Below are 72,089 nucleotides of genomic sequence, written 5' to 3'. Positions count from 1 at the left end.
CGGATGCAAGGGGTCAGCCAGGGCTGGGGATTAGTATGCATTGTGGGACAGGAGGTGGATGGTGCGAGGGTGTCCAGAGCAGAGGAGAGAGTGGCATTGTAAGCGGAGACAGCCTTGTCGACAGACTCGGAGGACATGATGGAGGGGAGGAGATTAGAAATATTAGAGGATAGGGTGGGAGGGTCAATAGCTTGGAGATTCCTGGAGGTAGTGGTTAAAGTTGGATGGGGCTGAGGGGGGTGGTGAAGAAGTGTGAAGGTGATTAGGTGATGATCGGAGAGAGAAAGAGCTGAAACGTAGAAATTGGAGGGAGAGCCGGAAGAGGAGAGGACGAGGTCAAGACAATGGCCGTCTCGGTGAGTAGGGGTGGTGGGGCATAGCTGGAGGTTGAAGGAGGATGTTAGAGTGAGGAACTGAGAAGCGTGAGGGTCGGATTGGTCATCAACGTGTATGTTAAAGTCTCAGAGAATGAGGGACGGAGATGAGGGTTCAAGAAAGACGGAAAGCCAGGCATCAAAGTCGGTGAGGAAGGAAGAGAGGGATTTATTAGGGGGGGCGGTAAATGACTGCCACTCTGAGTGGCAATGGGTAGAATAGCCGGATGGAGTGAGCTTCAAAGGATGAGAAGCAGTGAGACTGCGGTAGGAGGAGGGGTTGGAAACTACAGGAGGGCGAGAGTAGTAGCCCGACGCCTCCACCGCGGCCAGCTGGGCGGGGAGTGTGGGAGAAGAGATAACCTCCATGACAAAGGGCCACAACTGAGGCAGAGTCGTCAGGGGAGAGCCAGGTTTCAGTTAGAGCGAGCAGTTGAAGGGAACGAGAGATGAAGAGATCGTGGGTGAAGGGAAGTTTGTTGCAGCCCAAGTGGGCATTCCACAAGGCACATGAGAAGGGGAGGGAAGGGGGGGGGGAGGAGGGGAAGAGAAACGAGATTGGAGACATCACGGAATCGTTTGCATGGATAGGAGGAGGACAGGTGAGGGGGGCCTGGATTAGGATTAATGTCTCCCGCGGATAGCAGGAGGAGGAGCAAGAGAGTGCGGAGGAGGGTGGGGGAGGTTGGGCGACGAAGACGGGGTGCACTGAGGAGGAATGGTGATGGGTTAATGGCAGGAAGGAGGTGTTGAAGGTTAAGAGCTAGGAAGGAGGAGGGGGCCAAGAGAGATGGTGAGGTGGTGAGAGATGGGGGTGAATAGGGTATTGCCGTAGCGAGCAGGATGGGAGGGAACACGGGTGGGCAATGAGTTCCAGCGGTAGACAGCGGTAAGGGGAGGGGAAAAAGATTAGGAAGGGACAGAGCAAGGAAGAGAATGTGGACAGGGGCCATAAGTAGTGATTGCGGTGTCACAGGTGTATGTGTAGTGACTGAGGTGAGAAGCAGATAGATAGAGCGGAAAGCTGGATTGGAATTGGAAGGATTGATGGACTGGAGAGCAGGTAAGTCAATGGCTGACAAGTTAGCAAGCAGGCAACTTGCAGGCGGGCTGGAGCAAGCTGGTGCAGATGGACAATAACGGTCTATGGACTTTTCCTTTAGAAAGCCGTCTAAACCCTAACTATAGCTATGTAATGCAAAGTTCCACATTAGGAGTCTCCGACAAGGAAAGGTGTCATCGTTGATGATATGTTGAAATCCTCTGCTCAGTATGCGGCAGCGGGTAAGAAGGCAAATAGCATGTTCGGTATTATTAGGAAAGGAATGGAAAACAAAAGTAAGGACGTTATATTACTTTTGAATCGGTCCATCGTGCAACTGCACCTCGAATATTGTGTTCAATTATGGTCGCCACATCTCAAAAAAGATATAGAGGAATTAGAAAAGGTGCAGAGAAGGGCGATGAAAATGATAAAGGGGATGGGACGACTTCCCTATGCGGAAAGGCTAAAGCGGCTAGCATGGGCGTAGATTGGGGGCATTGCCCCTCCAAATGACGACGACTTAGTCTTACACGAAGTCACAGCAGCGAACTAGCGGCGGGCGGGGCGCGAGTAGTAATAGCAGCAATGAGGCAGGTTCGACTCCGACTCCATCCTTCGCTTCCTGACCCTGCCGTCTCAGCGTCCCACCCGAAATGAAATGACATCAGAGGAAGGCAGGATGCAGAGAAGGCAGGGTCAGGAAGTGAAGGATGGAGTCGAGCCTGCCTCATTGCTGCTATTACTACCACTGCCCGCCTGTTCGCCGCTGCAACTTCGGAGGAGTTGGATTGGAAGTGAGCAAGGCAGCCTATCTAGTCCACTCCCCCGCGCAGCCGTCGATGTTCACTCAAAACACAGCAAGCAAACCTGAGAGCTGCTGCCTGCATCCATGTTGTCGTTCTTTATCGTAGTAGTAGTAGTTGGCTGCCAGTAGGAGAGAGAAAGAGAGAGAGATGGGAGATGCTGCGAAGGAGGAGAGGGGGGGGGGACGCTGGATAGAATGGGGAAGGGGATGGAAAGAAACAGGATGGGCAGGGGAGAGAGGACAACAGGGATTGATGGAGGGGACGGGTGAGAGGAAATTTGCTGGAGATGAATACAGGAGAAGGCAGGGGAGAATGGAGAGTTGCTGGATATGGATGGATGGATGGAGAGGAGGGTAGGGGAGAGAATAGAAATCGCTGGACATGGAGCGGAGGGCAGGGGAAGGAGGAGAATTGCTGGACATGGATGGATGGAGGGGAAAGCGGAGAGAGGAAATTTGCTGGATATGGATGGATAGAGGAGAGGGCAGGGGAGAATGGAGAGTTGCTGGACATGGATTGATGGAGGGGAGGGCAGGGGAGAGAGGAGAATTGCTGAACATGGATGGATGAATGGAGGGGGCAGGGGACAGAGGGCCATTTGCTGGATATGGGTGGATGGAGGAGAGGGCAGGGGAGAATGGAGAGTTGCTGGACATGGATGGATGGAGGAGAGAGAAGTCAGGAAGGAGATGCACATGGATGGAGGGGAGGGAAGAGAAATGCTGGACGGATGGAGTGGAGGGCAGGGAAGAGAGGAGAAATGTTGGACAAGGATGGAGGGAAGGAAAGACAAAGGAAGGAGATCCACATGGATGGAGGGGAAGGGAGAGAGGAGAAATGCTGTACATGGACGGAGGGGAGGGAAGACAGGAAGTAGATGCACATGGATGGAGGGGAGTGAGGAGAAATGCTGGATATGAATGGAGGAGAAACTGCTGAGTTTAAGGGCTGGTTTGGAAAACATTGAGGGCAGATACTGAAACTCGAGGAAGGATAGGGTCAGGGCTACAGATGGTAAACAGGACGCATAAGGACACAAGAGGGAGAAAAAAATATCAAATGGAAAGAAGACACTGCATAAAACAGAAGACACTGGGACCAAAGTGAATAGAAAAAAACAAATGATCAGACAACAAAGGTAGAAAAAAGTATTTTATTCAGAATTTATTAATTGAAATATGTCAACTTTTTGAAATATGCATCTGTGATATTTTGCATGTAAGTTTCAATTTTTCTAGTATTGCTGCATGCTGAGTCTGACTTCTTGAGTTAACTTTCCAGTTCAGTATTTTGCCTTCATATTTTTTTATTTCTAGTTCCTTGTGTCATGTCTGTTGTGTCATGTGTTTTTCATGTGTGATCAAGGTTCAGTATTCTGCTAGTGTGTAGTATTTGCAGCCTTTTTTGTTTTGCTTTTTTTTCACGAGGTAGTGTATTGGTGTTTTAGAGCCTGGTGTAATTACAGTTCGGCCTTTCCACGCATAAGGTTGTAGCTCGTTCTGTCCTTGGAATTAGTGCTGTTATGGTTTAGTAAGGTTATGAGTGTGTTCTTGCACAAGTTTGTGTATTGCGTTTTGCAGTGGAGAGATTGTGTGTTGGCCTTACTGAGGTGGCACCAAAACATCAGAAAGGGTGTAGAGCCTAAATCATGACACACTACCTCTTGAAGGATCTACATATAGAGCCTATGCATTTATAAGGTCAATACTGACATGGTATGGGAAAGGGGGTGAGGAAATACTACTGGAGAGGAAGAGGGAGTGCTGGGTAAGGAGGAAATAAGTAAGGAAGATGAAGAGCATATATATATATATACAAATGAATATGCTAATATGCTCCGCCCCATCCTTTGCCCCCCCCCCCCAAATGAAACAGTCAAACTACGCCCATGGCAGCTAGGGCTCTTCATCTTGGAGAAAAGACGGCTGAGGGGAGATATGATAGAGGTCTATAAAATAATGAGTGGAGTGGAACGGGTAGACGTGAATTGCTTGTTTACTCTTTTCAAAAATACTAGGACTGGAGGGCATGCAACGAAGCTAGAAAGCAGTAAATTTAAAATGAATCTGAGAAAATATTTCTTCACTCAGCGTGTAATTAAACTCTAGAATTCGTTGCCAGAGAATGTGGTAAAAGCAGGGTTTAAAAAAAGGTTTGGATAGCTTCCTAAAAGAAAAGTCCATAAGTCATTATTAAGAAGGACTTGGGAAAATGCAAAGCTTATTTCTAGGATAAACAGCATAAAAATGTACTGTACTATTTTGGGATCTTGAAAGGTACTTGTAACCACTTGTGGCCACTGTTAGAAACAGAATACCGGGCTTGATGGACATTCGGTCTCTCCTAGCATGGCAACAGTTATGCACTTATTATACTTATGACAACAAGGAGCTTAAGTATTGGGGGAGGGAGTTGAGTCAAGGGAGGTTCCAGTGAGAGGGGAGAAGGGGATTACTAGACCACCAGAGGTAATTTTGGGTGTTGGTGGAGGGGGAGGGGGAAAAGGAATGTGGAGTCCAGTGGGCTGTGTATTTTTCTAATGTCTCCCTTCCTGCCAGTGCATGAAAGAATCCCCAGTCATAAGTATTGCCATACTAGGAAAGACCAAAGGTCCATCGAGCCCAGCATCCTGTTTCCAACAGTGGCCAATCCAGGTCATAGATACCCGGCAAGATCCCAAAAATGTACAAAACATTTTATACTGCTTATCCCAGAAATAGTGGATTTTCCCCAAGTCCATTTAATAACGGTATATGGACTTTTCCTTTAGGAAGCCGTCCAAACCTTTTTTAAACTCTGCTAAGCTAACCGCCTTTACCACATTCTCTGGCAACGAATTCCAGAGTTTAATTATATGTTGAGTGAAGAAAAATTTTCTCCGATTAGTTTTAAATTTACTACATTGTAGCTTCATCGCATGCCCCCTAGTCCTAGTATTTTTGAAAAGCGTGAACAGACGCTTCTCATCTACCCGTTCCACTCCACTCATTATTTTATAGACCTCTATCATATCTCCCCTCAGCCGCCTTTTCTCCAAGCTGAAGAGCCCTAGCCGCTTTAACCTTTCCTCATAGGGAAGTCGTCCCATCCCCTTTATCATTTTCGTCGCCCTTCTCTGCACCTTTTCTAATTCCACTATATCTTTTTTGAGATGCAGCGACCAGAATTGAACACAATATTCGAGGTGCGGTCGCACCATGGAGCAATACAAAGGCATTATAACATCCTCATTTTTATTTTCCATTCCTTTCTTAATAATACCTAACATTCTATTTGCTTTCTTAGCCACAGCAACACACTGAGCAGAAGGTTTCAACATATCATCAAAGACGACACCTAGATCCCTTTCTTGGTCCGTGACTCCTAACTTGGAACATTGCATGACATAGCTATAATTCGGGTTCCTCTTTCCCACATGCATCACTTTGCACTTGCTCACATTAAACGTCATCTGCCATTTAGACGCCCAGTCTCCCAGTCTCGTAAGGTCCGCTTGTAATTTTTCACAATCCTCCCGCGATTTAACGACTTTGAATAACTTTGTGTCATCAGCAAATTTAATTACCTCACTAGTTACTCCCATCTCCAGGTCATTTATAAATATGTTAAAAAGCAGCGGTCCCAGCACAGAGCCCTGGGGAGCCCCACTAACTACCCTTCTCCATTGAGAATACTGACCATTTAACCCTAATTCATATTGTATCTGGGAGATATGCAAGATCGTGCCTTTGATTTGAGATTGACTTTTTTTTGGGGGGGGGGGGGGGGGGGTTACCCTTTTATATATACAATGTAAAAAGTGTGACGCTGCTCTGCCAGACATCGGAGGTAAATTTAAAAGAAAAAAAAAGGAAAGGGATCTTCTTGGGGGGGGGGGGGAGAAGAGGGTGGGCAGTTGGGGCAGGGGAGAGAGGGGCATGGATGGGATGGCAGGACTCAGGGAAAGAGGGGAATTGCTGGATATGGGTGAATGGAGGGGGCAGGGGAGAGAGGGACATGGATGGGAGGGCAGGGCTCAGGGCGAGAGGGGAATTGCTGGACATGGAGGGTAGGGGAGAGAGGAGAAATGTTGGGCAGGAATGGAGGGAAGGAAAGACAAAGGAGATGCACATGGATGGAGGGGAAGGGATAGAGGAGAAATGCTGCACATGGATGTAGGGGAGGGGAGGAAAGTAGATGCACATGGAAGGAGGGGAGTGAGGAGAAATGCTGGATATGCATGGAGGGGAAATTGCTGAATTTAAGGGCTGGATTGGAACACTTTGAAGGCAGATGCTGAAACTGGAGAAAGGATAGGAACAGGGCTACAGATGGTAGACAGGACACATAAGGACACAGGAGGATGGTGGACATGGTGAGAGAAAAAATATCAAATGGAAAGAAGACACTGCATAAAACAGAATTTATTAATTGGAATATGTCAGCTTTTGGAAATATGCATCTGTGATATTTTGCATGTAAGTTTCAATTTTTCTAGTATTGCTGCATGCTGAGTCTGACTTCTTGAGGTAACTTTCCAGTTCAGTATTTTGCCTTCATATCTGTTGTCATGTGTTTTTCATGTGTGATCAAGGTGCAGTATCCTGCTAGTGTGTAGTATCTGCAGCCCTGTACAAGTTTAGCTTCATTTGTCTTTATTTGAAATTTCATAAATAAAAAAATTTCTAAAAATTGAATATCAATGGGGGCGGTGCTGGGGTGGGGGCGGGGCTAGGATGGGGCCCCACCAAATTGGTCTGCATAGGGCCCCGCACTTGCTAAGACCGGCCCTGTCCAGGTTTACAGAGAATTCATTAAGTTTCTCTGACTCGTCAGCTTCGAATATCATTTCCGGCACTGGTATCCCACCCAAATCTTCCTCGGTGAAGACCGAAGCAAAGAATTCATTTAATCTCTCCGTCACATACTGACAGGACATTTGGCTGCATATAATTGTGGTAGTGTGACAGTGCACACTTTTTAACACAGCAGTAATTTGCCAGCATTGGGGAACTCAAATGTTTGTGTTAGGAATCCATGCTCTAAAGGCCAGAGTCAGTGTGCTCAGTGCCAGCACCTAGCAGGGATTCTCCTGCCCAATTTTGGATGCGAGGACTTACAGTGAGTGAAACGTGGTGTAAATCCTGCTGTGCAAGTTGTGCCTGGATCCTTTATTTGTGTAACACTGCGCACATCTTTTTGAATGTCCCTGCCCCACCCATGCCCCTCCCACAGCCACACCCTCTTTTGGGTTGTGCGCAAGAGGATTTGGACACAGATCTTTATAGAACTGCATGCAGCCAGATCCATGTGTAAATCCAAATTAGTGTCAATTAAAACATATATCAGCCAGTTATTGATCGTTAATGGCTCATTATGGGATTTATTTGTGCATGGATCTCAGGATCACGCAAAGCTCTGGGCACCATTTATAGAATCCAGGGTAAGTGTCAGCGCATGGCTCTAACAAAAGCTAACTGCACTGACCCCTCAGTTCATATAAATGTATCTCGTACATATTCACGGTGGTCAGGGCTGGCCCAAGGCAAGATGCCACCCCCCCCCCCCCTCCCGGCATTTTACTTGATCACAGTGACTTTCCAAACCCGGCAGCAGTGATTTCCATATGCTGCCATGTTGGCACCCGCCTCTTCCCTTTACTGCAGCTGCCTGAGCAAAACAGGAAGTTACCATAACCAGGTAAAATGCTGTGAAGCGGCCCCCCCCCCCCCCCCCGAGATGCCGCTCCTAAAGAGTGCTGCCTGAGGCCCCCACCTCTGGTGTCCTAATTTTTGGACCACCCCTCACAGTGGTTATCCTGGAAACTGCTTCCGGAAGGCTGAGAAACACTGGTTAAGAATGTACTACTGCTGATATTTATTATTTCTATAATGCTACTAGACGAATGGAGCACTGTAAATTTGAACATGAAGAGACAGTCCCTGCTCGAAAGACCTTACAATCTAATCAGGTCAAATAAAGGATAAGGGAGTTACTTAAGGTGGGAATGACAGGACAGACATGGGTACTGGACAAGTGAACAGGAGTTAGGAGCTAAAAGCAGCATCAAAAATGTGAGCTTTTTGCCTAGATTTGAAGACGGCCAGAGATGGAGCGTGACATACCGGCTCAGGAAGTCTATTCCAGACATATGGTGGAGCAAGATAAAAAGAACAGAGTTGGCAGTGGAGGACAAGGGTGCAGATAATAGATATTTACCCAGTGAACAGAGTTCCAGGGGAGGAATGGAGTGGAGAGGTACTGAGGAGCTGCAGAATGAAAGTGGAAACGGTTAGGGAGCCAATGAAGTGACTATTCCATCTTAAAGAAAATGTTTTTCTCAATGTGGAAACTCAAACGTGTGACACCATTCTTCCCGAGGGAAATGTTTCGTAACATGGTACAGTCAATGGTACTAAGCCACACAGATTACTGTAATGGAATCTATGCGGGATGCAAGGATCAAATCATAAAGAAAACGTCAGACCGCCCAAAACACAGCAGCCAGGCTTGTATTTGGAAAAACACATTTTGACAGCGCTAAACCACTCCGAAAAAAAACTGCAAGGCTATCAATCAAAGAACGTATCACTTTCAAAATCTGCACAACTGTCCATAAAATTAATTATGGCGAGGCACCGGGATACATGACAGACCTTATTGACCGTAACAGACATTACCGGACTCTTCTTCCCCCTTTCCCTCCCTAAGTTCCCCCCAATTGTACCTACCATACATGTACCTCATTCTTCCACAATATCACTTTGTATTCATTCATACTATGTATTTGTTCAGACCGGAATCGGCTAACACCGCTAACGGTTATATGTAAGCCACATTGAACCTGTAGGAAGGTGGGAAAATGTGGGCTACAAATGTAACAAATAATAATAATATTATTAAGAGAGTCTATTATTCTTGCCTTGCTCTGTAAACTGGCACCATAAAATAGGCACACAGAAAAGTCATGTTTAATGCCACTTAGATGTACCTAAACTGTTACAGAATACAGACCTAAGGCAGCATTGGCATAGCAAAATATAGGCATGGTCCCATGTCAGCTCAATGGCCTAAGTGCACCATGTCACATGCTCAAATGACAGTGTTGTACAAGTTGCATCACGTCCATGCTCCACCCATGGTAACACCCCCATGCACTTGTGTGTTAAGGGACTTAAGTTCACATATTATAGAAGAGTGCCTAGCGTTCACATTCATAACTGCCAATTACTGGAGTCTATCAGGTGCAAAAGTGTTATACTTCTACACATATGTGTGTATGATTCGTGCCTAACTGTAGGTACACGTTATGGATAGGGGCTTGCCTTCAGACACTGGCTGAAGCTGGGGCTCTTGCAAACTCATTGGACAAGAACGCTGAATGGGGTTTGTACAGCAGTATTTGAAAGTTGTCTTAAGATCCCAAGTTGCAAAAAAATAAATATTTTGGATGCAAATTACTTCCAGTTTAAATTTTTTGGAAGACAAACCCTCTGAGTTCCAGTTATTTATTTATCGCCTTTTTGAAGGAATTCACTCAAGGTGATGTACGGTAAGAATAAATCAAACATGAGAAACAGACAATTACAGCAGTAAAAATATTCAAATAAAAATACAAAGTATGGCATCGTATATAGTACTTACAATACATAGAGGCTCATTTTCAAAGCACTTAGCCTCCCAAAGTTCCATAGAAAGCTATGGAACTTAGCCTCCCAAAGTGCTTTGAAAATATGCCTCAAAGTAACATAGTAGATGACGGCAGAAAAAGACCTGCACGGTCCATCCAGTCTGCCCAACAAGATAACTCATATTTGCTGCTTTTTGTGTATACCCTACTTTGATTTGTACCTGTGCTCTTCAGGGCACAGACCGTATAAGTCTGCCCCGCACTATCCCCGCCTCCCAACCACCAGCCCCACCTCCCAACCACCGGCTCTGGCACAGGCACAGACCGTATAAGTCTGCCCAGCACTATCCTCACCTCCCCACCACCAGCCCTGCCTCCCAACCACCGGCTCTGGCACAGACCGTACAAGTCTGTCCAGCACTATCCCCGCCTCCCAACCACCAGTCCCGCTTCCCACCACCGGCTCTGGCACAGACCGTATAAGTCTGCCCAGCCCTATCCCCGCCTCCCAACCACCAGCCCCGCCTCCACATCTTGACTAAGCTCCTGAGGATCCATTCCTTCGGCACAGGATTCCTTTATGCTTATCCCACACATGTTTGAATTCTGTTACCGTTTTCATTTCCACCACCTCCCGTGGGAGGGCATTCCAAGCATCCACTACTCTCTCCGTGAAAAAATACTTCCTGACATTTTTCTTGAGTCTGCCCCCCTTCAATCTCATTTCATGTCCTCTCGTTCTACCACCTTCCCATCTCCGGAAAAGGTTCGTTTGCGGATTAATACCTTTCAAATATTTGAACGTCTGTATCATATCACCCCTGTTTCTCCTTTCCTCCAGAGTATACATGTTTAGTTCAACAAGTCTCTCCTCATACGTCTTGTAACGCAAATCCCATACCATTCTCGTAGCTTTTCTTTGCACCGCTTCAATTCTTTTTACATCCTTAACAAGATACGGCCTCCAAAACTGAACACAATACTCCAGGTGGGGCCTCACCAACGACTTATACAGGGGCATCAACACCCCCTTTCATCTGCTGGTCACACCTCTCTTTATACAGCCTAACAACCTTCTAGCTACAGCCACCGCCTTGTCACACTGTTTCGTCGCCTTCAAATCCTCAGATACTATCACCCCAAGATCCCTCTCTCCGCCCGTACCTATCAGACTCTCCCCGCCTAACACATACGTCTCCCGTGGATTTCTACTTCCTAAGTGCATCACTTAGGAATGTCAGTCACAAAGTTAGTCCTGACAGAGTTTGATTTGTCTAGAAAAGCTCCTCCTTGGAAAATGGTCAATAATGAATGCTAAGCATCTGGGGCTAAACTGTTTCCCATCTCAGGGCTCATTCAAGTACATTCTGTGAAGACTGAGGGCCAGTACTTAGGAAGCTGCAGGCACTGGCAAAGTGTCAACAAAGAGGAAAATGAGAACATTTCACAAAGTGAGCACAAAGAGTTAATGAGCATTGCAAACAAGTTGCAAGGATGAATAGCCAAGCTATTCAATATTTTGTCTTTAATTCTCTTTCTCTGCCTTGTGCTAGTGAGAAAACAGGTTAAGTGCTGCCCTCTGCTGCTTTTATCAGGCAGGCGGAAAACTTGTGCTTCACCATCCTGCCAGCAGGTTTTGAATGCCACAGGCTGTCATTGTTCTGGGCATCAGATCCAAGATCACACAACATGTTTTGCTGGGAAGGAAATACTTTTCCTAAAATACTAAGAGGAACAAAAAGTTTAAATCACCATCTGGTCAGAACGGACACTGTGCCCAGCAGCTGCTATCTCTGGATCACGTTAATAGTAGAACTAGAATTATTACTGGGGCTGATATTCAGCAGTCAGTATCCACCCAGTTATCAGGTGAAGCTGGTCCTAACATCTAGTTACCTTTAGAATAGCATTTTCGCGGCCTGACCTAAACAGGTAACTTAATCTGGACAGTGTTGCCCATTTGAGTGACCATCTGGAGCAAACTTGTCCTTCTGAAGTTGTGGACTCCAGAACTGCACATAGCAGGGATGCCCACAAAATAAATATAAAGCAATAAAAATTGGGGCCTGATATTCAAAATAAGCTGAGTTCCTAAAATAGTCTCCTAAATGTGTGCCTTAGTTTCAAGCAAACTTATAAGCATAAGTTTTCTGCTGAAAATTAATCTTATTTAGGAGCATAAAAGTTATGCTGCTCATAAATTTAAACCTGCCATTCGTTTGTCTACATTTATGAGCCTAGTACTGAAAATCAGTACGACGCTCCTAACTTCTTTTTCTTGCCATAAAGCTGCCCGTTACCACCCACTTTTTATGCTCCTAAACTTAGGATTTTAGTGAAACTTTGAGTAAAAATTTATGCACTCTGCCCCAGTAACTCTCTGAGTTAGGAGCATAAAGCCTTTGGATATCAAGCCCTTGGTTAGTTTTCAGATTTGTTTTTCAATTAGTTTCAGAAAGAAAGATATGTAAAATGTAAATGGTACGTATGCTTGTTAAAATGTTTACCACAGTAGACCATATAGAATGTGACCCACTCAAATCTGGGGTATATAAAACTCCTGTGTTGAAACCTAAGGTTCTTAACGGAATTCAAACATGCGTGGGATATGCATAAAGGAATCCTGTGCAGCAGGAATGGATCCTCAGAAGCTTAGCCGAAATTGGGTGGCGGAGCAGGTGGGGGAAGAGAGGTTGGTGGTTGGGAGGCGAGGATAGTGGAGGGCAGACTTATACGGTCCGTGCCAGAGCCGGTGATGGGAGGCGGGAATGGTGGTTGGGAGGCGGGAAATACTGCTGGGCAGACTTGTACGGTCTGTGCCCTGAAAAAGGCAAGTACAAATCAAGGTAAGGTATACACGAGTTTATCTTGTTGGGCAGACTGGATGGACCATGCAGGTCTTTTTCTGCCGTCATCTACTATGTTACTATCCACCTTATAATCGAAAGAGAAAAACGTCTAGATTTCGACCCAAATCGGGAGATAGACGTTTATCTCACAAAAACGAATAAATCGGTATAATCGAAAGCCGATTTTGGACGTTTTCAACTGCACTCCGTCGCGGATGCGGACAAAGTTGATGGGGGTGTGGCGAAGGTGGAACTGGGGCGTGGTTATCGGCCGAGGAGAGATGTATGCGTTAGGGCGATAATCGAAAAAATAAAGGCGTTTTTAGCGAACATTTAGGCCACTTTTGTTGGACCCTTTTTTCACACGAACAGGTCCCAAAAATGTGCTCTAAATGACCAGATGACCATCGGAGGGAATCGGGGATGACCTCCCCTGACTCCCCCAGTGGTCACTAACCGCCTCCCACCACAAAAAATGATGTTTCACAACTTTTTATTTTCACCATCAAATGTCATACCCACCTCCCTGGCAGCAGTATGCAGGTCCCTGAAGCAGTTGTTAGGGGGTGCAGTGGACTTCAGACAGGTGGACCCAGGCCCATCCCCCCCTACCTGTTACAATTGTGCTGCTTAATGCTTATTAGTTGTCCAACCCCCCCAAACCCACTGTACCCACATGTAGGTGCCCCCCTTCACCCCTTAGGGCTATAATAATGGTGTAGACTTGTGGGCAGTGGGTTTTGAGGGGGATTTGGGGGGCTCAACACACAAGGGAAGGGTGCTATGCACCTGGGAGCTCTTTTACCTTTTTTTTGTTATTGTAAAAGTGCCCCCTAGGTTGCCCGGTTGGTGTCCTGGCATGTGAGGGGGACCAGTGCACTATGAATCCTGGCCCCTCCCACGAACAAATGCCTTGGATTTATTCGTTTTTGAGCTGGGCGCTTTCATTTTCCATTATCGCTGAAAAACAAAAACGCTCAGCTCACAAATTGTCGACTAAAACATGGACGTCTATTTTTTGCGAAAATACAGTTCGGTCCGCCCCTTCACGGACCCGTTCTCGGAGATAAACGCCCATGGAGATAGACGTTTTCGTTCAATTATGCCCCTCCATGTTAACTTGGGTGACACTTTCCTTTTACGGTTTTTCCCTGTAGGTGTTTTGTGTTTATTTTCTTTGATTCTTCACAACTGAGTATATTCGTAATGGAACAGGAGAAAGATGATAAGGGCTTTGGTATTAATATGGTGTACATAAGTCCCCTGTTTTCTTAGGATTGATTAATTTGTGTCTCTTGTTTTCTTCTCTCCCTTAGATGTGGACGTCAGGATTTGTTAATGTGAAAAACGTTTTTCCCATTTGTAAATTATTTTTAGAGAATTGTTCCTTTCTCTTGTATACATTCTATGTATCTAAATGATTTCAAAATCTTAATAAAAATGTTTACATGTAAATTAACTTTATATATGGTAAACACTATTGCCCACATTTTCATAGCAGATGCACATCTCAAAATAATAAAACACCAACAAAAAGATCCATCTGCAAAAAACGTTCAAACCTCAATTTCTGAAAGGCAGAATTTGTACATCCTACACTGGAGTTCATCAAATAGGAAGGGGGCATATCTAGGGCAGGATTACAGAGGGCCCAAATTTAGGATGTCCAACAATGATAACTGAATGAGAAGAAACATTCAAGTCAAAAAAGAAAGGTGTCCTAAGTTAGACCAGTTTCAATCACATCCAGGGTGTTACGTCTGTGGCCGTGACCACCCTCAGACTTACCCTGTTTCTGGGAGTCAGTGGCTGTGCTGGCTTCTGCTTGTCTCTGTGTCTGTCTCTGTCTTAGTTTCTCTCTGGCTCTGTGTGCTGATTGCCCTACTGAACCTCACCTGTGTGGGCTATGCCTTTTCCAAGATGGCTGCCGCCGACTCCTCTATGCCAGTATCCAAGATGGCTCCCGCTGGGCTGACTTCTCTGTGTGTCAAGCCTCTGTTTGGATGCAAGGTGATTGCTGCAGCTGTGCCTCTGGTGTGGAAGGGCTTTATTAATCACTTAGAGACTACAGCCCTGGCCTTTGCATTTCTTCATCTAGGGCCCTGGTGTATAGAGTGCTCTGTACACTGTTTCAGTGTTTGCTCTGTGTGAGTTTCTATGTTTGACTAGATAGCTTAGGCACCGTGTGGCTTATTAGCCTGTGTATAGCTTTGCTAGTGCTCTGTGTTTGTTTAGACTAGCCAGCTTAGGCACCGTGTGGCTTGTTAGCCTGTGTATAGCTTTGCTAGTGCTCTGTGTTTGTTTCCAGGGCATGACTTGTTAGCTTGGGCACAGCTTTGTTGTTAGCTGGTGTATAGCTTTCAAGTCTCCTGAGTGTGCTCTGTGTATGTTTCTTGTGTATGACTGGTTTGCCTGGGCATAGCTTTCCTGTTAGCTTGGGTACAGTCTACTAGTCATTGTGTTTAAACCTGCCGACTGCCAGAACCCGGACAGTCCCTGCCTGTCGGCCTTGCCTGCGCCTAGGTGCCAGGGGGCACTCCTGGATCTTCATTCCTGCTGTTCCTGCTTGCAAGTTCCAGTTCCGGGTTTTCCTGTAAGTCCTACCGGCTGCCAGAACCTGAGGGCTCAACCCTCGGGGAAAGGTGGTCAAGCGTAGGTGAAGCCTAGGTCCAGTGTGTTCCAGTCCAGCGGGTTTCACTCCTGTATGTTCCAGTCCTGTGGGGCCCTCCAGTGTGTTCCAGGCCAGCGGGCTCCACTCCAGTGCGCACCCGTCCGGTGCGTTCCAGTTCCGTGTATTCCGGTGTAGAACTCCAGTCCGGGGTTCCGGTCCAGTTTTGTCTCATCTCTACCTTGGAGGTGATCTTGCCTGCCACTGCCGCTCCACGGTAGTGGCCCATGGGCTCACGAACCCAGTGCTCCCGGGGAAGAAGCCTGACAGTATGCCAAGGTCCTCGAGCACGCGACACAGGGTATAAAAAGATGTTCTGATTGAGTAGCTGACCATTGGAGGGATTAAGGCAAGACCCCTAATGAATCCCCCAGTGGTTACTGTCCCCCTGAAAAGGAAACTACACTCCCTGATAACCATCAGGTATTATGGGCATTCTGAACACAACAGCAAGCAGGTCTGAAGCGTAGCCTAGTGGTCAGTGCAGTGGAACGGAAACCAGGAAACCCATGTTCAAATGCCACTTCAACTCTTCTTTTTGATTTGTTTTACCTTTAAATTGTGAGCCCTTCACAAACAGAGATATAACTACTGTACCTAAATATTAAAGAAACCTGCAAGCCAGGGTGCTATTGAGGTGGTGCACATTCAGGTACAGTAGGTGTTTCCCTGCCTCTGGAGGGCTCAGCATTTAAAATAACAGAGATGCAGTGGAATATGAACCTGGGTGCTCTGGATTATAGTCCACTGCACTGATAACTAGGATGCCCTTTTGCTCTGCAGGGTCGTCTGTGTGGCCATTTTTGTACAAATGCTGCCAAACGGATATCCTTGCCTGTGTTTTATTATTGTTCATAATTTGGACATTTTATTTTGGAAAATGGCTCTTCATTTTAGACATTCTCACTTATCTTTTAACAAGGAACCCCAATGTTTTTCCTGTTCAAAAATGGCTGTGAGATGCATTTAGAACATAAGAATAGCCATACTGGGTCAGACCAATGGTCCATCTAGCCCAGTAACCTTTTTCTAACAGTGGCCAAGCCAGGTCACAAGTACCTGGCAGAAACCCAAATCGTGGCAACATTACATGCTACAAATCCCAGGGAAAGCAGTTGCTTCCCCATGTCTGTCTCAATAGCAGACTATGACTTTTCCTCCAGGAATTTGTCCAAACCTTTTTTTTAAACCCAGGTATGCCAACTGCTGTTACCACAACCTCTGGCAAAGAGTTCCAGAGCTTAACTATTCATTGAATGAAAAATATTTCCTCATATTTATTTTAAAAGTATTGTCCACTAGTCTTTGTACTTTTGGAACGAGTGAAAAATTGATTTACTTCTACTCGTTCTACACCACTCAGGATTTTGTAGGCCTCAATCATATCACCCCTCATCTGTCTCTTTTCCAAGCTGAAGAACCCTAAGCTCTTTAGCCTTTCCTCATACGAAAGGAGTTCCAGCTCCTTTATCATTTTGGCCGCTCTTCTTTGAACCTTTTCTAATTCTGCAGTACTCAAGGAGTGATACAGAGGCATTACAGTATTTTCAGTCTTATTCACCATCCCTTTCCCAATGATTCCTAGAATCCTGTTTGCTTTTTTGGTTGCCACCGTACACTGAGCAGAATATTTCAGTGTATTATCTATGACGACACCCAGAACTTTTTCTTGAGTGCTGACCCCCAAGGTGGACCCTAGCATCAGGTAACTATGATTCAGATTATTCTTTCCAATGTGCATCACCTTGCATTTGTCCACATTAAATTTCCACATTTGTCCACATTTGGATGCCCAGTCTTCCAATTCCTAAGGTCTTCGTGCAATTTTTCACAGTTGTCATGTGTTTTAACAACCTTAAATAGTTTTGTGTCATCTGCACAAATTAATCACTCACCAGTCCCAATACAGATCCCTGTGGCAGCCCACTGTTTACCTTCCTCCATTGAGAGAACTGATCCCTGTGGCAGTCCACTGTTCACCTTCCTCCATTGAGAGAATTGACCATTTAACCCTACCCTCTGGTTTCTGTCCAATAACCAGTTCCTAATCCACACCAGAACATTGCATCCCATAATTTTCTCAGGAGTCTCTTATGAGGAACTTTGTGAAATGCTTTTTGAAAATCTAGATACACTACATCAACCGGCTCACCTTTAACCACACCTTCAAAGAAAGGGAAAGGGGATGGGACTTGATATACCACCTTTCTGTGGTTACAATCAAAGCAATTTACATATGGAGATTTAAGTGATTTGCCCAGAGACACAAGAGGAACAAAGTCTGCTGCACTAACCACTAAGCAAATTGGCAAGGCAAGACTTCCCTTGGCTGAACCCATGCTGACTCTGTCCCATTAAACCATGTGTATTTATGTGTTCCATAATTTTATTCTTTCCACTATTGTGCGAAACACTGACATCAGGCTTACCGGTCTTAATTTCCCATATCACCCCTGGAACCCTTTTTAAAAATTGGTGTTACATTGGCCACCATCCAATCTTCAGGTACTGCGGACGATTTTAACTACAGATTACATACTACTAACAGCAGATCAGCAATTTCATGCTTGAGCTCTGAGTACCCTTGGATGTATGGCATCTGGTCTAGGTTATTTACTACTCTTTAATTTGTCAACTTGGATCCGTACGTCTTCCAGGTTCACCGAGCTTTCTTTCAGTTCCTCTGCATCATCACCCTTGAAAACCATTTCTAGTACAGGTAGATCTCTTGCATCTTCTCCTAAGAGCATCAAGCTGCAAAGCTAAGGACCGATGCTCCTGGTTCAGCAGATTAGGCCTACCCAGCTTACCACCTACCCCCTCAAAAAGCCTTAGTTCAAGAGTGTCCAACCTCAGCCCTCATCAGGTCAGATTTTCAGGATTTCCATTATGAATATACATGAGATAAATTTGCAGACAATGGAGGCAGGGCATACAAATAGATCTCATGCATATTCACTGTACACTACATAAATTGTTGCAAATATGTGTGTAAATCACACTGTATAATCCTTCAATAACAATCTATATCTTTATTAATTACATACTGTAACATTCCCATTTCACCCTGTAAAACATTAAAAATAAATCTCCCAAAGGATCTACAAGACTGGATTTTAAAACCTGAAAGCCAAGCGAGCGGAAAACAGTTCATTACTTCTCTAAATGTGCTGTGATCCTCAAATCCCAAATGTTCACACACGTTGAATCAACTTCTTTAATGGTGAATCACAATCGCATTTGCCAGTGGATCCACAACTCAGAGTCCTTGGTATAAATACAAATTCTTCTTCTCCAAATAATTGGTATCAGCACTGAGTTGCAGCACCGATTGTTTGAAGAAGAAGATTTTGTATTTATACCAAGGACTCTGAGTTCTGGATCCACTGGCGAATGCAATTGTGACATACAGAGATGCCCGGTTCAAATTCCACTGCTGCTCCTTGTGATCTAGGGCAAGTCACTTAACCCTCCATTTCCTCTGGTACAAGCTTAGATTGTGAGTCCTCCAGAGAAAGGGTACTGTAATATATGGTAACATATATTAAATGTTTTTTTCCTGGGGCTCTGGGGGGGCTGTTCCAGGGTTTTGGTGGATGCTGCTGGCTGGAAAAAGGTTTAAAGTTAGTTTGGAAATTTTTAATGGCGTTAGGTGAAGAAAGTGTGAGATGTTTCTTAAATATGGTTTTATTTTTGAAGGAATAACCCATGATTAAGTGGGGATTGTACTATAAAATGTTCCTTGCTGTTTTGGGTACAAGTCAGGTTAAAATGTGACTTTGAAACTCTCTATATAGGAAGTTTTGCAGTAACTTCTATGGGGAAGGGACAGTTAAGATTCTAAACAGATCAGAGAAAAAAAACAGTCTTTAGCTGATAAGCTGATTGGTTGAGTGATGTCAGATGTTCCTCTAGGGGGGGGTGAGTTGCCAGGGAGACTGCTGAGGGAGCTGAAGAAGATGGCTGTGAGCATGGAGAGTGAGAAAGAATAAAACGTTTGCTGGGTGTGTGAAACCTAAGGAATAAAAGTATATTTTATGAGTTTAAAATGAAATGTGACATTGAAAAAGGGTACTTTGATATTGAAAGTGAGCTGAGGTGAGTGTGAAGGGTGTTTCAGAGATAGAACTGGGTTCCAAGAGATAAAAAGTAAGTTACAATTTTGTAGAATGAGAGTCTGTATGCTAAGGTATTAGGTGGACACATGGCTGCCTACTCTTTTTAGAATAGGGAACAACAATTGACTCCTGTTGAGAGAGACTGGTAGAAGTGTGGGAGACTGTGATTTCTGCTAGTAATTATACTAAATGAGAGAAACTATAAGGGTGTCAGGGAAAGAAATGTGCTAGAATTTAAAGGGGGATTAAGGGGAAATTGAAGGTGAATCTGTTATTTGGAGAAAGAAACTTTTAGGCTGTGTCTGTGGAAAAGGTGTGTTGTTTGTGAGTGCTCTGAGTTCAGTGCAAGGGTTGTCAGGTGGCAGACTATGCCCTGCTTCTGTATGAGGGTGCTGTATTTTCAAGATTGATCTGATAGCTGTGCAGGGAAATGTTATGTTTTTATGTGAAGTCTGTGAGATGGAATGTTGTATTACTATTTGAATATGGAATGGGTTACTGTGTGAGATCCCTGAATGCAGTGCAAAAGCCTTCTTCTGCAACAGTTTATAATAGGGAATTAACAGTGAGAAATAGGCTGTGAAGTGAGTACTCCTTTAACTTATTTTATTTCAATTAGAGAGTGTGGCCACAGTATTGAGAACTGATTAATTGTCACCAGAGTGGAGTCAATTCCTGAACAAGCCCAGGGAGTTTTAAGGTTTTGCATCCGGTTATTTTCCTTATAAGTGAGGTTTAGTGAGAAGAGATTGGTGAATTATCCTCTGCCGGATTTCCAGCTGAGCTCCAACGCAAGAAAGACCTCACCTAAATAAATTCAAACACAGCTAAGTGACATTGGCAAAGGGTGTGGAAAGATATTTAGGTTTTTTTTTGTTTACAACATTTTAAGGGAAAACTAAAGAACAGAACATCATCAAATATAACCAATCCATGTTTTCCTGACTTGCCTAAGTGTTCTGGATTCAAGTGAGATCCTTGCACAAACATCCATAATACCCATAAAGACTCAAATTCTGACATCAATAGCAAGGAAAGAGTATAAGACAATTTAAATATTTATCTGAAAAGGTTCTTTTCTGCCTTTTTAGGTGATTTTGTTGAAAGAAACAGAAAAAGTTAAGGGTATACATGTAAAACTACATTTGAATGTTGAATATGTTATTGCAGTTCTATTAAGCCACACACTAATTATGAATTTGAGTTTATTTGAATGAAAATTTGTTTGCATTTGTATTCAATAAAGAAAAAGATAATTTGCAAATCTGAAGGTGCGGTTCTTCCAGTTCAGGAACAAATCCTAAATTTAGCTTCTTTTCCTCCTTTATTCTTTGAGAGTAAAGGACGAGGTTAGTTTATTTGTTCCACTCCCTCGGCTGTGAGTGTGTGTTCCCTGGATATTGGCCATGACTACAACAATCAGGTATCTGGGAGCACATCACTACAGTCCAGCCGAGAGGGATGGTAACAGTACCAGTGTACCTGAATGTAACTCACCTTGAGCTACTACTGGAAAGGGTGGGAGCAAAATCCAAATAAATAAATTTATATAGTGTGTTCAGTATCATTTGTATATTGTTAACCCATTGTGATACTTATATTTGATGCATATTCATTGGGGAAATCCTGAAAACCCAACTGGATCAAGGCCCTCGAGGACTGAGGTTGGACACCCCTGCCTCAGTTGCTCCCCCCCCCCCCGACTCCAGACCCCCTGGCTCAAGCCCTACTCACCCCCCCCCCAAAAGATCCAAGCTCCCTCACTTTCCCACCCCCCAAAAGGGGGTCTTCAGGCAGGAGCAATGCCCAGTCCTACCACTAGGGGCACTATTTTGAGGACAGTGTCAGACTGGGCGGGAAGAACTTGGATTTGCTCCTGACTGAAGACCCCTGGACCACCAAAGTTTCAGACTGTAGGCCCTTTAGGGGGTCTAGGGTCCTGTGAAGGGAGTTGAGAAGTAGAGGAAGTGAGGGGGCTTGGACCTTTTGGAGGGGGTCTGGTGCTAGGGGAGGTGACTTAGACCTTTATGGGGGTAAGCAGTAAGCCAGGGGCCTGCACTCCTGGGTGGTAAAATAACCCCAGCTAATTTATGGGCCCTAATTCTACTTGTGTTTTATCACTGAAAGTGTGTTAAAGTATTTACAGAGTAAAAGCATGCATATCTGTGTTACTCTGTAAAGTGAATGATACATACCTGTAGCAGGTGTTCTCCGAGGACAGCAGGCTGATTGTTCTCACGACTGGGTGACGTCCGCGGCAGCCCCCACCAACCGGAAAAAAGCTTCGCGGGACGGTCGGCACGCAGGGCACGCCCACCGCGCATGCGCGGCCGTCTTCCCGCCCGTGCGCGACCGCTCCCGCCAGTTGAATGACTAGCAAAAGATGAAACACACAACTCCAAAGGGGAGGAGGGAGGGTAGGTGAGAACAATCAGCCTGCTGTCCTCGGAGAACACCTGCTACAGGTATGTATCATTCACTTTCTCCGAGGACAAGCAGGCTGCTTGTTCTCACGACTGGGGTATCCCTAGCTCTCAGGCTCACTCAAAACAAGAACCCAGGTCAATTGAACCTCGCAACGGCGAGGGTACAACAGAAATTGACCTACGAAGAACAACTAACTGAGAGTGCAGCCTGACCAGAATAAATTCGGGTCCTGGAGGGTGGAGTTGGATTTACACCCCAAACAGATTCTGCAGCACCGACTGCCCGAACCGACTGTCGCGTCGGGTATCCTGCTGGAGGCAGTAATGAGATGTGAATGTGTGGACAGATGACCACGTCGCAGCCTTGCAGATCTCTTCAATAGTGGCTGACTTCAAGTGGGCCACCGACGCTGCCATGGCTCTGACACTATGAGCCGTGACATGACCCTCAAGAGTCAGCCCAGCCTGGGCGTAAGTGAAGGAAATGCAATCTGCTAGCCAATTGGAGATGGTGCGTTTCCCGACAGCGACCCCTAGCCTGTTAGGGTCGAAAGAAATAAACAATTGGGCGGACTGTCTGTTGGGCTGTGTCCGCTCCAAGTAGAAGGCCAATGCTCTCTTGCAGTCCAATGTGTGCAACTGACGTTCAGCAGGGCAGGTATGCGGCCTGGGAAAGAATGTTGGCAAGACAATTGACTGGTTAAGATGGAACTCCGACACCACCTTCGGCAGGAACTTTGGGTGGGTACGGAGCACTACTCTGTTGTGATGAAATTTGGTATATGGAGCATGAGCTACTAGGGCTTGAAGCTCACTGACCCTACGAGCGGAAGTAACTGCCACCAAGAAAATGACCTTCCAGGTCAAGTACTTCAGATGGCAGGTATTCAGTGGCTCAAAAGGAGGTTTCATCAGCTGGGTGAGGACGACGTTGAGATCCCATGACACAGTAGGAGGCTTGATAGGGGGCTTTGACAAAAGCAAGCCTCTCATGAATCGAACGACTAAAGGCTCTCCAGAGATGGCTTTACCTTCCACACGATAATGGTAAGCACTAATCGCACTAAGGTGATTCCTTACTGAGTTGGTCTTGAGGCCAGACTCTGATAAGTGCAGAAGGTATTCAAGCAAGTTCTGTGCAGGGCAAGAACGAGGTTCTAGGGCCTTGCTCTCACACCACACGACAAACCTCCTCCACTTGAAAAAGTAATTCTTTTTAGTGGAATCCTTCCTAGAGGCAAGCAAGACCCGGGAGACACCCTCAGACAGACCCAACGCAGTGAAGTCTACGCCCTCAACATCCAGGCCGTGAGAGCCAGGGACTGAAGGTTGGGGTGCAGCAACGCCCCGTCGTTCTGCGAGATGAGAGTCGGAAAACACTCCAATCTCCACGGTTCCCCGGAGGACAACTCCAGAAGAAGAGGGAACCAGATCTGACGGGGCCAAAAGGGCGCTATCAGAATCATGGTGCCGCGGTCTTGCTTGAGCTTCAGTAAGGTCTTCCCCACCAAAGGTATGGGAGGATAAGCATACAGGAGGCCGGTCCCCCAATGGAGGAGAAAAGCGTCCGACGCTAGCCTGCCGTGTGCCTGAAGTCTGGAACAGAACAGAGGCAGCTTGTGGTTGGTCTGAGAGGCGAAAAGGTCCACCGAGGGGGTGCCCCACTCTCGGAAGATCTTGCGTACCACTCTGGCGTGGAGCGACCACTCGTGCGGTTGCATGACTCTGCTCAGTCTGTCGGCCAGACTGTTGTTTACGCCTGCCAGGTACGTGGCTTGGAGGAGCATGCCGAACCGACACGCCCAACGCCACATCCCGACGGCCTCCTGACACAGGGGGCGAGATCCGGTGCCCCCCTGCTTGTTGACGTAATACATTGCAACCTGATTGTCTGTCCGAATTTGGATAATTTGGCAGGACAGCCGATCTCTGAAAGCCTTCAGTGCGTTCCAGATCGCTCGGAGCTCCAGGAGGTTGATCTGCAGATCCTTTTCCTGGAGGGACCACAGACCCTGGGTGTGAAGCCCATCGACATGAGCTCCCCACCCCAGGCGAGATGCATCCGTCGTCAACACTTTCGTGGGCTGTGGAATTTGAAATGGACGTCCCAGTGTCAAATTGGTCCGGATGGTCCACCAGAGCAGTGAAGTGCGGCAACTGGTGGAGAGGCGGATGACATCTTCTAGATTCCCGGTGGCTTGGAACCACTGGGAAGCTAGGGTCCATTGAGCAGATCTCATGTGAAGACGAGCCATGGGAGTCACATGAACTGTGGAGGCCATATGACCCAGAAGTCTCAACATCTGCCGAGCTGTGATCTGCTGAGACGCTCTGGTCTGCGAAGCCAGGGCCAGGAGATTGGTGGCCCTCGCTTCGGGAAGGTAGGCCTGAGCCGTCTGGGTATTCAGCAGAGCTCCTATGAATTCCAGAGACTGGGTTGGCTGGAGATGGGACTTTGGGTAATTTATCACAAACCCCAGCAGCTCCAGAAGCTGAATAGTGCACTGCATGGACCGGAGGGCTCCTGCCTCCGAGGTGTTCTTGACCAGCCAATCGTCGAGATATGGGAACACGTGCACTCCCAGCTTGCGTAGGTAGGCCGCTACCACCACGAGGCACTTGGTAAACACTCGTGGGGCAGAGGCGAGCCCAAAGGGCAGCACACAATACTGAAAGTGCCGTGCGCCCAGGTGGAATCTGAGATACTGTCTGTGAGCTGGCAGTATCGGTATGTGAGTATATGCGTCCTTTAAATCCAGGGAACATAGCCAATCGTTTTTCTGAATCATTGGCAGAAGGGTGCCCAAGGAAAGCATCCTGAACTTTTCTTTGACCAGGAATTTGTTCAGGCCTCTCAGGTCTAGGATGGGACGCATCCCCCCTGTTTTCTTTTCCACAAGGAAGTACCTGGAATAGAATCCCTGCCCTTCCTGCCCGGGTGGTACGGGCTTGACCGCATTGGCGCTGAGAAGGGCGGAGAGTTCCTCTGCAAGTACCTGCTTGTGATGGGAGCTGAAAGACTGAGCTCCCGGAGGACAATTTGGAGGCAGGGAGGCCAAATTCAGGGCGTATCCGCACCGCACTATTTGGAGAACCCACTGGTCGGAGGTTATGAGAGGCCACCTTTGGTGAAAAAATTTTAACCTCCCTCCGACCGGCAGATCGTCCGGTACGGACACTTGTAGGGCGGCTATGTTCCCGTGGATCCAGTCAAAAGCCCGTCCCCGGCTTTTGCTGTGGAGGCGCAGGGGGCTGCTTAGGCGCACGCTGTTGACGAGAACGAGCGCGCTGGGGCTGTCCCTGTGCCTGACGAGGCCTTCGGGCCGGCTGGTTGTACCTACGCTTCGCAAAAGAATAGGGTGCAGCCTGCCGGGCCCAGGAAAAACGTCCACCTGTGGAGGTGGATGCTGAAGGCGCCCGGTGGGAGAGCTTGTCGAGAGCGGTTTCCCGCTGATGCAGTTGGTCCACCATCTGCTCGACCTTCTCACCAAAAATGTTATCCCCCCGGCAAGGGACGTCGGCCAGTCTCTGCTGGGTGCGGTTGTCCAGGTCAGAGGCACGCAGCCATGAGAGCCTGCGCATCACTATACCTTGGGCCGCAGCACGAGATGCCACGTCACAGGTGTCATAGATACCCCTGGACAGGAACTTTCTGCACGCCTTCAGCTGCCTGACCACCTCCTGATAAGGCCTGGACTGCTCCGGCGGGAGCTTCTCGACCAGGTCCGCCAGTTGCTGCACATAGGTCCGCATGTGAATGCTCATATAGAGCAGGTATGATTGGATGCGGGTCACGAGCATGGAGGATTGGTAGGCCTTCCTCCCAAACGAGTCCAGAGTGCGAGACTCCCGCCCCGGGGGCGCCGAGGCGGTATCCCTCGAACTCCGTGCCCTCTTGAGAGCAGAATCCACGACCGCTGAGTCATGGGGCAATTGTGGCCGCATTAGCTCTGGGTCGGAGTGGATCCTGTACTGGGACTCTGCTTTCTTGGGAATGGTGGGGTTAGTTAATGGTCGCACCCAGTTCCGAAGCAGCGTCTCCTTAAGGACATTGTGCAGCGGCACCGTGGAGGACTCTCTAGGTGGTGATGGATAGTCGAGGACCTCGAGCATCTCGGCCCTCGGCTCTTCCACAGAGACCACGGGGAAGGGAATGCTAATAGACATATCCCGCACAAAGGAGGCAAAGGAGAGACTCTCGGGAGGTGAGAGTTTCCTCTCCGGTGAAGGCGTGGGGTCCGAGGGAAGGCCCGTAGACTCCTCTGAGGAGAAATATCTAGGGTCCTCCTCTTCCCCCCACGAGTCCTCATCCTCGGTGTCGGACATAAGCTCATGTAGCTGAGTCCTGAACCGGGCCCGGCTCGACGTCGAGGCACCAAGGTCTCGGTGTCGTCGAGCGGTGGACTCCCGCGCCGGCGGGGACGGAGCTCCCTCCATCGACGTCGACGGGGACTCCACCTGCGTGGCGGTCGAGACCGGCACCGCAAGCGGCGGCGGGGGTCGACGGCCCCGGCGCCGGGCTAGAGCTCGCCGGCGCCACAGTCATCGGCGCCGAGGGCGCAAGCACCCCCGGCGCCGGCACAGCCTGGCGCATCAGCCCTTCCAGGATCCCCGGAAGGATGGCTCTGAGGCACTCGTCCAGGCCCGCTGCCGGGAAAGGCGGTGGGGCCGGTAGGGGTGTCGGCGCCAGAAGCTGCTGGGGGCCAGGAGACGGCACCGAGGTGCCGGAACCCCGACGCGTCGGTACCTCCACAACCGACGGAGACCTCTCCTCTCGACGATGACGCTTTGGCGTCGCCTCCTCTCCGATATCCGGATGCACCGAGGGCGACCGGTGACAAAGCTTCTTATCTTTCTTACGATGCCCGTCACCGGCGCCGGAAGGCATGGAGGAGGAGGAGGTCGATCCCCCTCGGTCTCGAGGTACCGGGTCAGACAGGGTTCGGTCCCGTGGCCCACGAGCTGAGGGAGTGACCGGGGCCGACTGCCCACGCGGCCTCTCACCCCCACTCTCACCGGAGGACCGGCGGGCCGACGGGACCTGTTCTCCTGGGGTCGCTGCCATCGGTGCCGATGTCTCGGGCATCGATACCGGTACCGAAGGGCCGGGCGTCGATACCGATGCCTTCGAGGTCGACGTTGAGGGGCCGGCGCAAGTTCCAAAAAGACGGTCCCGCAGAACTTGCCTCGCAACCTGAGTCCGTTTCCGGAGACCGAGACACAGAGAACACGACTTGATATTGTGCTCCGGCCCGAGGCACTGGAGGCACCAAGCGTGGGTGTCGGTCTGCGAGATCGGCCGGCCGCAGCGACCACACTTTTTAAATCCACTCGGGACCTTCGAGGACATCGACGGAAAAATCGCGTCGGCGAAGTCAAAGTCGTCAATGGTAGCTGAAATCACACCACGAAAAGGAAAACGACCGTGCGGCCACTAGGCCGCAATGCAGCGTCCCCGCTGGAAGCGAGGGAAAAAAGGGAGCGCGTGCTCCACACGCGCAGGGTTTCTTTTTTTTTTTTTTTTTTTCAAAAAGAAACCGGACGGTAACTAAACCTAAATAAAGAAAAAGCACGATCGGCGTAAACGCGATCGAAAATCCGGCGGCTGAATCAGAGAGAGCGGCGGGGCACGACTCTCTCCAGACGCGGAAAAAAAGGAACTGGCGGGAGCGGTCGCGCACGGGCGGGAAGACGGCCGCGCATGCGCGGTGGGCGTGCCCTGCGTGCCGACCGTCCCGCGAAGCTTTTTTCCGGTTGGTGGGGGCTGCCGCGGACGTCACCCAGTCGTGAGAACAAGCAGCCTGCTTGTCCTCGGAGAACCCACAGTGACAAATATCGCCACAGACCCTTTAAGGCTACAATCTATTTAGGAAGGATAAAGATAGTCATAAAGATGGAGGAGTAGATCTGTATGTTAGAAACTATATTGCAGTGACTGAAATGCCAGGGGCCTGGGGTAAGGAAGAAGTGATATGTATCACCTTGAAAAGAGAAGATGGAACCTCTATCACATGGGTGTCGTCTACAGACCTCAGACATATTCGGATGAACTAGATGAAGACCTGGTTACAGATATCCAAGAGTTGGGAAAGAAAAGAGAGGTGCTGTTGCTGGGAGATTTCAACCTACTGAATGCGGCTTGGAAAGTTCCATCTGTAGAATCAAAAAGAAGTAGAGGGATCATGGATGCCTTTCAAAGTGCTCTGCTTAGACAAATTGTGACAGAACGCACGAGGGAAGAAACGATGCTGGGAGTGGAGGAGTGGCCTAGTGGTTAGAGCACTGGTCATGCAATCCAGAGGTGGCCAGTTCAAATCCCACTGCTGCTCCTTGTGATCTTGGGCAAGTCACTTAACCCTCCATTGCCTCAGGTACAAACTAAGATTGTGAGCCCTCCTGGGACAGAGAAATATCCAGAGTACCTGAATGTAAATCACCTTGAGCTACCACTGAAAAAGGTGTGAGCAAAATCTAAATAAATCTGGTGTTTATAAATGGGGAAAGTGTGTCTAACGTCCGAGTGGGTGCCCACCTGGGCAGCAGTGGTCATCAAACTGTTTGATATAACAACTAAAGGAGAGGGCAGTCACCCAAAACTCAAAGTCCTGGATTTCAAACATGCTGACTTTAGTATAATGGGGGAATTCCTGAAAAAAGAGCTGATGTAGAAGTAGAAAGGCAGTGGTTTAGGCTGAAAGGAGCTATAAATTAGAGAATGACATGGGGACAAACTTTGTCCCCATCCCCACCCCATCCCCGTGGGTTCTGTCTCTGTCCCCATCCCCACGGTTACTGTGGATCCCCGTCCCCGTGCCATTCTCTACTATAAATATAGCTACTAACTTTTACGTAAAGAGAGTAAACAAATGCAAGAGAAAAAGGAAACCAATATGGTTCTCCAAGCAAGTGGCTGAGAAAATAAAAGGGCTAAAGAGTTGGTGTTCATGAAATTCAGGAAAACTCAAGAGGAGTGTTGGAGGAGGCGGAAGGCCTCCAATTATTTAATATACAGAATTAATTCCTCATATTTTTGGACAGAGAGAAATGAAGGTTTCTCTCTTTCTAATCATGGGAAAAGCTTGCTGGAATAGCAATTACTCTCTACCCCTCCTCTTGCCAAGTCAGGTAATTGAACCTGATTGCCCACGATCTCTCCCATTGAATATGGTCAGGCCTCAGGGAATCCAGCAGGCAGAATTCTTTCCCATGCCCTTTGAAGTAAGGCTACTTCAATCCAAGAGAGAATTACCCTTTTTGTAACTATGAGAGGAAAACCAGGTAACACCTTATTTCTTTCTCTGCCTTGAACAATAAGATCAAACACTATATCTCCCTGATAGACAGATCTCTGGAGTCAACAGCAATAGTTCTATTACGCATCTCTTTGAACATAAGAAAATCTATGTTATGACATAAACACAGGGTCTGAGCTGACAGAGAGATGTAACACCTCTAAAGGGAAGCAGTTTTAACTCGTCTTTAGAATAAGAATGACCTGGGCTTTCAGAGGCTTGAAACATATCACCTCTATAGGAAAGTAATTAACTTTTGTCTCCTCTTCTTAGAATTAGAATAAAAGATAAGAATAAAGGGATATACTAAGATAAATAGATCAAAAGTTCTGAGAAATATATTCTTGTGTGAGAAAAGCTGTAAAGATGAATAAAAGAGATATAACATCCAAAACATTTGGACAAGAGACCAACTGCATCTTCAACGGAAATGTAAACAGATGCTATGTATTTCTTTATTCACAGGAGATCCTGAGTGACTGTAAGATGCTAATTAAGGGGGTGAGAGAAACCCTCCTCCTTCTTGTGCTCCTTTTGTATTAAAAGGGAAAAGAAACCCTATATAATATGTCTCTGCCAGATAGGAGGTTGGTCAGTGTGCAGCACTTTTGGCCTCACGCCAGAGAACTGGGAGACTGCCCGGACCAATTTTCCATTGTAATTTCATTTCTGTATATGTACTCATTTCTGTCCTATTCTCTAGACTATACCTATTTCTTATTATTTATCCTAAATCTCTGGATAAAGAAATAAACCAGTGTTACCCGAGAAGCGCTTCTCTTGGTTTCTTCCATTTTGTTTTTACTTGTTGTAGTGTAAATAGTCCTTAACCAGCTGTCCAGTTTCTAAAGATAACAGTTGAGAGGATTTGTCTGCGTAGTACTGCTGGCCTGATTGGACTCCGCAGGCAGCAAGAACAGGCGCAAACAAAAGTGGTGTTTCTACTTGGTTACTCCGAGGACGGACCAACTACCGCCCGGCTTTTTCTGGACCGGAGTCAGCCGTCTGCTAACAAGTGCAGGTGTTGCAACGGTCAATGTCCAGAGAGTGGGCCTCAACAAGGCAACTGACCAAAGGATGAAAGTGTTTGGATCTTAAGAAACGTAAGCAACCAGCGAGGCACAACCGGTAGGCGAATAGTGATAGGCGAACGGTGAGAGAAGACAGCGTGGTAAGTACTTAATTTCATTTTGTGGGGATTGTCTTTGTATTCTTTTATTTGTGCTTTCTCTCTCTCTCTCTTCATTCTAAGACTTTAGATTAGAATCTGTTTAGTTGTAGTCATGCAGACTCCATTGGAGCAGGTCTCTATGGCAGTTCCAGCTTATAGAAATGAAATTTTAAAGTGCCACCAGAAATGGGTTAATGGAACTAAAAACTTGAGCATTAATTGGCCTCAGTCAGGCAGTTTTGACAAAGAAATTCTAACAGCTTTGAAATTGTGGATAGAATGTACTAAAGACAAAGAAATATAGTAGGGAGAGACATTTAAATCTGTGGGGATTATGGGACAATATGGCAAGAAGTGGTTATGATCAGGCAGCCCAAACCCCTCCGCCATATGCGGCAGTCTCCAAGCAGTGTATGTTAGGGGAAGGGTCTGCAGCACAGCTCACAGATTCTAAACATCCAGATCAGCTGCAGCCGCCCATATGGCCTGCTGCTGCTGGTTATACTGCACCCATTCCCTTAGCTCCAGCTATGGATAGGTCTGAAAAAGAACTACCGGCACAGCCTAAAGCAAGGCCAGACACACAGCCATCCATAGGACAGGCAGGGCAGGTTCCCACTGCTCCTGTACCCACAACTTCAGGTGGGACAGCTCAGTGTGATCCCAACCTCCCTGAAGGAACAGTGAAGCAGGTGTCTATTGAATATCCTGATACAGAGGGGGGCGATAGTATGTGGATTCCTGAATCTTACTGGATTACAGGGATACTGGATGAAACTGAAAGAAGCCAAGAGAGATGCGAAAGCACGGGAAGAAATGGAAATGTAAGGACGAGTGACAAGAATTTTTTGCAGGTATATTAGTGAGAGGAGAAAGAGTGAAAATGAAATTGTGAGACTGAAAGGTGCTGAGAACTGCTATGTGGAGAGTGATGAGGATAAAGCAAATACGCTAAACAAATACTTCTCATTGGTGTTCATGGAAGAAAATCCTGGAGAATGAATGCAGTCAGCTGCCGAGGGTATATCTGGGATTGGAGTGGATAGTGCACTGTTCTTGGCAGAAACAACTTCAAAATCTGAAAATGGACAAAGCTATGGGGCCAGATGGGATAGATCCTGGGATACTGAGGGAGCACAGAGAAGTCCTGGTGGGACATCTTAAGGATCAATTTAATAGATCTTTAGAGACAAGAGAGATTCCACAGGATTGGAGACAGAAAAGTGGAAAACTACAGGCTGGAGTCACTGCTGAAGGAAAAGATAGTTACCTTTCTAGAATGCAACAGGTTGCAGAATCCAGGCAATATGGCTTTAACAAAGGAAAATCCTGCAAAATGAATCTGACTGATTTCTTTGGCAGTGAAGATAAAGGGAACTGTGCTAGATGTAATCTACTATTACTACCACTACTTATCCTTTCTATAGTGCTATTAGACGTATGCAGCGCTGTTCACTAAACATGTAAGAGACAGTCCCTGCTCGACAGAGCTTACAATCTAATCAAGACAGACAAACAGGATAAATGAGAGATAAGGGAATTACTTATGGTAGGAATGGTAAAACAGACATGGGTACTGAACAAGTGAATAGGGGTTAGGAGTTTAAAGCAGCCTCAAAAATATGGGCTTTTAGACATACTGATTCAGAAAGTCTATTCCAGGCATATGGTGCAGCAAGATAAGAGGAATGGAGTCTAGAGTTGGCAGTGGAGGAAAACGGTAAAGATTTTCAAAGGGCATTCAACAAAGTACCTCATGAAAGACTCCAGAGGAAATTGGAGAATTGTGGGATAAGAGATAGTGTCCTATTGTGGATTAAAAACTGGTTAAAAGATAGGGTTAAATGGTCAGTATTCACAATGGAGAATGGTAGTTAGTGGGATTCCCCAGGGGTCTGTGTGGGGACCGCTGCTTTTTAACATATTTATAAATGACCTAGAGATGTGAGTAACTAGTGAAGTAACTAAATTTGCTAATGACACAAAGTTATTCAAAGTTGTTAAATCACAAGAGGATTGTGAAAAATTACAAGAGGACCTTATGAGACTGGGCATCTAAATGGCAAATGACGTTTAATATGAGCAAGTGCAAAGTGATGCATGTGGGAAAGAGGAACCCGAACTATAGCTATGTCATACAAGGTTCCATGTTAGGAGTCACCAACCAAGAAAGGGATCTAGGTGGTGTCGTCGTTGATGACACGTTGAAACCTTCTGCTCAGTGTGCTGCGGCGGCTAAGAAAGCAAATAGAATACTAGGTATTATTAGGAAAGGAATGGAAAACAAAAATGAGGACATTTGTATCGCTCCATAGTGCGACCGCACCTTGAATATTGTGTTCAATTCTGGTCACCGCAACTCAAAAAAGATATAGTGGAATTAGAAAAAGTGCAGAGAGGGTGACGAAAATGATAAAGGGGATGAGACGACTTCCCTATGAGGAAAGGCTAAAGCGGCTAGGGCTCTTCAACTTGGAGAAAAGACGGCTGAAGGGAGATATGATAGAGGTCTATAAAATAATGAGTGGAGTGGAACGGGCAGATGTGAAGCATCTGTTTACTCTTTTCCAAAAATAATAGGACTAGGGGGCATGCAATGAAGCTACAAAGTAGGAAATTTAAAACGAATTGGAGAAAATGTTTCTTCACTCAGTGTGTAATTAAACTCTGGAATTCGTTGCCAGAGAATGTGGTAAAGGCGGTTAGCTTAGCGGGGTTTAAAAAAGATTTGGACGGCTTCCTAAAGGAAAAGTCCATAGACCATTATTAAAATGGACTTGGGGAAAATCCACTGCTTATTTCTAGGATGAGCAGCATAAAATGTATTGTACTATTTTTGGATCTTGCCAGGTATTTGTTACCTGGATTGGCCACTCTTGGAAACAGGATGCTGGGTTTGATGGACCTTTGGTCTGTCCCAGTATGGCAATACTTATGTACTTATAAGAGAGATTTATCTGATGAACGGAGTTCCCTGGGAGAAGTGTAGAGAAAGATAAGAGTGGAGAGGTACTGAGAAGCTGCAGAGTGAAGGCAATTTTTAAGTCAATAAGAGGAATTTGAACTGTAAGAAGAAATGGATAGGGTGCTAATTAAGTAACTTAATAAGAGCATAGCAACACTGACAGAATATAAATTGTACAGCAGAATTCTGAACAGATAGAAAGGGGAGAGAGATGGCTTAGTGGGAGACCTGTGAGAAGTAAGTTGCAGCAGTCTAAGCGTGAGGTGATAAGAATGTGGATAAGGTTTTTGGCAGTGTGCTCAGAAAGGAAGGGACAAATTTTGGTGAGATTATAGAGCAAGAAATTAGAGGTTTTAGCAGTCTATTGGATAGGTGCAGAGAAAGAGAGAGAGGAGCTAAAGATGACCCCAAGGTTACAAGCTGATGAGACAGGGAGGATGAAAGTGTTATCCACAGAGATAGAGAATGGGGGAAGAGGAGATATGAATTTAAGGGGAACAATAAGCATCTCAGTTTCGGCCATGTTTCAGATGTTGGTGAGACGTCCAGGCAGCAATGTCAGACAGTCAGGCTGAGACTTGGGCCTGGAGTCCTGCTGAAATCTCTGGTGTGGAGAAGTAGATATTGGAGTCATCAGCATAAAGATGGTACTGAAAACCATGGGAGATGATGGAGAAAATAAAAGGCCCCATGATAGAGTCCTGAGGTACATCAACTGATAGTGGGATAGAAGTGGAGGAGGATCCACCAGATCATACACTAAAAGTTCAATGGGAGAGAGAAGAAGAAAACTAAGGAAGAACAGAGCCCTAAAATCCAAGTAAGGACAGCATATCAAGAGTAGGTGGTAATCAACAGTGTCAAAAGCAGCAGATAGATCGAGAAGGATGAGGATAGAATAGAGACTTTTGGATCTGGCCAGGAACAGGTCATTAGAGACTTTAGCAAGGGCTATTTCAGTTGAATCTAGAGGGTGAAAGCCAGATTCTAGTGGATCAGGCATAGCTTGAGATAAAAGGAATTCAAACCAATGGTGGTGAACAGCACATTCAAGTAGCTTGGATAGGAAAGGGAGGAGGTAGATGGGACAATAGTTGGAAGGGCAGGTGTAGGGGTCCAATTAAGGTTTTTGGAGGAGTGGTGTAACTACAGCATGTTTGAAGGCATCAGGAACACTTGCAGTGGAAAGTGAAAGATTGAGGAGATGACAGACAGAAGGGAAGAGGTGCAGGTGACTTGGTTGAGAACTCTAGGTTAATCTTGTGAACCTTGTCATGGAAGTACTCAGCTATAGTCTGGGGAGAAAGTGAAGCGGGGGAGGGGGTGAAAGTTAAGGCACTTTGATTAGACTCCAGTGTGGCAAAGAGATGTTGAGGGTTTGAGCCAAGAGAGTTTGTCAAATGGATGTAGTACTCTTGTTTGGCAAGTGAAAGAGCAGACTGGAAGGAGGTCAGCAAGAGATCGGGTGACAGAGGGTGGAGCTTTGATGACAGCTTCAGCAGTTGGGGAACAAGGCCAATGCTGGGTAGACTTTCTATGGTCTGTGACATGAAAATGGCAAGGAAAAATCAAGATCAAGTATGCACATGTGGAGGCATATTTTCAAAGCACTTAGCCTTCCAAAGTTCCATAGATTTCTATGGAACTTTGGAAGGCTAAGTGCCACACCTTATGCCATAGCATATCTTGTTGGGCAGACTGGATGGACGCTTCTCTCATTAAATAAGACCCATTGTTCAATGAGATCAACCTTCTGTGCACAAGATTTAATTCCAACATCATGGCTAAAAGTGCCCACACTATGTATATTTCCACCACTTTTATCTATTATCAATACTGTCTTCCGGCCAGTTCCCTGTTTTATGGAAAACTGCAACTGTTCACTCAATACTGAAAAAAAAAACCCTAATCTTGACCCCACTACCCTGAGTCATTATCACCCAGTCTCTAATTTACCCTTTATGTCAAACGTTTTGCAAAAAATAGTATTTTGTCAGCTAACCACTTTCGCAGATAAAATCTCTGCCTACCCTAGGCAATCGGGCTTTAGACCTCATCACAGTACTGAAACTGTCATGACAGCATTAGTTAGTGAAATTCATAGCCACCTAGATCAGCATAAAACTGTCTCACTTGATCTTAGTGGAGCTTTCGAACTTGTCAATCACTCTGTTGCTTTCTCATCTTTCTTTGCTTGGTATTTCAGGTGTGGAACTAAACTGGTTTCAGTCTTTTCTATCTCAAGGGCTACACTGCAGTGCCCCACAGGGTTCAATTCTTTGCCTCTTCTGTTCAACCTATTCCTTAGTCCGCTTGCCACTCTCATTCAGTCACTAGCAATCTCAGCATATTACTATGCTGATGATATCCACCTATTCAAGTTCCTCATCCTTCCCTATGATCAGTCCTCTCCAGACTTGTTTAGACGCGGTCACCCTCTGGTTGAAGGATCACCGGTTAATTCTAAATCCCAATAAGACTATGGCTTTTTGTTTTTCTGGGACTATTATTCCTCAATCTTCACCTCTTACCCCATTGGGTTCAAAAATTACCCCACTAGTTTCAGGTACTTAGGCATTATTTGGGACTCTGCTTTCTCTTTTAACCACAGATCACACAGTTAACAAACACTTCATTCTTTTTCTTTCACCAACTCCATTCTACACTTTTTTAGTCTCATACATAAGTACTGCCAAACTGGGAAAGACCAAAGGACCATCAAGCCCAGCATCCTGTTTCCAACAGTGGCCAATCCAGGTCACAAATAGCTGGCAAGATCCCAAAAAGTACAAAACATTTTATACTGCTTATCCCAGAAATAGTGGATTTTCCCCAAGTCCATTTAGTAACAGTCTATGGACTTTTCCTTTAGGAAACTGGCCAAACCTTTTATAAACTCCGCTAAGCTAACCGCCTTTACTAAGTCTCAAAGACTTTCATATGCTTCTGCTAACTTTTTTCAGCTCCAGACCTGATTATTGTACTGTAGCATATGCAGGTCTTCCATAGACATTGTTTAAAAAACAGCAGTCCCTGCAAAATACTGCAATTAGGTTTCTGTGCCACGCAGGTCTTTCGGATCACTGTACCCCACTCTTGAAACACCACCACTGACTAACAGTTGCACAACAAATTCAATTCAAAGTAATGACATTGTCATTTTGCTGTGCTTTGTGATCTTGAGCAAGTCACTTAACCCTCCACTGCCTCAGGTACAAGATTAGATTTCCAGGGACAGGGAAATTATCACTGTACCTAGAATGTAACTCACCTTGAGCTACCATTGAAATAGGTGTGAGCAAAATCCAAATTATTATTAATGGGCCCAATATTTAAACAGCCAAGAGAGGCTATGCTATGATTTTGTGAGTCCCATATATCTGGAAATCAGGCCCAACAGTTTCTTAAAACCTTCCTGTTACCAGACTGACAATATTTCCTGCTTCCAAATCTAAAGCAGTTCATTTAGCAAAGACAGATCAGAATGAAACAGGGCACTGGCTGCTCCCCTAGTGTACCCCCAACTGCCACCCTGCTGCTGGTCTCCATGAAGTATGATTTTGCACTTCACACACAGCAGAAGATGAAGGACACAACTGCTGTGCTCTCTAATTGTCCATCCTGCATCTGACTACAAGGCTTCTCTCTTATACTTGATCTTTACTGGGAGCTGCTGGTACTACTGCGGGTACCACTACTGCTGCCACTGGCATACAGTGCCTCTTGCAGATTTCTCTCCTGTGTCTTTCCCACACTTACTGTCTCAATGACACCGGAATGGTGGATTTTCTTAAATATATAACCAGTGGAAGGGGAACCTGAGATTTACTGTGCTAGAATCAGATATAGAAAGCATCCCTTCAGGAACACGTGGAGGGGCATAATCGAACGAAAACGTCTATCTCCATGGGCGTTTATCTCCGAGAACGGGTCCGTGAAGGGGCGGACCGAACCGTATTTTCGAAAAAAAAAGACGTCCATGTTTTATTCGACAATTTGTGAGCTGGGCGTTTTGTTTTTCAGTGATAATGGAAAATGAAAGCGCCTAGTTCAAAAACGAATAAATCCAAGGCATTTGTTCATGGGAGGGGCCAGGATTCGTAGTGCACTGGTCCCCCTCACATTCCAGGACACCAACCGGGCACCCTAGGGGGCACTTTTACAAAAAAAACAAAAAAAGTTAAAGAGCTCCCAGGTGCATAGCACCCTTCCCTTGTGTGTTGAGCCCCCCAAATTCCCCTCAAAACCCACTGCCCACAAGTCTACACCATTACTATAGCCCTAAGGGGTGAAGGGGGGCACCTACATGTGGGTACAGTGGGTTTGGGGGGTGGGACAACTAAGCATTAAGCAGCACAATTGTAACAGGTAGGGGGGGGGGATGGGCCTGGGTCCACCTGCCTGAAGTCCATTGCACCCCCTAACAACTGCTCCAGGGTCCTGCATACTGCTGCCAGGGAGGTGGGTATGACATTTGAGGGTGAAAATAAAAAGTTGTGAAACATCATTTTTTGTGGTGGGAGGGGGTTAGTGACCACTGGGGGAGTCAGGGGAGGTCATCCCCGATTCCCTCCGGTGGTAATCTGGTCATTTAAGGCACTTTTTGGGGCCTTATTCGTGAAAAAACAGGGTCCAGGAAAAGTGCACTAAATTCTAGCTACAAACGCATACTTTTTTTCCATTATCAGCGAAAGGCGCCCATCTCTGTTCGGGGTGATAACCATGTCCCAGTCCCACCTTCACCACGCCTCCGACATGCCCCCGCCAACTTTGTACGCTTCCGCGATGGAGTGCAGTTGAAAACGTCCAAGTTCGGCTTTCAATTATACCATGTTATTCGTTTTTGTGAGATAAACGTCTATCTCCCGATTTAGCTCGGAACTTGGGCGTTTTTCTCGTTCAATTATAAGCAGGATAGTCATGTGCTCCATGCTGAGCACCGACCACGTTTGAATACACTGCTGGGTCATTTCTATTAAGTGCTGCTCTGAAGATGCAGCAAGACTTATTTAGGAGAGTTACCCCATGGTGCTGTCATTTTCCAAGACAGTGGTATAGAAGAGGAGGCAGGTGGGCATTGCTCCTGCCTCCCATCTTAAACATGGGGAAAATGGTAGGGGTCCAAAGGGCAGGCCTGGGGAATCATTTGTGGGGTTGGAGATATTTTGGGAGTTGAGATTGGGGGACTGAGAGGGGAGGAGGGCCTGGAGGATCATTTGCAGGATCAGAGATATTTTGGGGGTTGGAAATGGGTTTCTGGGACCTTCAATGGCCATCTGTTATTTGAGGTGAGGTGCCACACTTCATCTCAGATAATCGTCTGCTCCTGATTTGCCTGAGCTGTGTGAAGATGCAGAACAAGAAAAAAAGTAAAACACTATGCTAGATTAGTTTGAAAGCTCAAGACACCAGACTCTACATGCAGCACAGCACCAGAGAAATAGAAAAGATTGCATTTCCTTATATACAGTGCAAAATATACAGATAGCAGATGTCAGTTCCCAAAACTGACACATTGCAATCAATAAATGGAAAATACAATTATTTTTCTACCTTTATGCCTGGTAATTTCATTTTTCTACGTATAGTGGTCCCAGTCTCTGCTCCTTCTTATCTCTTGGACTGCTGTCCAGGGCTTTCTGTCCATTTGCCATGTTTTCCTTTCCTCCTATTTTCTTAATTTCTTCCACTCACTGATTTTTTTTCATGCTCAGCTTCCCCCAATACATTTTTTTGTCTCTCAAATTTTATTCCTCTTTCTCATCCTCCAGTCTTCCAGCTCCCTCTTTCTACTGCTCCATCTCTTTTCCTCCACCAATTTCTAACAGTGTTTTACGGTGGGGAACAATTTATAATGCAACTATTTGCATGTATTTTGCATGTTTACTGCTTTAATCTTTAGTGCAGTTGTTTTATGTTGATGTAGGATTAGTACAGGAAAATCAGTCCTAAACACTAGGGGTCATGGATTTGATATACCAGCTTTCTGTGGTACAAGCAAAGTGGTTCACATTTATTACAAGCAGTGATGGGTCCGTTGTTTTTTTTTTTTTTTTTAAGTACTTAAGTAAAAGTAGAAAGTCTTATCCCCAGAAAATACTCAAGTAACAGTAATAAAGTTCAGCTCTTACAATGACTTTTTTACTACAAAGTAAAAAGTATTCTTAACAAGCTGGACCACTGAATTTAGTATGTTTACAAGCAGCAGTAAAGTACTGAGAAATTGTACATATAAATCTGAGGGTACAATGGAACAGAAAGATAATAAATGAAATTACAAGTTAATAGACTTTTAACAAGCTGGGCAACAATCTGTCATTCTTGACCCCCCCCCCCCCCCCCCCCCATTGAGGTTATTGAACAATTCAGGCACATCATTATTTTAGACTTTCTTATTTAATGTTTTATCAAATGCTGAGTTAAGGCCCAACACTATCTCTTTTAGGACTAAACAACTGTCCAGCAACTCTAAAGGAGCTGTACAATGGATTGAAAGTCGGGAGCAAGAATGTTATTTGTGCAATGTTATACTCAGATAAGTTCATTGATGAGTGTTTTCAAGAAGTGACTAGACATATACATCATCATAGAGCATTTAGACGTACTTTAATTCTGTCCAAATAATGTATTCAAATGCAAATACAGGATAAGTGACCACAAACTAAGGGGCCCTTTCACTAAAGCTTAGGGAATGCTAATTGAATTAGCTCACACTAAATGCTGCACATTCTATTTTATACCTATGGTTCACAGGGCACTTAACACACGCTAATTCCTGTTAGCGCATACTAAGCTTTAGTAAAAGGGCCTCTAAGAATAGAAATACATAAACAATTAGTTTGAAAGCTCAAGACACCAGACTCTACATGCAGCACAGCACCAGAGAAATAGAAAAGATTGCATTTCCTTATATACAGTGCAAAATATACAGATAGCAGATGTCAGTTCCCAAAACTGACACATTGCAATCAATAAATGGAAAATACAATTATTTTTCTACCTTTATGCCTGGTAATTTCATTTTTCTAAGTATAGTGGTCCCAGTCTGTGCTCCTTCTTATCTCTTGGACTGCTGTCCAGGGCTTGCTGTCCATTTGCCATATTTTCCTTTCCTCCTATTTTCTTAATTTCTTCCACTCATTGATTTTTTTTCATGCTCAGCTTCCCCCAATACATTTTTTTGCCTCTCAAATTTTATTCCTCTTTCTCATCCTCCAGCTCCCTCTTTCTACTGCTCCATCTCTTTTGCTCCACCAATTTCTAACACCTCCCCTCTCTTTTCTTTCCTTTCCATTGATGCCAGGCATCTATCCTGTCTTCCCTTCCTTCTTGCCCAGCAACTCTTCCTGGTTTTCCATTCCACCTTTCTTCCTAACTGAGCTCTCTTTCCACCTTCTCTCCTCTCCAGCACCACCCCCTGATCTTTCCTTCCACCTTCACTCCTCTGTGCCCAGCATGTCACCCTAATCTCCCTTTCCACCCTCCTTCAAGCCCAGTATGACCCATTTCCCCTCCCACATTCCCAGCACGTCCCATGATCTCCCTTTCCACTCTCCATACCTAGGGCAAGATGCATCAACAAAACGTAAAACAACCGAAAATGTAAAAGTCATTACTGTTTTAGAAAAAACGAAGGATGCACTAAAAAAAAAAAGACGCATATGTTCAGCGCGGTATTCAAACGTCGGATGCATGAAAGTATCGTTAATCTGGTGTAATCTCCGCCAGCGGTATAGGAAATGCATGTGCACAATCGCCAAACCTATGACATTACCTTGCCCGAAGACGCCGCGCCGCTCACCCCCATTTCTCAATCAGCTGATATCGGAGAGTGCAGTTGAAAGCGTGCATCACAAAAATAGCCTTCCATGTTGGCCATTAGTCACACCCAAATAATAAAAACGTCTTTTTTGGCCATGCTTCACAGTCAGCTAAGAGATCTGGAAGTCTCTGAGCTAAACGCACTGTGATTGGCTCAGAGACTTCCAGGTCTCTCAGCTGAGTGATGCACGGCCAAAAAGGAAGTTTTTATTATTTGGCCAAAATGGAAGGCTATTTTTGTGATGCATGCTTTCAACTGCACTCTCCGATATCAGCTGATTGAAAACCCGGCCAAAATGGAAGGCTATTTTTGTGATGCACGCTTTCAACTGCACTCTCTGATATCAGCTGATTGAAAACCCGGCCAAAATGGAAGGCTATTTTTCTGATGCACGCTTTCAACTGCACTCTCCGATATCAGCTGATTGAAAACCCAGCCAAAATGGAAGGCTATTTTTCTGATGCACGCTTTCAACTGCACTCTCCGATATCAGCTGATTGAAAACGGGGGAGTGAGCGGCACGGCGTCTTCGGGCGGCATATATGACATACATTTTTGACAATTTTTCGATCTAGCGCAGCCCCAACGAGAGGTACAACCTCTCGTTAAATTTTCCGGCGATTTCCACCGTTAAGGCAATAGGAAAAGGTTAGTGCATCTCATTACAATAGGGTTTCTGCACAATTTGCTCATCTGCATTCCGTTTTTGTTAGCTGCTCCCACTGTCGGAAAATGGCCTTTAGTGCATGCCACGGTTTAAAACTTGTTCGTTAAAGGCTCGTAAAAAGTTTGTTTAGTTTAGTGCATCTTGCCCCTAGAATGTTCCCCAAACTCTCCTCCCCCATTCCTCTGTGCCCAGTATGCCCTCAAACCCTTCCACCATATCCAGCATGTTCCCCCAATCTCCATTCCGACCTTCCTTCTCCCCAATCTCTCCCACCTTCCTCTGTATCCAGAATGTCTCACCCTGATCTCCCATTCCCACTTTCCTCCTTGCCCAGTGTGTTCCTCTAATATCCCTTCCCACCTTCCTCCATGCCCAGCATATCCCCTTCTACCCTCCTCCCAGCCAGAGCTGCCACCTTTTGTTGTTTGTTGTTCAGTCTTTTTTTCCCACAGCCGTCCCTCCTCCCAGCTCAGTTTTTTTTTTTTTTTTTTTTTAAGCTTAGTATTTTCACAGCTCTCCCTGCTTCTCAGCCTGTTATGCTTTGGAATCGGAGGGAGATTTTTCGGAGGGGGGAGCTTTCAGCTGATTGAGATTGAAGGGAGGAGGCCTTGAAACTCCACACCACACAGGCTCAGTAGGTCTGTCCGGTGGGGGGGGGGGGGGGGGAGAATGGTTGATTTGAGAAGGGAAAGTTGTCACCTGGTAGCCAGCTACTTCTCCTCAGTTCAGGGAGGTTCCCGTGCCTCCTTACCATTATGAGGTAGCTAAGAAAAACTCTAGTCCTCCTCCACCTCCAATGACTCACTGCAACCTCGTGCTCGATAGCCTGCACGCCTCAGCCACAGAGTATCATGCATGAGAGATAGAGCTCACCTGCGCAGTTGTCCTGGAAGGTGATGTGACATCGGACACTGGCTTCCATCTGATTGGGCCCGAACTTCTGGTCCCAGTTCAGCTGTTTTTGGGAATAGAAGTTCGGGCCCAATCAGCTGCAAGCCCTGAGGAGGGAGAAGCAGAGGTAGCGAATGATACATACCTGTAGCAGGTGTTCTCCGAGGACAGCAGGCTGATTGTTCTCACGACTGGGTTGACGTCCACGGCAGCCCCCACCAACCGGGAAAAAAAACTTTGCGGGCGGTCCCACATGCAGGGCACGCCCACCGCGCATGCGCGGCCGTCTTCCCGCCCGTGTGCGACTGTTCCCCACTCAGTTGAATGACAAGCAAAGGAATGAGTAAAATGCAACTCCAAAGGGGAGGAGGAAGGGTAGGTGAGAACAATCAGACTGCTGTCCTCGGAGAACATCTGCTACAGGTATGTATCATTCGCTTTCTCCGAGGACAAGCAGGCTGCTTGTTCTCACGACTGGGGTATCCCTAGCTCTCAGGCTCACTCAAAACAAGAACCCAGGTCAATTGAACCTCGCAACGGCGAGGGCATAACAGAAATTGACCTATGAAGAACAACTAACTGAGAGTGCAGCCTGACCAGAATAAAATCGGGTCCTGGAGGGTGGAGTTGGATTCAAACCCCAAACAGATTCTGCAGCACCGACTGCCCGAACCGACTGTCGCGTCGGGTATCCTGCTGAAGGCAGTAATGTGATGTGAATGTGTGGACAGATGACCACATCGCAGCCTTGCAAATCTCTTCAATAGTGGCTGACTTCAAGTGGGCCACTGACGCTGCCATGGCTCTAACACTATGAGCCGTGACATGACCCTCAAGAGCCAGCCCAGCCTGGGCGTAAGTGAAGGAAATGCAATCTGCTAGCTAATTGGAGATGGTACGTTTTCCGACAGCGACCCCCTTTCTATTGGGGTCAAAAGAAATAAACAATTGGGCGGACTGTCTGTGGGGCTGTGTCCGCTCCAGATAGAAGGCCAACGCTCGCTTGCAGTCCAATGTGTGCAACTGACGTTCAGCAGGGCGGGTATGCGGTCTGGGAAAGAATGTTGGCAAGACAATTGACTGATTAAGATGGAACTCCGACACCACCTTTGGCAGGAACTTAGGGTGAGTGCGGAATACTACTCTGTTATGATGAAATTTGGTATAAGGAGCCTGAGCTACCAGGGCTTGAAGCTCACTGACTCTACGAGCTGAAGTAACTGCCACCAAGAAAATGACCTTCCAGGTCAAGTACTTCAGATAGCATGAATTCAGTGGCTCAAAAGGAGGTTTCATCAGCTGGGTGAGGACGACGTTGAGATCCCATGACACTGCAGGAGGCTTGACAGGGGGCCTTGACAAAAGCAAGCCTCTCATGAATCGAACGACTAAAGGATCTCCAGAGATGGCTTTACCCTCTATACGATGATGGTAAGCACTAATCGCACTGAGGTGATTCCTTACTGAGTTGGTCTTGAGACCAGACTCTGATAAGTGCAGAAGGTATTCAAGCAGGGTCTGTGTAGGACAAGAACCAGGATCTAGGGCTTTGCTGTCACACCAGACGGCAAACCTCTTCCACTTGAAAGAATAACACCTCTTTGTGGAATCTTTTTGTGGAAGCAAGTAAGACTCGGGAGACACCCTCCGAAAGACCCAAGGAGGCAAAGTCTATGCTCTCAACATCCAGGCTGTGAGAGCCAGGGACTGGAGGTTGGGATGCAGAAGCGCCCCCTCGTTCTGAGAGATGAGGGTTGGAAAACACTCCAATCTCCACGGTTCCTCGGAGGACAACTCCAGAAGAAGAGAGAACCAGATCTGACACGGCCAGAAGGGAGCGATCAGAATCTTGGTTCCACGATCCTGCTTGAGTTTCAGCAAAGTCTTCCCTACCAAGGGTATGGAAGGATATGCATACAGGAGGCCCTTCCCCCTATGAAGGAGAAAGGCATCCGACGCTAGTCTGCCGTGGGCCTGAAGTCTGGAACAGAACTGAGGGACCTTGTGGTTGACCTGAGTGGCAAAAAGATCTACCAAGGGGGTGCCCCACGCTTGAAAGATCTTGCATACTACTCTCGAGTTGAGAGACCACTCGTGAGGTTGCATTATCCTGCTCAACCTGTCGGCCAGACTGTTGCTTACGCCTGCCAGATATGTGGCTTGGAGAAACATGCCATGCTGGCGTGCCCAAAGCCACATCCTGATGGCTTCCTGACACAGGGGGCGAGATCTGGTGCCCCCCTGCTTGTTGATGTAGTACATAGCAACCTGATTTTCTGTTTGAATTTGAATAATGTGATGAGACAGCCAATCTCTGAAAGCCTTTAGCGCGTTCCAGACTGCTCGCAACTCCAGGAGATTGATCTGAAAACCTGTTTCCTGGAGGGCCCAACTCCCTTGAGTGTGAAGCCCATCGACATGAGCTCCCCACCCCAAGAGAGACGCATCCGTCATCAGCACTTTTTGCGGCTAAGGAATTTAAAAGGGACATCCAGGGTCAAATTGGAGTGTGAGAAAACTCGTGGACAGTTGGATCACGTCCTCTAGATTTCCCGCAGCCTGAAACCACTGGGAAGCTAGGGTCCATTGAGCTAATCGCATGTGAAGACGGGCCATGGGAGTCACATGAACTGTGGAGGCCATGTGGCCGAGCAATCTCAATATCTGCCGAGCTGTGATCTGCTGAGATGCTCATACCCAGGAAACAAGGGACAGAAGATTGTCTGTCCTCGTCTCTGGAAGGTAGGCATGAGCAGTCTGGGCTTCAGAGAAATATCTTGGGTCTTCCTCTGCCTCCCACGAGGCCTCACCTTCGGTATCGGACACAAGTTCACGAACTTCAGTCTGAAGCCGAGCCCATCTTGACGCGGAGGAACTAGGTCCTCGATGGCGGTGCTGAGAAGAAGACTCCCGCGCCGGCAGAGACTAAGCTCCCTCCGGCGACATCAACGGGGAGTCAATGTGGGTGGCAGCGGACGCCGATGCCACAAGCAATACCGGCGTCACAGTCTCGACAGTACCAGAGGCGCAAGCACCCCCCGATACTGGAGCAGATGAATGCAGCAGCCTTTCCAGGATACCTGGAAGGATGGCCTCGAGGCGCTCGTCCAGAGTGGCTGTCGAGCAAGGCTGTGGGGCCGGTACCGGCAACGATGTCAGAACCTGTCTGGAGCGAGGAGGCGGTACCGGGCTGTCCGGAGCAGAGCGCATCGACACCTCTTGAATAGAGGGTGAGCGATCCTCTCGGCGTCGATGCTTCTCGGGTGCCAACTCCCTCGGCGTCCCGGAGCTCTCGGTACCATAACGCCAGCGGTACCTCCCGGTACCGAAGAGGAAGACGTGGAATCCAGACGTCTCCTTGGGGTCGGGTCCGAAGGCGGTCGGTCCCGAGGGGCCTGCAGAGCAGGAGCCCTCGAGGCCGGAGACCCACTCATTGGTTCACTGCTACCAGCATGGGATCTCTGGACAGCCATCACCTGCACTCTGGACGTTGATGCACCCTCCGATGCTGACAATCGATACTGGCGATGACCTCGGTACCGCAGGCTCCGTCAACGTCGAAGGACCGGACCTGGCTCCGAACAGCAAGTCCCACTGAGCCAATCTCGCCGCCTGGGCCCTCTTTTTGAGCTGAAGACACAGCGTGCAGGCATTGGGACGATGACCCGCTCCCAAACACTGAAGACACGAAACGTGTCAGTCAGCGAGATGGTCCGGTTGCACCGCGTGCACTTCTTGAAACCGCTGGTAGGCTTCGAGGACATGGGCGGAAAAATCGCGCCAGTGAGGTCAAAGTCCGCGATGATGCCGAAAAAGCACCAAAAAAAAGGGACAAAACCCGTATGGGCAGCCAAAATGGCCGCTACCAAAAAAGAAAGGAAACTTAGAGGAAAAAACCTGAAAAACTACAGGGAAACAAACTTTAAAAAAAAAAAAAACAAAGAAAAGACGAGCGAACTCATCGAGAATACCAACAAGCGGCGAAAAAACACAACGGGGGCCTCTCTGGGGCACAGACCGACCATAAAACAGCTGATCCAAGCTGCGGGAAAAAAGAGACTGAGGGGCACGCTCGCGCTGCGGGCAGGAAGACGGTCACGCATGCGCGGTGCGCATGTACATGCGGGGGCTAGAAAAACTTGTTGCTATGAAGAGCTTCCGATCCTGGGGCTGCCGTCGGACGTCACCCAATCGTGAGAACAGCAGCCTGCTTGTCCTCGGAGAAATATCATTAGCTGTGCACACACGTGGAGAGAGGAGTATTCAAATACCATCTGGTAATAACTATATAGAAATTGCAACATTAATTTTAAAAAATGGGAAATCAGGCATTTTACTGCTGTGGTAGAAAGTGGTCCTAGCATGCAGGAAAAGGGCATGCTAAGGGCATTTTTTCGTGCACCTTTGTAAAAGGACTGCAAAATGAGGCAAGCCAGAAGAGGCTGCTTGAAAAACTGCTCATTGGCGATTGGTCCTGCTCTTCCTCATCCCTACCTAGCAGCACAAAAAAATCAAAACAGGCCTTGTTCCCCCCAAGATTTCAACAGGAAATGAAATTTGTTTGATTGAGAAAGAAAACAAAGCATGTTATTTCATTGCAGTTTTCATTTCCATTCAGAACATAGTACATGCGGTACCTCCCTACTAAATATGTGTAGCTTTCTATTTTAACAGTGCAAATTTAGCAGGATAAACAGTAAGTGAAGGCAGATAAAGACCTGAACGGTCCATCCAGTTTGCCCAACAGTCACATTCATTCTCAATTCAAGATTAAATCAACAATGAACATGATATATATACTTGATCATGGTCTTTCAGGATAAAGGGACATAGTTATATTTAGCCAGCTAAAACCTGGATTTAGTTGGGCTAATATTTTGAATATTGATGCCCTTAAACAGGGGTAGGTCTCTTTCTCTGTTAAGAAAGTGTCTGCTGCCGGTCAGGCTCTCTGCAGCCATTTGAATCTTTAATGGGTCCTTTTTCTAAGCTATGATAAGCATTAGATGCACCTAACTCAGCTTAAAATGTCGCACTGCAGGATGCACTCAGATGTCCTGCGGTAACTGCAAAATCAGTGTGAAGAAACTGTGCACCAAAAAAATATTTAATTTTTTAGAGGGGGCAGAGAGAGGGCTACATTACCGTATGCTATCTGGTTAGCCCAGGAATACAAACAAAATGGGTGGCGGTAACTGCTCACATGGTAATATTTTTTAATGGCCGTGTGCCAGAAGCATAGCCAGACCTGTTATTTTGGATGGGTGCACAGTTAAGTTGGCTGGGCATTCCCAAACAAGCCCCCTCTCCTTTAACCTACATCTTGCTTCCACTCCTCTGCCCCTAGATATGGCATTTGTCACCACATCCACCTGCCCATCCCCCGTGTACCTCAGATACTTCATGGGCAACAGCGGCGACATGCATCCACTACCTGCGCCGGCTCCACAGTGAGGGCAGAATGTGGCAGAGGGAACTCTGACACATTCTGCCCTCACTGATGTTGCTTCCTGTTTCTCTCTGGTAGGACACGGCAGATGTGTGTTGCTGCCCCCGCCTGTGAAGTTGATGAGGTATACCAGGAAGGGGGAGGTTTAGAAAGGAGGGGAGGGAGTTCCAGGCCATGGGTGAGTGGGCAAGCAGGGGCAAACACTGGATCTGGATGAGGGAGAGAGGGGAACAAGGTGGCCACACCTGTGGTAAAAATGCAAGTGCCGCAGCTTAGTAAAAGGACTCCTTAGGTAGCAGGTAATGTCTTCTGGCATCAGTCAGCTTCAGCAGGGTTGTGGAAAACCCTGGCCTGGGTTTGTATATAGACCGGTCGATATTCAGTGCTATTTAACCGGCCAAAACCAGCTGCAGACCAGTTAAATAGAATTTTGGCCTAACCGCTAATATTCGGCATGAGATAACCAGCTATATCGCATGATAAACGGCAAAATTCAGTATTAATCGGCTAAGTTCAGCAGCCAATTTGGACCACTTACCTAGCAGTCCTATCTGTGGCCACTATAAACTTAACTGGCCAACACTGAATAGTGACTTAGCCGGTTAAATTTGAGCTGGCCAAAAAAATCCTGATATTCAATGCCGGTCCTCATCACTGAATATCCGAGGTCAGCGTCCCATGGGCTGAATATCAGCCTCAGACTGTCCACCATTAACATTAGTTAGTAGAGGTGTTACTCAGTTATGATACATTTCAGGTTTTTGTAGTTCTCAAGTACCACAAAAGTCACTGGGTTTTCAGGATAGCTACAATAAATGCACATAAGATTCATTTCCACACAATGAAGAAATACAAGTACAGTAGCACTTTCTCTGTCCTGGCGCCCTTTTAATTAAGTGCCACAAGGCCCAGTGGTGTTCCTGGCCTGGATGGCACCCGGGGCGGAGCGTCAATGCGCCCCCCCCCTCGGGTGCAGCGTGCCCCCCCCCTCCGGTGAAATGACACCCCCCCCGGGTGCACGCTGCTGGGGGGGGTGCCGCGGCGCACGCCTGCTCCTCCGAGTTCGCTAAACTTCGTTCGTTCGCTGCAGTAACCTGTTCCGGGGCAGAGGGCGCTGCAGCGAACGAACGAAGTTTAGTGAACTCGGAGGAGCAGGTGCGCACCGCAGCACCCCCCAGCAGCGTGCACCCGGGGCGGACCGCCCCCCACTTGGTACGCCACTGACAAGGCCCATTGCTAAGCTTTAGTAAAAGGGCTCCTAAATTTGTACCTGAGTTAATGGAAGGTTAATTCTCTTGCCCAAGTTCAAAAGGAGCCACAGTAGGAATTGAATGAGATTTACCCTGCTTTAGGCTCATGGCACTAAGGACAAGAATTACCTTCTCCTACCTTAAAGAATACTACAGAAGCTTGAAATTGTCACAGTTGTGGTCGTGCCCGGTGCCTATACTCACCTCTCCTACCAGTGACCAGGCCCTATAGCTGCTGTGAACTGCTTTTTCCCTTTTTCAACATTGTGTTCCAGAGATCGTTCCAGTCCTTTTCTGATGTTCCAGCATTCCAGTCTTGTTCTGGTGTTCCTGTAGCCAGGGTCCTAATAAAAGTTTTTTTGGAGCATCTTACCCTTGTATGTGGTGACTGATCTCTTGACATTGGGCCCTCTCCACCCCATTTCTGTTGTGTTCGATTGCTGTGGAGAGTGTGAACCCCGCTAAAGGGTCCTAATAAATGTTTTTTGGAGCATCTTACCCTTGTATGTGGTGACTGATCTTTTGACATTGGGCCCTCTCCACCCCATTTCTGTTGTGTTCCTGTAGCCAAGCCTCGCTCTGATGTTCCTGCTGCCAAGCGTAATTCTTGGTTGTGATATCATCAGTAAACTCCTTGCCTTTACAACAGAGGTCTTCAGATGAGCTCTTGTCTGTGTATGTTTGTTGTACTTCCAGCCTGCTCCTGCTTTGTCTCCAGTCTGTAATCTTGCTTCTGCTTCAGCTCTGTTTGTCTTTAACTCCAGTCCCTTCCCTACTTGTATTCTGCCCTGCCTGCTACAGCCCTGCTTCATCTTTAACTTTAGTTTCTGCTCTGCTTGCATTCTGTCCTGCTTGTTCTATCCCTGCCTGCCTTCAGCTTCAGCTCCAGTCCTGCTTGTTCCAGTCCAGCCTGTTCTAGGTCTGCCTGCCTTCAGCTTCAGTCCTGCCTGTCTTCAGCTTCAGTTCCGGTCCTGCTTGTTCCAGTCCTGCCTGTCTGCAGGTTCGGATCCAGTCCTGCTTGTACCAGACCTGTCTGTTTCCAGCCTTGATCCTTGTTTGGGTGGTTCGCCTGCCGCCGGCAGTGGCCTAAGAGCTCACTACTCATGACTCTGTGACCGATAGCAAAGGCCATGAGTTTGGTAGAACCATCCGCCTTGCAGAGGCTTCAGGATCACTCTCTTCAGCTTTCATGTCATTACGAAGTCATCCAAGGTTTGTCCTTATGCCTAGAACACCGCCAGCAATGCATGGAGGCGCATATGGACCACCGCCAACAATGCATAGAGGCACTCCAGAAGCACAGCCTGAAATCCCAAAGACTGTAGAGGATTCTTCAACCAGTGCCAAATAATTTTTGAGCTCCAAGTCCAAGATTTTCCTTCCGACAGAGCCCGGGTGGCTTATATTATTTCTTTGCTGTCTGGACAAGCCTTAGCGTGGGCATCTCCTCTTTGGGAAAAGGACGACCTGGTGCTTCATGATCTCCATAGTTTCTTGGAACAATTTAAACAAGTCTTTGAAGAGCCTCGAAAAGTCACATCTGTAGCTTCTGCACTCCTGAGATTAAAGCAGGGAACATGGACCCCGGGCGACTATGCTATAAGGTTCCGAACTCTGGCTTCTGAATTGACTTGGAACGAGAGTCTTGTTGTGGCCTTCTGGCAGAGGATGGCACCCCAAATTAAGGACGAATTGGCAGGACGTGATCTCCCAACTGGATTGGATGACCTTATTGGACTCTGCAACATGATAGATATTCGATTTCAAGAGCACAGACGAGAACTATGTTTAAACCTATCTTTTCTATCTTAATACCTATCTTTTCCTCAGAAAAGATAGGTATTAAGACACCAAGTTGTCGGTACACTGCACAGGCTCCTAGTCTGAGAGATACCCCTACTCTAGATCCTGTAGAACCTATGCAAATGGGTCGTACCTCACTCTTGGTGCAAGAGAAACAGAGGCGTCAGACCCAAAATGTATGTCTGTATTGCAGCAACAGTGGACCCTATGCAGACAGGTGCCCAAATAAACCTGGGTCCTTGAACCAAGGTCTGACTGCATGCACCACAGTGGGCTTAACCTCAAGTTCTCTTTGTACTCAATTCCTAATTCCAGCAGTACTCGATCTAGGTCAAGGAAAGGAGTATACTGAAGTTTTTCTGGATTCCGGGGCTGGTGGAAACTTTATAGACGAAGCCCTGGTCCGTCAATTTAACAATCCCACACAAGAATTACCTAGGATCATTCCAGTCTCTTCAGTCTATGGTCACATTCAAGGACACCTAAGGACACAAACAGTCCCAGTGCGCTTGTGTATTGGCGACCACAAGGAAGACATCATTCTATATGTCCTCCAGACAGCACTGCAACCCATTATTATTGGGTCTACCCTGGCTACAGAGACACAATTCGACCTTAGACTGGGGAAAAGGAGAGATCATGGCTTGGAGCGATTCATGCAGAAAACATCATCTCGTCTCTATTGCTTGAAGTTGTCGGTGAACAGCAGTACCAGGATTCTGACGCTTAGACTGATATCAGCAATCAACAGTCCTGGTATTCCGATGCTTCTGCAGGTCACTCTAGCCACCGCCTGCATAACCGATGTTCCATCCCAGACCAGTGAATTCCTCGCCGAAACCCGTACTACATCCAAGATTCAGATTCTCTCCAGCTGTTGTTCTAAGAAGACTCCTCAAGACTTGATGTCTTATACCATGCCTGAAGAACCAGACCCTAGATATAGGGGTTCAGGACATCCCTGTTACCAAGGGGCCTCATGGTCTCAAGGACAGCCCATCGCAGTCCGTGGGCTGTAGTAGTACTCTAGCTCTGTTCTCAAGGTCCAGCCCTATTGAGAAGATCCAGCCCTGTCTTCAATCTGCAAACTCGATTTCAACTTCTAGTCATGTAGTAACATAGTAGCCATCCAGTCTGCCCAACAAGATAACTCATATGTGCTACTTTTTGTGTACACCCTACTTTGATTTGTACCTGTGCTCTTCAGGGCACAGACAGTATAAGTCTGCCCAGCACTATCCCCGCCTCCCAACCACCAACCCCGCCTCCCGCCACCGGCTCTGGCACAGACCGTATAAGTCTGGCCAGCACTATCCCCGCCTCCCAACCACTATCCCCGCCTCCCACCACTGGCTCTGCCACCCAATCTTGACTAAGCTCCTGAGGATCCATTCCTTCGGCACAGGATTCCTTTATGCTTATCCCACGCATGTTTGAATTCCGTTACCGTTTTCATTTCCACCACCTCCCGTGGGAGGGCATTCCAAGCATCCACTACTCTCTCCGTGAAAAAATACTTCCTGACATTTTTCTTGAGTCTGCCCCCCTTCAATCTCATTTCATGTCCTCTCGTTCTACCGCCTTCGCATCTCCATGTTCATGCTCCTAAACTCACCAGCAGATTCCACCACAGATATCCCTGGAAACCCAGATCTCCCATGGGGACCACAGGAGCTTCTGGGGGAGGTACTGTCTAGGGTTACCATATGTCCGGGTTTCCCCGGACATGTCCTCTTTTTGAGGGCGCCGTCGGGAGTCCAGGCGGGTTTCCGAGTTTTCTCTATTTGTCCGGGTTTTTTCTCAGTTCGGGTCACATGACCATGACCTGTGCATGGGCTGACGCCGGCAGGCAGCAGCGTCTGTGCGTGTGCCAACCATCCAGATCAGCTGATCTACTTGTCTTGCACTGGGACCTTCTGTGCCTGCGCCAGCAGTGTCACCATGCACGCAAGGTCCTCATACAATGCACGCATCGGATGGCGGCTGGCTGGTGGGCAAAAAAGGAGCTCGAACTCGGAGAACAACAACAGGAGTAGGTCGGGAGTCGGGACCGGACGACGGCAAAGGGCCAAGGCACGGTGCATGCGTGCACCACAATGGCTCACTGCTTGTTTGATTGACCACATCCACGAATCCAGACACGATCATCACCGATGTCTCCTGAGCCATTGAGCCTCAGAGCCAGGCTGCCGGTAATGTTACTAAGGTGAGCAAAGCTTGAAGAGACGGAGGAATCAAGAAAAAGAGAGCTGCCTGAGACTGACAGAAGAGCCGTGCACCGCTTTCTGCGGCTGCAACTTGTCCAAAAAGTTTACCAGTTAGGTTTTTTCAAGTTCAACAGGCAGGCTGCAGCACAGTAGCAGACAGACTGTCACTTGTCTCCACGATCATAATTCCTCTGTCTCCCCCTCACACTGTTTTTTTGTTTCTTTATCAGCACAGCAGTGTTCCTCTTAATTAAAGCTTCCCAAAAATCCCACACCACACAAGGAAACCACCTTCCTCCACAGCAGGGAACTAATTTTTTTTCCAGGTGGTAAGGTTTCAGTGAGGCTTTTGCTTTTGTTAGTTATTATATTATTATGCAAACATTCAGGCGCCCCGTATAAGAGGCTTGGGGAGGCTTGGAGCGGCTAAGCCTCCCCAGTTCAACCATGACCTTCTCCTGCCTCCTGTTGGTACCTCCTGCCCTCCTCGAATTCGGGGCAGGAGCAAAAAAAAATTGTATCTTCCTCTCCTCGCCGGCGCCCCTCCCCACTCACTTCTTTTCTTACCTGGCTGCCTGCCCGATTCGCGAATCGCTTCCTCCCTTCCCCAGCAGGTCTGAGCACAGAAGAAAAAAAAAAGCTGCCGGTATAGAGCCATGTGCTGCAACACTCACTCACAGACAGCTCTGCCCGGAACCTCCTCCTGTGACAGACTTCCTGCTGCCGTTCCGGCAGAGCATGGCTGTGAGCCTTGAGTGAGTGTCACTGCACGTGGTTCTATACCGGCAGCTTTATTTTTCTTCTGTGCTCAGACCTGCTGGGGAAGGAGCCTTATGGATGTAAGCTCCACCGCTGGTACCACCCGTAACCCCACCCCCTTTAGCCTCCCCAAACAGTTGGGCCACCGACCGCCTATGCATTCACCAGAGCTCACACTGCCTGCCTAATGCTGTGCATCAGAAGCTGCCTGAGACTGACAGAAGCACAGGAGGGAACTAACGTTTTTTTTCTCAGGTGGTAAGGTTTCAGTGAGGCTTTTGCAAATATTCACCAGAGCTCACACTACCTGCCTAATGCCGTGCATGCATGTGCAACAGAGATTGGGCGCATACCTCACACAGAGTAATGAACATTTGCACGTACGCTACTCCATTGCATGCTATTCTCTTTTTTGCATATTTATTATTCAAGTCCTGAAAATCCAATTGGTTTGCAACCCTTCAAGAACGGGGTTTGAGATTCCCAAATTACCTACACTGCTTACACAGAAAGGGACCATCATTTTATTAGTATTATTTCTGCTTTATATCTACTTCCAGGAAACTGAAAATAAGCTGTAATTGAGTTGCTACTAAGGATAAAGCTGTTTCTTTTGTGGTTTCAGACTGCCGTAATAAACTCTACACTGTTGACTGATTTTGCTGAGCTGTGCTTTTTTTTCCCCACTCTAATGATGAAAAGTGCTTTACCAGCACAAAATAAGATATAACTCATCAACCAATTTGCAAGTCCTGTACTTTCATATCATTTGGAATCATAGAAAGATTTCAACCAGTTAGATGTAGGAAAACAAACAAACAAACAAATAAATAAATAAATAAATAAATAAGAAAACACTTCCATGCTCACCAGAGAACCTCTAAGAGTCAGTGCATGCCAATTTTGTACCAGTGGCATAAGTATGGGTGGGCTTGGCTGGGCACAAGTCTACCCAGTCTACTGGCCCCCAAAGCACCTCACTGGCAGTGCCTCACTCCTCTCTCTCTCATGGCAGCTGCCCATCTTTATCTAACCCCCCACCCCCATCTACCTTTGAGCTGTTGCCGGCAGCAATTCCTGTAAGCAACTTGCGTCAGCCCTGCAGGCTTCATTACTGTGTCCTGCCCTTGATGACATCACTTCCTGTTTCTTCACTGGCGAGGACGTGGTAGAGAAAAACCTGCAGGGCTGGTGCAGGTTGCTTACTGGAATCGCTGCAGGCGACGGCTTGGAGGTAGAACGAGGAGGGAGAGAGGAGCAGATGCCTGGTCCCATAACACACCCATTCCTTCAACCTTTTTTCACACAATCCCCACACCCCATCCCCCAGTCCTACTTTCAGAATTTCCCATATTTATTGTAGGTTTGGAAAGCCTTGCCTTAGTAAAAATAGAGTTTAGAAGTCAATCCCCCTGATATTCAGCTCTGTTTAACCATCCAGAACGGCTGCTGACCAGTTAAATAGCATTTAACCGGCTGTGTGCCAATACTCAGAGGGGGATTATCCCCCGCTGAATATTCCCGGTTAACGGCCAGCAGATAGCCAGTTATATCGGCCGATATAAGCTGCCAAGCACCTATTTTTAAAGCTGGTTTAGCGGCCATATTTGGCAGTGTGAAAACATATATGTGGAGGGGCATTTTCGAAAGAAACGTCTAAATCAGAATTTGGACGTTTTACAAAGACGTCCAAACTACAAACAGAAAAGAAGGTCATTTTAGAAAAAGATAGACGTCAATCTTTTGTGTTCGAAAATACTATGGATGTCCTGTGATTTGGACGTCCTTTTTTTTTTTGTCCATTTTCAAATAAAAGATGTCCAAATGCAAGACTTCCAAAAACAGAGGAGGAGTGGCTTAATGGTTAAAGCAGCAGGCTTTGATCCTAGCAACATGGGTTCAATTCCCACTGCTGCTCCTTGTGACTTTGGGAAAGTCAAATGCACAAGGGGCATTTTTGAATATGACATCTAAGTCTGAATTTGGACGTTTTTTGTAAAACGTCCAAAATCAGAACAGGAAAGGTCATTTTCTAAAAAAAAAAAAAAAGTCTATCTTTTCCGTTTGAAAATGGACCAAAAATACAACATCCAAATCACAAAACATTGTTCCAAATACATCCAAATACAAAATGCACAAAATACACAAGAAAATCCACAATAAAGTGAAACCATTCACATGTTCTAAATGTAGTAAAAGCTTTGGTTGTAATGTAAATCTCAACGTGCATCAGAAAGTCCACACGGGAGAGAAACCATTTGCTTGTATAGAGTCTGGTAAAAGCTTTGGTCAGAAGGTAAACCTCACAATGCACCAGAGAATACACACAGGAGTGAAACTATTTACAGTGGTGGAAATAAGTATTTGATCCCTTGCTGATTTTGTAAGTTTGCCCACTGACAAAGACATGAGCAGCCCATAATTGAAGGGTAGGTTATTGGTAACAGTGAGAGATAGCACATCACAAATTAAATCCGGAAAATCACATTGTGGAAAGTATATGAATTTATTTGCATTCTGCAGAGGGAAATAAGTATTTGATCCCCCACCAACCAGTAAGAGATCTGGCCCCTACAGACCAGGTAGATGCTCCAAATCAACTCGTTACCTGCATGACAGACAGCTGTCGGCAATGGTCACCTGTATGAAAGACACCTGTCCACAGACTCAGTGAATCAGTCAGACTCTAACCTCTACAAAATGGCCAAGAGCAAGGAGCTGTCTAAGGATGTCAGGGACAAGATCATACACCTGCACAAGGCTGGAATGGGCTACAAAACCATCAGTAAGACGCTGGGCGAGAAGGAGACAACTGTTGGTGCCATAGTAAGAAAATGGAAGAAGTACAAAATGACTGTCAATCGACAAAGATCTGGGGCTCCACGCAAAATCTCACCTCGTGGGGTATCCTTGATCATGAGGAAGGTTAGAAATCAGCCTACAACTACAAGGGGGGAACTTGTCAATGATCTCAAGGCAGCTGGGACCACTGTCACCACGAAAACCATTGGTAACACATTACGACATAACGGATTGCAATCCTGCAATGCCCGCAAGGTCCCCCTGCTCCGGAAGGCACATGTGACGGCCCGTCTGAAGTTTGCCAGTGAACACCTGGATGATGCCGAGAGTGATTGGGAGAAGGTGCTGTGGTCAGATGAGACAAAAATTGAGCTCTTTGGCATGAACTCAACTCGCCGTGTTTGGAGGAAGAGAAATGCTGCCTATGACCCAAAGAACACCGTGCCCACTGTCAAGCATGGAGGTGGAAATGTTATGTTTTGGGGGTGTTTCTCTGCTAAGGGCACAGGACTACTTCACCGCATCAATGGGAGAATGGATGGGGCCATGTACCGTACAATTCTGAGTGACAACCTCCTTCCCTCCGCCAGGGCCTTAAAAATGGGTCGTGGCTGGGTCTTCCAGCACGACAATGACCCAAAACATACAGCCAAGGCAACAAAGGAGTGGCTCAGGAAGAAGCACATTAGGGTCATGGAGTGGCCTAGCCAGTCACCAGACCTTAATCCCATTGAAAACTTATGGAGGGAGCTGAAGCTGCGAGTTGCCAAGCGACAGCCCAGAACTCTTAATGATTTAGAGATGATCTGCAAAGAGGAGTGGACCAAAATTCCTCCTGACATGTGTGCAAACCTCATCATCAACTACAGAAGACGTCTGACCGCTGTGCTTGCCAACAAGGGTTTTGCCACCAAGTATTAGGTCTTGTTTGCCAGAGGGATTAAATACTTATTTCCCTCTGCAGAATGCAAATAAATTCATATACTTTCCACAATGTGATTTTCAGGATTTAATTTGTGATGTGCTATCTCTCACTGTTACCAATAACCTACCCTTCAATTATGGGCTGCTCATGTCTTTGTCAGTGGGCAAACTTACAAAATCAGCAAGGGATCAAATACTTATTTCCACCACTGTACATGTCCTGAGTGTGGTAAAAGCTTTGGTTGGAAAGAAAGTCTCACATGGCATCAGAGAATCCACACAGGGATGAAACCATTTACATGCACTGAGGGAGTAAAAGCTTCAATTGCATTTGGACAGGTAATTAGGGAATGTACACTCTTGCTATGAAGTATGGAAAAATAGCACTCTGGTATTTAGATATATGTAATGAGACCTCCTTTTCATCTATAGATCTGAATTCAAAGCCCAAATCTACTGATAAACACTAGATACAAGGCTCAGATGTTATAAAAAAAAATAGAAAGCTTAGCATCAGGTAGAATAGTGGAAAAGTGACATCCCAGGAAAGCAATAGGGCAATGGAAGTTAAGTGCCAAAATGGGGGTGAAAAGGCTGTTCTATAACTTGGTATCGTACCTGCAAAGGGGCGTTCACGTACACGGCATGGGCTTTCTGACTATTTATGTTTAAATCTTTTTATTAATTGTAACAGAGCTGATACAAAGTATGCTTTGAAAAGAGACCATTACAAATTATCAATGCCATAACTCCAGTCACTATACAAATTTTTTTTTTCATTTTATCCACCCCTCCCCCTCTAATTTCGTTTCAACAAGTGTTATTGGTGATGTAACAGAATATGCGTCCCACCAGTTCAGTATACAATGGATCGAAAACCTTAAACAAAGCAGTCTAAACAAGAGCTGACTTTTACCTCATTGATAAGCTTTGTGACATGTATGAACTGACCCTCCCCCTTCCCCCTCCCCATACTTTAATTGTTAACTATTTTTTATTGATGATTCATCCTGTCAAACATAAACCAATAAATTCACTCACTGTGTAATCATTCAATCATAACACAAGTATACATCTGTATCAAATCTTACATCATCTTCCTTATTTCACAGTTTCCCCTGCTACCCCCGCCCCCCTCCTCATTTGTCCCTTTATCTATGGCTACTAATTTCATGGTATTGATACTATCAATGTCTATTACAGGTATTAACCAGACCAAAGTCCGCAACTGCTTCATGTTGCACTGTCTAGGGCGGTCCCAATTTGTTAAGCACTGCACTTCTAGCCTTGGAGGAGATATGTTGTAAATAGTTAGACCATATCTTAACAAATATTTTCCTTTTCTTCGGAGCACTGTACGCCTCCCTGGCCTCCCAGAGCATTAACTCGTGTAGTCTGTTTCTCCAGTACCAAAAGGTTGGAGGTTCGGCCTGCAACCAATGTTTAAGTATATATTTTTTCCCCACTGCGTAGGCCTTACACAAAAATAGCTCCTGATCTTTATCAGAGTCCCATACGCATTTCTTTTATTCAAAAGCACTCCCCTCCATGAGGGTAACAATCTATGTCCCAAAAGTTGTTCGAAATATGTCTGCAACATTTTCCAAATGTGTTTTATATTAGCACATCGCCAAAATGCGTGTAAAAATGTGTTATTGTCTTCATGGCACTTTGGGCATTGTACATCTGTTATCCATCCTGCCTTTACTGCTTGTGATTGCGATATGTATCCCCTGTGAATTACCCTGTATTGACTCTCCTGTAATTCCGCCCCTCCCACTTGTCCCGGGATATCTTTTATCAATTTTGCAAAATCGATACCTGTCAGCTCATATCCTAGATCTTTACTCCATGACTTTTCAAGTGTCTCATATACATTGGGGGGGGGGGGGGGGGCTAAGGGTCTCCAACACTTTGTGTAAACTCGATATGGACACCTGCCCATGCACATCCCCTTTCAAAAAATCACGAATCTTGGATCCCAACCTCGTGCCCAGAGCAGTTTGGTCCATACTGAACCAATAGTGATGTAATTGCCGATATGTATAATGATCCTTAGCGGTTAGAGATAATCTCTGCCTCATGTCATTAAAGCTATACAGGACCCCCTCTTCATTCACTAAGTGTTCTAGTAAGGTAATACCCTGTGCCGACCATCTCTCAAATAACCCCTTTTCCAGCCCTGGTAGGAAGTCTCCAATCCCACACAATAGGAGCTGATCACTAACATTGGGATTATATTTCCAAGACTGCATAATTAATCTCCATACCCTTCTCAAAGGTTGAAGCAATATACTGTTTCTTGCACAAACTGGTAAACTTTTTGTTTTTGCATGTAACAAGAAGTTCAGATGCCAGGGCCTAAATAATGCTTGCTCCCAGCTTAATGGTGTATACTGAGTGGTATTACAGACCCAGTCCCTGAGATGTCTCGTAAGACATGCCTGGTTGTACCTTTTAATACAGGGTAATCCCATTCCACCCCGTGCCCACCCATCTTTCAAGTAGTCAAAGCGCACCTTGGATTTCTTCCCTCCCCATAAAAATCCCCGACAAATCTTATTCAACTGTCATAGATCCTTACTGTTTATGTGTATTGGTAGCACCTGCAGCAGATAAAGCCATCTAGGGAATATGATCATTTTAAATAGATTTATTCGGCCCATTAATGATATCGGTAAGGGGTTCCATCGTTCAATAGACTGTCTAGTATCCTGTAATTGTTTTGCTACATTAATTGTATAGATTTTTGTGGTGTCCATTGTCAAGCGAATTCCCAAATACCTAAAGGATTCCTCTGCCCATCTCAATGGTAAGTGTCTCAACCTATCTCTTATTTGATCTCCCTCCCTCTGCAAGACTTCAGACTTCTCTAGGTTGAGCTTAAATCCAGAGAAGTCACCATATTCTGCCATACACTCTAAAAGAGCCGGCAACGATGTTTCTGGTTGGATTACATGAGCTAGTAAATCATCAGTGAAAGCTGCTATTTTAAAAATTTCCGATCCCATCTGAATACCTTGTACATCAGGTGTCTTCTGTATATCTCTTATCAATGGGTCCAAAGTTAGAACAAACAATAGGGGCGACAATGGGCATCCCTGTCTTGTCCCCCGATTTATGGGAAACGGCGAGGACAAGATACCATTGATCCCCACCTGAGCTTGTGGCAAATAGTATAAAGCTTGAATCGCTTCTTGAAAGAACCCCTTTATACCATAGGCGTCTAAAGTTCCAAATAAAAAACCCCATACAACTCTATCAAACACCTTTTCGGCGTCAAAACTAACTAGTACCGATGGCGTGGCCTGTTTAGATGTCTTCTCCAAGGTTGTCAAAATCTTCCTCATATTTTTGGTAATAGTTCTACCCTGTACAAATCCCACCTGAGATTCCTCAATTAGATCGGGCAATATTCGAGATAGACGATTTGCTAAGACTTTAGCGAATAGTTTAGCTTCATAATTAAGCAGTGATATTGGCCTATAGGATTCAGGTTTCTGGATATCCCTCCCTGGTTTTGGAATCACTATGATTTGTGCTGTCCTTAGAGAGGCGGGCATTTGTTTCTCCTGCACTATAGCATTAAACATTGAAGTAAGTGGTGTTACTATTTCGTCTTTTAATAATTTATAGAATTCTCCTCTGTACCCATCCGGGCCCGGAGCTTTCCCCAAAGGCCCCTGCTGAATAGCCCATGAGACTTCCTCTACTACAATGGGAGCGTTTAACATATCTAAGCTTGTTACATCTATTTGTGGGAGATCCTGTCCATCAAAATAGATCTCACTATCTAACGCGGGTGGATCTGGGATGGCGTATAGATTCTTATAATATTCTTGCATAATTTTATTAATTTGAATATCCTCGTTTTCTAAGGTTCCTGTAGCTGATTGCAATGCATTTATCTTATAGGGGCCTTGCTGAGACTTTGCCAGTCTGGCCAGCATTCTTCCACTTTTGTTGGCATATTTGTATAATTGATATCTATAATAAGTATAATTTTTTTTTGCCCTACAGTGCAACCTCTCATTCAATGTTTGTTGTAATTCCAAAAGTTGGGCTTTTAGTGCTATGGTGTGATGTCGGCCATATTCTCGCCTAACCCTTGTTATTTCTTTTTCTAACCGAAACTGTTCCTTCTCCCATACCTTTTTTTGGTGACTAGTATAGGCAATTGTCTCCCCTCTAAGTACGGCCTTGGCCGTATCCCAATAAAGTATTGGGGTCGTCCTATGTGCCTGGTTAGCGTCTTGAAATTGCTTATATTTTTTAAGTATGAACTCTTTAAAATTCGGATCTTTATATAATCGAGGAGGAAATCTCCACTGAAATAAACCAGGCCTTCTTTCTGATGTATCCCACATTACTGTTACCATGGCATGGTCTGATATTTTAATAGGGCCTATGTCCGCTGCACGAATTTGTGTAAAGAGGGGTCAAGAGATAAATATGTAGTCTATCCTTGACATGGTGCCGTGCGCCCGTGACAGGTGAGTATAGTCACGCTCTGATTGATGCAATGTTCTCCACACGTCCACCAGTCCAAGGACCTCACTCAACATTACTATCCCTCTGGATTCCACTCCTGCCCCCCTCTTCTCCCCCTGCGACCTGTCTATTTTGGGATCTCCCACCCCATTGAAGTCCCCTCCCACCAACAGGGGGGTTCCTTCGAAACTTATTAAATGTCGCAGAAGTTGTTTATAAAATCCTTTGACATATGTATTAGGAGCGTAAACGTTACATAGAACCACTGATTGACGCTCTACTGTTAAATGTGCCAATACAAACCTACCTTCCTTATCGGCAATGATTTTATGTGTCTCAACCTGGATCCCTTTCTTAATCAGTATTATGACCCCCGCTTTTTTAGCCTGTGCCGGAGATTCATAATATGTACCCACCCACCAGCGACATAGTTTCTCATGTTCTTTGGCATTTAAATGTGTTTCTTGCAGCATCACAATTGTGACTTTCTGCTTATGAAGTTCCTGGAGAATTTTCTGTCTTTTTATCGGTGAAAATATCCCTCCCACATTCCAGGACACTACTTTAAGGGTCATCCCCCATGCTCTTTGATGCTAAAACCCATGATTCTAAGATTTCATTATTTGGGCAGAAGGGGCATTGTGCCCCCACCACTAATGACTAGACAGTGTGCCTCCTAAACATGCTTTGTCTGAGATGTTATTACCGTTTTTCTGTACTTCAACTACCATGAAATGTGTGTTCCTCATTGTCCCTCCCTTTACCCTCCCCCCTCCCCGGCTTCCCAAACCCCCTCCACACCTTGCAGCACCCGTGTGCTTTACTTCCGTGCACCGGATCCAGGATCCCACCCGATCCATTAAACTATATCATTAAATACTTGTCGTCCCCCCTGTTTCCTTGCAAATTAAACCAACAACTGTATAACTACAAACTGCAAAACTATCACATCAACTGCAAATAATCATGACTCATCTGTCCAATTCTGCTTCTCCACATCTGTTCGTCCAGGCTCTTTTTATTCCCTCTAAGTCTTTGTTCAGGTGTTTCCCGAAGTGTTTAGTCTGTCTTCCTCCAACCGATCCACAAATGCTTGGGCGGCTTCTACCGTGTCACAATACTTTACTGTACCGTTGTGTTGGATTCTCAATTTAGCTGGGTATAATAAGCTGAACCTGACCTTCATCTTGTGTAGCCGTCCACAAACTGGTGAATACTGTTTACGTTGGAGTGATACTTTGGTAGAATAGTCCTGAAAACACAGTATCTTGTGGCCATCTATTTCCAATGCCTTCCCTTGCCGAAGGGCTGCTAGCACATCCATCTTATGCTGATAATGGAGTAAACGTAAGATGACCACTCTAGGCCTTGCATTAGCCTCCTTTCGCGGTCCCAAGCGGTGTGCCCTCTCAATCTTAAGTGGTCCGTTCATAGCTGAGTGAGGCAAAATCTTAGCAAGCCATGGCTCTAAAAAGCCCCTCAGTTCTGCATCAATTATAGATTCCGGTATTCCTACTAATCGGAGATTGTTCCTTCGAGAACGGTTCTCCAAGTCATCTACTTTTTCCTCCAGGATTGAAATTGTTTTTTGAAGATGTTCAATTGACTTTGATGTTTCCTGCGAGGAATCTTCCACGGACCCCAACCTCTGTTGAACCTCCTGGAATTCCGTGGTAAAGGAAGTTATTCTTTGATCCATTCCTTCAAGTTTATCAATAATTTGTTGGAGCTTATGGTTCATAGTGTCCTCCACAGCAGCTTTTACTTCTGTTACTATTTCTGAGGCCCAAGCAGAGCTAACCGATGGTGAGGACTGAAAACTTTTATCTGCCATCTTTGTTCCTCCGTTCTTGTTTTTTTCTAACTCTTTCTTGGTGCTTCTGGTCGCCATGTAATTGTACTGGAGTCGCCTGTATTTCGAATCTGCTTTCCAACAATAGATAGTTCTGCCCTGCCTTTGCAGCTACAGTGAAGGTAGATGTCTTTATATTTATAGTTTGTCTGATCCGGTCGTTGAAATCTACTCAATACAAGTCCTTTTATATCGCTAACCTCATCCTCCACGGATCAACTTGAGGAGCGCGTTTGGGAGCCATTCGTTTGACCTATTCCGCCTCTGTGCCGCTCACCTCAGGGGCACTTCGCTGCTTTTCTTGGCTCCCTTCTCTCTCACATGCGTCACACTGCTTGTTCGCCCATCTGTTTGCCCCTCCGGTTTGCCACTCCGATGCTGACTCGCATTAGCGGGTAGGAATATTTTCCCGTCAAATCCGTCTCCTTTACCAGTTCTTTTTACAACTGGAAGGTGCCTTCCGGCTATTACACGTCGCGACTCCACGCGGCCGCGAGCAAGCAGGATTTTATTTATTTCTACTCCTCATTCGAACCGGATGGGTCTTAATGTGTTCGGAGGCATACAGTGGGTATTCCGCTTCTCGTAGCTCTCTCTTCTACCATAATTTTGGGGCCGGTAGTGCTATTTCAGGTGGGATCCACGATCTTCGTCTTCAGGAGCTCAAATCGCGGCGGCCATCTTGACCGGCAGCTCCACCGGAAGTCGGGCATTCTGACTATTTAAACATGCACTTTATTGAATACTGTTAATGAAAAACGCTTTTAAAACAGTGAATAGTAAAGTTTTTGGAATCCAATGGATTACAGGACCCAAGCAATATGGTTTCACTAGAGGCAGGTTGTCATGGCCCTGGGTCGTGCACTCCCCATTTTACCTCGCTGCCTTCAGAACACTCCATGTCGTCAGTCCATCAGTGTACTACTCAGTGCCTCGCGGCCTTCCTCGGTCTCAAACATACTCCTGTTGTGCAGTGCTAGCTGACGCCGGCTTCCTTAGGAGTGCGCGCACACAAAAAAAGGCAAATTTAAAGGTCCGGTGGCAGGGAGCGCTGGATGTAGTAGGGACACCTCATTTCCTGTCCAGGTCCCATTTTAGGAGGGCCCTGGCATTTTCCCAGTTCCTTTGCAACAGGTCTCTTGGTGCCTGGGTTCCAGTCCTATCTGTCTTATCTGACACCCAGCCTAGCATCCTGATTCCTGCCCTGCCCGACTCCAGCCTTGCCTGTCTATAGCCTTGCCTACCACATCTCCAGTCCAAGCCTGCCTTGCCTAGTCTTGGTGACTTGTGTGCCTCTAGCCAGAGCACAGCCAACCTCCAGGTAGACCGGGTAGTGCCAACTCGGCTGTGGCCCAAGGGGCTCACTTTTCCTGAGTTGTGACACAGGTCTTGTCAGATAAATCTGATTAATTTCTTTTACTGCATGAGAGTTGGATTGAGGGACCTCACTAGATGTGGCATATTTAGATTTTGGCAAAGCATTTGACACGGTTCCACATTGACAACTAATAAATAAACTGAGTGCCCTCAGTATGGGCTCTAAAGTGACTGAGTTAGGAACTGGTTGAGTGGAAGGCGACAGAGGGTAGTGGTAAATAGAGCTCATTCTGAGGAAAAGGATTTTACCAGTGGTGTGCCACAAGGTTCAGTCCTTGGGCTGGTTCTTTTTAACATTTTTGTGATATTGCTGAAGGGTTATCTGATAAGGTTTGCCTCTTTGTGGATGATACTAAATCTGATATCTGCAACAGGGTACACACCCCTGATGGTCTGGATAATATGAGGAAGGACTAGAGGAATGGTCTTGAATTTGACAGCCTAGATTTTATGGTAATACAATATAGTGACACGTGAACTCTCCAGAGGCCCACCTTTTTGATGCTGCTTTTAACTCCTAACCCTTATTCACGTGTTCAGAACCCTTATTTTATCATCCTCACTTTAATATTCCCTTAGCTCTTGTTTGTCCTGTTTGTCTGTCCTAATTAAGATTGTAAGCTCTGTCGAGCAGGGACTGTTTCTTCATGTTCAAGTGTACAGCGCTGCGTACGTCTAGTAGCGCTATAGAAATGATAAGTAGTAGTAGTAGGAAGGGCAGGAAAGTGGGCTTTTGTCCTGAGTAAGGAGCATGAGGAGTCACAGGAGCCAAAGCCTCAGCCTCTTTGGGACACTGAGTGCTAGAAGAAACAAGAAATGGGATCGTAAGAGAGGGTCCCTCAGCTGAGAAAAAAATGAAGGAGAAGAGTTCCAGATCCCAAAGAGCAGTAGAGGAGTGGAGCAGGGAGCTTGAGAATCTAAGTGGAAGAACCAGTATGACAGGAAGGAAGCAGAACTCAAGTCTTGGATTTATCTGCTAGCCCAAATCCAGAGAGTTCATGAGTAATTTGGATGGTGGCAAGTTAAGTCTCTAAAAGGAAGGATGGACTTAGATGTTGTGTAGAGTCAGAGAAGGGTTGGTGATCCCAGTTTGTGACAGGCCCTAAATATATATAATTATCCTGTGAAGGCTGATAAGGTGTGGAGACTGGGACTACTTTAATTCCCTATTAACCTAAAGACACCTTAGAAGGAGCAGAGAGACCAATCAGGGTGCTGAACCCATCAAAGTATGAAGAGACATAGAAGAGAGATGCAAAAGAACAGGAGTGACAACCTACTACAAAGGAGACCAAGTAAACCCAGAATTGTGAGATGGTTTGAAGCCCTTTGTCATCATTTTACTTTGTTCTTGTAGATGGTCCCATCAATATTCATCCGGTGACAATCAGTGTTTTTTTAAATGCTGACCAGCCAGCTAAGTTAGACCCAGATATTCTCTTGGTTCAAACCCTCGACGTCTCTTTGCGACACTGAACTCTCTTCTCAAAGTGCCTTCACCTCCAACCCCCCCTTCACTTTCCCACCAGACTCTGGCTGAGTTCTTTCATGATAAGGTTCACAAGATTAAACTTGAATTCTCAACCAGGTCACCTCCACCTCTCCTTCCCTTAGCCCATTCTCTCAACCCTCCAACCCCTGCCTCCTTTTCAGAAATCACTAAAGAGGAAACTACACATCTTATTTCCTCCTCGAAACCAACTACCTGTTCCTCTGATCCTATTCCCACCCATCTACTTAATACTATCTCTCCTTCTGTCATCCCTTTTATCTGTCATATCCTCAATCTTTCACTGTCCATTATGATTGTTCCTGATGCCTTCAAACATGCCGTAGTCACACCACTCCTTAAAAAAACCTTCATTGGACCCTACCTGTCCTTCCAACTAGCGCCCCATCTCCCTCCTCCCTTTCCTATCCAAGATACTTGAACGTGCTTGTTCACCGCCATTGCCTTGACTTTCTTTCATCTCAAGCTATTCTTGATCCACTTCAATCTGGCTTTCACCCCCTTCATTCAACTGAAACAGCGCTTGCTAAAGTCTCCAATGATCTGTTCCTGGCCAGATCCAAAGGTCTCTATTCTATACTCATCCTTCTCGATCTATCTGCTGCTTTTGACACTGTTGATCACAGCCTACTCCTTGATACGCTGTCTTCACTTGGATTTCAGGGCTCTGTTCTTTCCTGGTTTTCTTCTTATCTCTCCCAGCGTACATTTAGCGTATACTCTAGTGGATCCTCCTCTACTTCTATCCCACTGTCAGTTGGTGTACCTCAGGGATCTGTCCGGGGACCTCTTCTTTTCTCCATCTATACTTCTTCCCTTGGTACTCTGATCTCATCCCATGGTTTTCAGTATCATCCTTGCGCTGATGACTCCCAGATCTACCTCTCCACACCAGAAATCTCAGCAGGAATCCAGGCCAAAATATCAGCCTGCCTGTCTGACATTGCTGCCTGGATGTCTCAGCACCATCTGAAACTAAACATGACCAAGACTGCGCTTCTCATCTTTCCCCCTAAACCCTCTCCTCCGCCCCCATTCTCTATTTCTGTGGCTAACAGTCTCATCCTTCCTGTCTCATCAGCTCATAACCTTGGGGTCACCTTCAACTCCTCCCTCTCCTTCTCTGCACATATTCAACAGACTGCTAAAACCTGTCATTTCTTTCTCTATAATATCAGCAAAATTCGCCCTTTCCTTTCTGAGCACACTACCAGAACCCTCATCCACACTCTTATCACTTCTCGCTTAGACTATTGCAACTTGCTTCTTACAGGTCTCCCACTTAGCCATCTCTCTCCTCTTCAATCTGTTCAAACTTCTGCTGCACGACTAATATTCCACCAGTGTCGTTATGCTCGTATTAGCCCTCTCCTATAGTCACTTCACTGGCTTCCTATCCGTTTCCACATACAGTTCAAACTCCTCTTATTGACCTATAAGTGCATTCACTCTGCAGCTCCTCAGTACCTCTCCACTCTCATCTCTCCCTACATTCCTCCCCGGGAACTCCATTCACTGGGTAAATCTCTCCTATCTGCACCCTTCTCCTCTACTGCTAAATCCAGACGCCATTCCTTTTATCTTGCTGCACCATATGCCTGGAATAGACTTCCTGAGTCGGTACGTCAAGCTCCATCTCTGGCAATATTCAAATCTAAGCTAAAAGCCCACCTTTTTGATGCTGCTTTTAACTCCTAACCCTTATTCACTTGTTCTGAACCCTTATTTTATCATCCTCACTTTAATATTCCCTTATCTCTTGTTTGTTCTGTCTGTCCTAATTAGATTGTAAGCTCTGTCGAGCAGGGACTGTCTCTTCATGTTCAAGTGTACAGCGCTGCGTACGTCTAGTAGCGCTTTATAAATGATAAGTAGTAGTCTGGGCACTGATATTAAATATTTGGGTCTGACCAGACTGATACTGGCTGCCCAAACTTATGGCTGAATATAAAAGTGAATCTGATTTTCTTCCACCCCTCGGGTGAGATTAGATCTCCTCCTGAAGCCCCTCATCTAGATCAGCCCTCTCCCAACCCCCACCACAGAGATCAGACCTCCCCCCTCCTCACTTACCCACTTGTAGTCCCCCTGAGTCTACCTTATCATCCTGTGGAGTAACACAGACAGGAGTGATTCCCAATTAGTCCTGATCGAGCAGCTCCATCTACAAAATGGCCACAGTGAGCTCTAGTGGTAGTTTTGTGGTACTGCCACTAGAGATCAGGCTACCATGTATGACTGATATTCAGGCCATATATGACTTATAGAGGTAGTATGCCAGACTACTGGTAGAGCTTGCGGTGGTCATTTGCTAGATTGAGCTGCTAGGGGCAAAAACGAGTGGGGACTGCTCCTGCCCATGCTACCCCACTGTACCACAAGGGATGATAAGGCAGGCTCTGGGATGTAGGGACTATAAATGAGTGGTCAAGGTGGGATCTGGTTTCTAAGGGGGGGGATTTGGGAGGAGGCTGTCCTTTGCAGGAGGTTTGGGAAGAATTTGATCCAACCATGGGGATTCAGGAAGGAGTCTGATCTCAATAGGGGAGGGGGGAGTCGGACCATGTTGGAAGTGGGTGGGAGGGAGGGGGTGCACCCACATTTGCCCACAACCTGGAAGCTATGTGGGTGTCATCCAATTTTCAGGATCCAGACACCTCAAATACTGTTTCTACCCACCTTGGCCTACATTGGTAAAGGAAGCATTTGTTATTCTCCAGCTTTAGGATCCTGGTTTACTGAAAGTAAACAACATTCTACCATTCTTCCTGTAAACCTTTCAGGATAATACTAGCAGCTTTTTATTTTCTGTATCAATCTTGAGAAATGACAAAAGGAGAGAGAGGGGCTGCTGTCTGAACCAGTCTCAGCCCCTCTTCTCCTGTCCTATGAAGGCTGTTATCTGGGAGGAGAGGGCTGGATGGAGAAGGAAAATTAGGCCCAATATTCATAAAATGCTGAGCTCCTAAATTTGCCCCCTATTTTCAGCCAAACTTAGGAGCATAACATTTCAACTGAAAATTAATCTTAATTTAGGAGCTTAAAAGTGCTTATAAATTTATAAAAGTGCTTATAAATTACAAATGCTTATAAATTTAGGTCTGCCGTTTATTTGCCTAGACTTATGCGCCTAATGCTGAAAATCAGTGTTACGCTCCTAACTTCTTTTCCCTGCTCTAAATCCATCACTGTTACCACCCACTTTTTATACTCTGAAATTTACGAGTTCAGTGAAATTTTGAGTAAAGATTTATGCAGTCAGCTATAGTAAAGTTTCAAAGAGGCTAGTTTAAGAGCATAACTTTCGAAATTTGGAGCACAAATCAGTTGTATATTGGGCCCAGAAAGTTATTCTCTTCTGGGCACTGGTTAATAGACCTGGGGCACCAGCCCTGTATGCTGTGTCTACAACACCTTAATTTGAGGACAACCAGTCAGATTTTCTTTCAAGCACATGTGAGCCGATGCTTGGAACCTATCACCAGCGCTAGCAGCAATTAGCGCCGAGGTTAGGATACACAGAATGTTCAGAGGTTACTAACCCTAGGGACAACATACGCGCCAAAGATGGCTGCAAGTAGCATTAAAATGTAGTCAATCCTATGTAAATGAGGTCCTTAGCTATTCACTCCCAAAGCTCAGAAACAGTGTGCAAACTGAACCCTGCCCTTACTGCTGAAAATCTAACGCCAGCTCAGTACTGACTTTAGAGTGCACCAATCTGTACACAGTTCATGGGGAGCAGGGGGAGGGTGACAGTGATGCAGAAATTTTAAAATAACATGGTATAGGACAAGTGGGAAGTGACAGTAGGTTGTTTTTTTTTTTTTTTCTATTTCCCAGACAGGATGATTTTTCACACCTCTGTGTATTGGTCCTGAAGTTAGCCCAAATGCTCCAACTTTTTCAATATTTGCCTGGTGATACCATCCCTGTCATCATCACCTCCAGCCTCTGGTTCTGACTGAGCATGTGCACAGAGCTGTGCTTACTGCACAGTTCTTGTGCGCATACTAGAGAGTTGCAGGGGGACAGAAATCTAACCCATTGTCCAGACCTACTGTTTCTCTGTATCTAGCTCTGTGACCTCTCCAGTCTGCCTTTTTTCCTGTTGTTTTTCTTCCTGTTAGCCAAGCCTCGCTTTGGTCTCCCTGCTTCTGCTTCATTTCCTACTTGTGACATCATCAGCCTACTCCTTTATAAGGACCCAGGGAGCTTTCCTGTGGTGCCTTTGCAACAGGTCTATTTTTCCCTTTTCTTGTTGTACTGTTGTTTGATTCTGAGGGAACTGGTGGTCTTGTTAGCTGTGCCTCTGCGCACAGTCTTGAGCCATGTGTGTGTGGTTTGGTTTGAGCCTGTATGGATTACAAGCCTGTTAACTTTGCTCCCAAGCAAAGCCCTGTTCTGTTTTTCCATGTGTGTGGTTCTGATTTGAACCTAAATGAATTACTTCCTTGTTAACTAGGCTCTCCAGCATAGCCTGTTCTGTCTGGTTTCCCTTGTTACTGTTGAATAAAAGCATAAAAATGTTGAATAAAAGCATAAAATAATAGAAGTGGAAAGCTTCAAAGATCATGCAGAACAAGCTGTTTCAACACTAAACTAAATCTCCTGAGACATGAGGCCCACATCAGCCAAAGGCAGGCTCCAGAAAGTCTGTGGGATAATGGGAACCAGATGCAGCATATGTTCTGCTGTAGGATTTATGGTATGGTACAGCCTGCAAGCACGTGATATCAGGAGAAGATTATAAGGAGAGTGGAACAAAGAAATAAGTAAGCATTTTGAATTTTTCTTTGTCTGTCTATAGCATTTTTGATTTGCCTTAAGCTTGCTGTATATTGCTTGTGTGTGTGTGTGTGTAGATGTGTTTTGAGTACAGAAATGCTTCCTGACTACCCCTATTGATGGTAATCAGCTTGTACACTAAACAAATGAGTAAATTTTTTATATTAAATATGA

Source organism: Microcaecilia unicolor, chromosome 8 (genome assembly GCF_901765095.1).
Source record: "Microcaecilia unicolor chromosome 8, aMicUni1.1, whole genome shotgun sequence".
In the NCBI taxonomy this organism is placed as follows: Eukaryota; Metazoa; Chordata; class Amphibia; order Gymnophiona; family Siphonopidae; genus Microcaecilia; species Microcaecilia unicolor.
This window is presented reverse-complemented; position numbering follows the sequence as displayed.